This window comes from Plectropomus leopardus, chromosome 5, assembly GCF_026936395.1.
Source record: "Plectropomus leopardus strain MGB_pleo_1.0 chromosome 5, ASM2693639v1, whole genome shotgun sequence".
Lineage (NCBI taxonomy): Eukaryota > Metazoa > Chordata > Actinopteri > Perciformes > Serranidae > Plectropomus > Plectropomus leopardus.
In genome coordinates this window covers 39,359,001-39,425,443 of record NC_142180.1, presented here as the reverse complement: position 1 = coordinate 39,425,443, position 66,443 = coordinate 39,359,001, and the positions used below count along the sequence as shown (strand labels likewise).

At 43.8% G+C, this 66,443-nt stretch overlaps 3 protein-coding genes and 1 pseudogene across 4 annotated transcripts in view; 2 read left to right on the top strand and 2 right to left on the bottom strand.

The window, feature by feature from the left end:
* The first annotated feature begins 5,974 nt into the window (after window positions 1–5,974).
* LOC148189637 (uncharacterized) lies at window positions 5,975–8,624 on the top strand (annotated as a pseudogene).
* Window positions 8,625–20,471: 11,847 nt separating this feature from the next.
* Window positions 20,472–27,594, bottom strand: LOC121939834 (ELAV-like protein 1). The gene is made up of 8 exons (XM_088078250.1): window positions 27,435–27,594; window positions 26,548–26,607; window positions 26,162–26,233; window positions 25,844–26,012; window positions 22,428–22,531; window positions 21,791–21,944; window positions 21,484–21,709; window positions 20,472–21,404 (listed from the first exon to the last, which is right to left on the bottom strand). The coding sequence occupies exons 2-8, from the start codon at window positions 26,581–26,583 to the stop codon at window positions 21,089–21,091; spliced, it is 1,077 nt and encodes a 358-aa protein (XP_087934376.1). The 5' UTR covers window positions 26,584–26,607; window positions 27,435–27,594; the 3' UTR covers window positions 20,472–21,088.
* A 3,282-nt stretch (window positions 27,595–30,876) lies between these two features.
* On the top strand, window positions 30,877–43,566 carry stx6 (syntaxin 6). Its single transcript, XM_088078249.1, has 8 exons — window positions 30,877–31,090; window positions 35,521–35,690; window positions 35,771–35,865; window positions 36,651–36,710; window positions 37,657–37,785; window positions 37,884–37,990; window positions 40,416–40,510; window positions 41,411–43,566. The coding sequence occupies exons 1-8, from the start codon at window positions 31,056–31,058 to the stop codon at window positions 41,485–41,487; spliced, it is 768 nt and encodes a 255-aa protein (XP_087934375.1). The 5' UTR covers window positions 30,877–31,055; the 3' UTR covers window positions 41,488–43,566.
* Window positions 43,567–63,103: 19,537 nt separating this feature from the next.
* LOC121966432 (uncharacterized) overlaps window positions 63,104–66,443 on the bottom strand; it is a 6,202-nt gene continuing 2,862 nt past the window's right edge. Inside the window, exons 3-7 of one of the 2 annotated variants that reach the window (XM_088078245.1) lie at window positions 66,081–66,171; window positions 65,230–65,428; window positions 64,967–65,070; window positions 64,441–64,637; window positions 63,104–63,875 (exon numbers count right to left, since the gene is read on the bottom strand). In XM_088078245.1, coding sequence (XP_087934371.1) covers window positions 63,649–63,875; window positions 64,441–64,637; window positions 64,967–65,070; window positions 65,230–65,428; window positions 66,081–66,171 — 818 coding nt within the window. In that variant the 3' untranslated portion in view covers window positions 63,104–63,648. The remainder of the gene's footprint in view (window positions 63,876–64,440; window positions 64,638–64,966; window positions 65,071–65,229; window positions 65,429–66,080; window positions 66,172–66,443) is intronic. The other variant, XM_088078246.1, reaches the window with a different exon arrangement.

Here is a 66,443-nt window from a genome sequence, read left to right as displayed (position 1 = left end):
CGTAACGTTTGAGCTGCAACACTGAATGAAAATGTAATGTGATATGTTAACAATCAAAAAGATTTAACATGTTCTGATGTTTCTGGAGAATATTAGCTGAACATTAAGAAGAACGTTCTGACAACTAAAATAAAACTTGCAGCTGAAAACATTGATGACACATTTGGTTACATTGTAACATTCTCAGAACGTTTTTAGAACCAAAAATTTCCAGCTGAGTCTCTGGGTCCCTGGGTCCGCACACTGAAGCGGGCTGTGGACATGAGCTTGAGTGGGCTGTCCATGTCCACGCGCTTGAGTGGGCTGTCCATGTCCGCGCGCTGGAGAGGGCTTTCACACATGTCCGCGCTAGACCGGGCAATCGGACAAGTCCGCGCGCTGGAGCGGACTGTCGCACATGTCCACACTGGAGTTGGAAAACATTGCAGGAGCGAGACAGTTTGTAAAACTGCTCTAGTGGAGCAGGCTGTCACACATTTTCGCGTTGGACCGGGCTGTCCATGTCCGCGCGCTGGAGCGGTAATTAAAATTAAAATTAAAATTAAACAAATCAGTGGGGTTACCACAGAACAACACAAAACAAAGAAATAATAAATCAGAATCTAACAAAAATTATAATTAAAGGGGCAGGTCGCACACTTAAGCTTAACAAAATATATCAATCAATAACTGCCCAAGCAGAACTTAAATATAACCATTCATAAACAAAAGGAAAGCTAAAGAAAAGAAAACAAAACCCAAACCCAACAATGACCGATTTACATATAGAAAATCTTTCAATTTAACCTAATTAACAAATTAATTACATCAGTAGCCAAAATCAGGATTAATCAAAAAAGGAAAAAAATACAAATTAACCCATACAACTAATCCAAAAGTAACAGAACGTAACCCGCACGTTTACACACACACACACACACACACACACACACACTTGTACATACAATATTTAAAATTGTGCTTCGCCCGTGGCGTGCGGCCAAGAGGCGGTGGAGACGAGCAGCAGCGGAGACAAAAACAGCAGCGGCCCCAATCAGCTGGTTACATTAACACCTAGCCAAGAAAAATACTATTAGCATGGCTCAATGACTGAACATGATGCGGTGCGCGCTACGAGACACGCATATCTTTTCGGTCACAGCCGGCACACACACAGACACACACGAGAGGAGGGAGGGAGAGAGAGGAGTCCGGGCTGCGACCAGCGTTTACCTGTGACCACGCTAGCATTAGCCACTTTAGTAGCATCAACCATACAGCAGAGACAGAGAGGACACTTACCACGGCCAACAAATGCAGCCGTACCTACACGGGGCACGGAGCAGCGCACAGGCAACCGCCCTACAACACAACACCGATGCCGTAAGCACACAAACACACACAAACAACCCGCGAGGTGAAGTAGCGTGCAGCCATACCTGTTGGCCGAGCGACCTCCGGCACGGAAGTGACGCGCCGGTGGTGACGGAGAGAGGCGCAAAAGGTAAAACTGGTGGGAGGAAGGCCGCTTTTATACCAGCCCACCTCATCACGGCCACCAGCTGCGCTCATTACCAGCAGCGGCAAATGACGGCGGATAAACACCTCTATGCTGCTGCAATAGCATAACTCATTCATAAAAGTCATAAATTTTACCTTCTCCTGTGTCTTTCCTGGTGTCTCACTTGTGAAGTGTACGGTTGTTGTTGTTTTTTTTTGTTGCCATCTGCTGGAAGACTTTATGAAACACGTCCTCTCAAATCTAAAACACAAAAAATAAAAAGATACTGCTTTAGCCATGATTTTAGAAATATTGAGGTCAAATATAAGTTCTGAGAAAATCCCTAACCCCTAATCCTAACCCATAACCCACAGAAATAAATACATAATTAAAATTGCAAAAAACATATATTAAGATTTCCACGGGGCTAAATGCTTTGTTAAAGGGTTATAAACAAGTTTAAAAATTGTTCATCATTTAAAATTCCCCAAAACAGAAATAATTAATTAAAATTACAAAGACAGAGATAAATAAATAATTAAAATTGCAAAAGAAACATAAATGGAGATTTACAGCGATTTAAATTCATGGTTAAAAGGGCTAAAAACAAGTTAAAAAACAGTGTTTGGCAGTTTAAAGAACAGAGAGGGAAAATGAGTATAAAAGCACACGTGACTTTCCAGCAGACACACTTCTGCTCTCTTTGTCTCCATGTTTTGTGTGTTTTGACCCTTTGTGGGTCAAAACATCACCACAGACGCACAATAATGCAGTTTTTTCCCACAAAAACACTTTCTCTTTTTATTTATTTTTTTTTAATAATTTTCTTTTTTATTAATTTCAAGTGTAAACTTACAAACACATGAGACCAAAAACATATAAAAGGGTCTGGATTGCTTTCTCTCCACAAAATCCGTCAATTTCTATAACAAGTTCATCTGTTCATCCTCTCGGTTTGTCGTTGATATGTAAACAATGTCCATTTCTCCCATTTCTCTTGACATTTTCCCTCTTGAGTTCTTATTCTATAGGTTAATTGTTCCATGTTATATATTTCAGCCACAATTTCCAGCCATTCCTCTTGTGTTGGTGGTTCAGCTTTCAACCATTTCCTCGTAATGGCTTTTTTACAGGCTGCCAACAGGATTTTTAACAAGTATTTATCTTCCCTTAATATAGTATCAGCTGTGAAACAACCAAAATACAACACTGTACACGATTTAGATACATCATAGCCCAGAATGTTGACAATAGTCATGTGAACATCTCCCCAAAATTGCGAAATTCCAGTACAGAGCCAAAATATATGTGAGTGACTTGCATTCACTACTCCACACTGTCTCCAACATGGTTGTGATATATACTGATATTTACTCCTAACGTTGGGTGTAATAAAAAATCTAATTACATTCTGCCAACAATGTTCTCTCCAAGCACGTGAGGATGTAGTAGATTGTTGTGTTTTCCAAATATTCAACCAATCGTCTTCTGAAATATTTATTCCTAATTCTTTCTCCCATTTGTGCTTTATATATATTGTATTCCCTCTTTTCTCCATTAAATGTTGGTATATAGTAGATATTATTCTGTATTTCTTTGAATGGTAGACTCCAATTATTGTTCTAACTATTCCATTTTTATCTAAATTCACGCTATGTTTTATTCTTCTGTCAAAATAATCCCTTAATTGCAAATATCTGAAATGATCCTGATTGTTTAATCTGTAATCTTGTTTCAGATCCTGAAAACTTAAAACCTTTCCATCTTTCATAATTGTACATAATGCTGTTATACCATTAGGAATCCGTTGTTTAAACCTCTCGTCAAGAGTAGTTGGGGTAAAATGTTTATCATAGGCTATCCTTCTAAGTAGACTGAGTTCCTGTTCTCGGCTGTATTTTCTTACCAACTTAAACCACAGTTCTAAAGTAAATCCAGTTACAGCATTTGGTTGTTCAAGCAGGTCCATTGCTGTCTCTCTGTCTGCAATGAAACTTTGAATTTCACGCCCTTGTACATATCGTTCTAGGCCTTTCCATTTTGCTTCATAATCCCTAGCACACCAGCAGATTAATGGTCTAATCTGTGCTGCATGGAAATATTCATAAGGTTTGGTAGAGCCATACCTCCTTTATGCTTTCCTATCTATAATGTTTCAAATTTGACTCTCGGTCTTTTACCATTCCAAATAAACCTTGAAATGATTTTATCCCAAATTCTGAATTGTTTATCAGGTATATCAACTGGTAGTGACTGGAATAAGTAAAGGAGCCGTGGGAGTAGATTCATTTTTATAATTTCTACTCGTGAGCTGAGATCCAGTGGAAGTACGGTCCACCTCTCAATATCATTTCTAATGTTCTGATCTACTTTTGTATAATTTGCTTTATACAGTGTATCAATTCCTGTCATGGACCTGCTGTTTCTCCTCCTTACCTACTGCCAGTACTTTTCCACTCACCCTCCCTCTGCTCTGCTCTACCTGTTAACCACGCCCACTGCTGCAGCCTGCTCTCCCCTCAGCTGCAGCTCATCTCCAATCAGTGCAGTATATAAGACACTCCAGTTCACTCACTCATTGCCAGATTGTTCCTCTGCACTATGCATGTCTTTCCAGCGTTTCTCTATCAGATCTCCCGTTGCCGACTCTGCCTGTTCCTGACTTGCTCTCCTCGCCTGACTCCCCGTGAACCTACCTGCTCTTTGTCCTCGACCACGTGTTCAGTTTCGGCGTTCCGGAAATCTGACGGCTCTCCTGGTAAAGACTCCTTCGCTCGGCTAAGACGCTCCTTCTGCCTGATCCCTGTCGGTGCTGTTACATCCGCGGACGGACTTCCTGGTTACCGAACCCCTGCCTGTCCCAGACCATCCCTCTGCTCGATCCCAGTCGGCGTTCCAGCACGTGGAGACGGCTCGTGGAGCTACGGGGTTTCCTCCTCGCCAGCAACTGTGGGTACAAGCTTCGTTTCTTCGCTTCGTGTGATACCCAGAGACTTTGCTAGGGCTTCCTGCCCGAAGAACGAACTCTTTGCCTGTAAGCTGAGCATTGACTGTGTTGGTTTAAATAAAAGTTATTACCAACTGAACGAGCGTGTTGGTGTACTGCATCTGGGTCCTACAACCACCCGTTACAATTCCACTTGTTAAGGTGACCCCAAAGTAGTCTATCTTTTTGGAGCTCCAATTTAAATGATATATTTGTTGTATATTTTTTGATGGGTGATAGTTGATTATTAGAACCTGTGTTTTAGTTAAATTCAATGTATACCCTGAATAGAAACCAAACATCTGTAGTTGGTTGGTTAAAATAGGAAGACACTTATCTGGGTCCTCTAAGTAACAAATAACTTCATCAGCAAAAAGTCCAATGATGTGTTCTTCCTCCCTGACCAGATTGGACAACCTTTATTAAGCCCAAGCCTGAAGAAGATATTTTAATATCGAAACGTCGCGACGGGCTTAATCACTTAACAAACATGGATGATTGGACGGAAGTGCGATATGGCAGAGCACGTAACAGGCCACGCCAACGCATCAACTTCCCATATTATGACTCCGCGGAGAAACGACATTCCTGCACCTATGCGGACGCAGTCAAATCATCTCCCTGGACCACAGTCAGGCCTAGGAGGGAGGACAACAGATCCAGACGTGGTGAAGCCCCCTATCCTAGACGCCATGACTATGACAACAATACACAACACAGATCAAACTAACGAAACGGACAACTGTTTGAGCGAAATTCACACAAACCGTGGTTACGCCAAGCAGAAGAGGGGAACTATGCACAATGCTTTCCTAGAGACCCTCCCAAAAAGAAATCAAACACACCTAAACCGGTCAACAACACTACTGAGGATCCCCAAGTAGGGCCACAAATCCGCAAAATGTACAATCTCATTAGACAGGTACACCATCTGAATAATGTCTCCACCCTGGAAGACACAGAAGATCGAAAGCGACCTGCGACCTTTAAAAGACTGACTGATTATCTGAGAGACATAATCAAGCCAGTCACCATGACTGACAAAACTAAAGAAATGCTGGACGGCAACGCTCGTAACTGGGTGTACAACACGCAAATTATCCTACAGGAACACTACTCTGAGGGTATACAACAAACCCTGACGGAACTACAGACCATGCTAAGCCCAAATTGGCACGTGGCATTTGAAATAGCTGCTCGATGGTCCAAAAAGAAGTTCCAACGTAGACTGATTTAATGACACTCTGGAGAAAACGGAGGCTCTCCTTATCTCCATAACCGGACAAGACAAACACCAACTCATGACTACTGACAGAAACAAATTCAGGCAAGACACACACACACACACACACAGACACACAAACTTCACCTAGAATAACACAGAGGAAACTGGGGGTTCCCGCACTGGACAATCCAATGTTTCCAGCGGAAGCCTTTCCACCGCTGGTCACAGTGGACACAGGAACTTGGTTGATACCAGACTGTACCTGTACCTGCTCCTTTGACGTGCTGACATACTGCGGGTAAGCGTGTTACATCACTTCCGGTGTATCTTGTCTGTGTCTCTGGTAGCGTCTCTGAGCTGCTCCTACAAGCGATCCTCAGCTAATCTTCTAACTTGTTCCTGACTTCGGCTGCTCTTATCTATCTGTGACTGAAAACTCACATAAGTTTTACTTAATCACTCACAGCTGTCTCCTCCTCTCAGCGGTTTTTCCTGTGTATTCACAGCCGCTCTCTCACTGTTAGCCGGTTAGCTTCGTTAGCATTAGCTCTGGTTAGCGATGGCTTCTCCCTGCTCCTCTCCTCCCTGCTCCTCTCCCTCTTCTGCTCTCTCCTGCTCAGTGTGTCAGATGTTTAGTTACTCCTCTGCCTCCTTCAGTGTTAGTGGTACCTGTAACAAGTGTAGTTTATTTGCTGCGTTGGAGGCGGGGCTCAGCGATCTGGAAGTGCGGCTCCGCACCGTGGATAATCCCTCTGTAGCTGCGATAGCTAGCGAGCCCCCTGTAGCCGGTGCGGACCGACATAGCGTAGCCTCTGCTAGCCATCCACCGGCAACCCCCGTGCAGCCGGGAGGCTGGGTGACTGTCCGAGCGAAGCATAGTAAGCCGAAGCCCGCGGTACACCACCCACCCCCCCTTCACGTTTCAAATAAGTATGCCCCTCTCAACCACACACCGGCCGAGGACACAACCCTGGTCATCGGTAGCTCTATTTTGCGAAACGTGAAGTTAGTGACACCAGCGGCCATAGTCAAATGTATCCCTGGGGCCAGAGCGGGCGACGTCGAGTCAAATTTGAAGCTGCTGGCTAAGGCTAAACGTAAATACAGTAAGATTGTTATTCACGTTGGCGGCAATGACACCCGGTTACGTCAATCGGAGGTCACTAAAATTAACATAGAGTCGGTGTGTGAGTACGCCAAGACGATGTTGGACACCGTAATCTTCTCTGGACCCCTCCCCAATGTGACCAGTGATGACATGTTTAGTCAAGATGTCAGCACTCAACCGCTGGTTGTCGTGGTGGTGTCCAGCAAATGATGTGGGCTTCGTTAATAATTGGCGCTCCTTTTGGGGTAAACCTGGTCTCCGGAGGGACGGCATCCATCCCACTTTGGATGGAGCCGCTCTCCTCTCTAAGAATCTGGCCGATTTTATTAGAGGCCCAAAGCCATGACAAACCAGAGTTGGGACCAGGTTTCAGAGTCGCAGTCTTACACGCTTCTCTGAGCTTCCTCTAGCAAAGTCACACACCCATAATGTAAATGTTATAAAAACAGTGTCTGTCCCCCGACCACTTCGTTTGTTTAATGCTAAAATAAACAAAAGGGGAGTTGTACATAAAAATCTCATAAAAATTAATTCATCTCCTGTCATACAGCATCATAACAGGAGAATTAAATGCGGACTCTTGAACGTTAGATCCTTATCAACCAAGGCTCATTTAGTCACTGATTTAATATTGGATAACCATATTGATTTATTCTGCCTCACTGAGACCTGGCTTTGTCCTGAAGAGTACGTTAGCCTGAATGAATCCACTCCTCCTGGTCATATAAATAGTCACGTTGCGTGGGACACTGGCCGAGGAGGGGGAGTCGCTGCTATTTTTGATTCAAGCTTAGCAATTCACACTAAGGCCAAGTTGAACTATAATTCATTTGAAAGCCTTTTTCTTAGTCTTTCTCACCCATCCTGGAAAACTCTACAGCCAATTCTGTTTGTCATAGTGTACCGTGCCCCCGGCCCATACTCTGAATTTCTATCTGAGTTCTCTGAGCTTATATCAAGTTTAGTGCTCAAATCAGACAAAATTATTATCGTAGGGGATTTTAACATTCACATGGATGTTAATAGTGATAGCCTTAGTTCTGCTTTCTCCACACTGTTGGATTCAATAGGCTTCAGTCAGTGTGTACATAAACCCACCCACCGCTACAATCACACCCTCGATCTAGTCCTTGCATACGGCATTGATATTGCAGATTTATTAGTCTTTCCTGAGATTCCTGCTCTGTCAGACCATTATTTGATAACTTTTAATTTTTTATTACTTGACTACAAGCCTCTCAGTAAGAACTACTCTTCTAGATGTCTATCTGATTCAGCAGTGGCTAAATTTAAGAAACTAATTCCTTCTGCTTTGACGTCATTACCATGTCTTACAAGGACTGAGCACACTACTACTAACTTAAGTCATTCCCAAATTGACTGTCTCATCGATAATGCTACTGGCTCACTGCGATCAGCTCTCGACACTGTTGCACCCTTCAAGAAGAAAATAATGAAACAAAGAAAATTAGCCCCATGGTTTAACCTCCAGATTCGCAAATTGAAACAAACATCGCGAAAATTTGAAAGACATTGGCGTTCGACCAAACTGGAAGAGTCCCGTTTAGTCTGGCTGGACAGTCTTAAAGTCTATAAGAAGGCCCTCCGCCATGCCAGGGCAAACTATTATTCATCACTAATTGAGGAAAACAAAAACAATCCCAGGTTTCTTTTCAACACTGTAGCCAGGTTGACTCAGAGTCACAGCTCTATAGAGCCCTGTATTCCTTTCGGCCCTAAGCAGTGACGACTTTATGAATTTCTTTAATAATAAAATCATAACTATTCGAGATAAAATCCATCACCTCTTACCCTCAACTGACCTGACCCCGGACTCAGATAGCCTGAATATGGCAGCAAGGCCCGATATTTATCTAGACCATTTCTCCCCCATTGACCTTCATCAACTCTATACTTTGGTTCCTGCATCTAAGCCATCAACATGCCTGCTAGACCCCATCCCAACTAAGCTCCTTAAGGAAGTTGAAACGGGGTGTGTATGAACCCAGATGCAGTACACCAACACTTAATGTCAGTTGGTAATAACCTTTATTATAACCAACACAAATAAAGTTCAGCTCACGAATATTCAGTCCGTTCTTCGGGTGAATTACCCAATTAATGTCTCTGGGAATCCAATGAGGTGAAGACACGAAACTGGAATCAACCGTGGCTGGAGAGCAGGAAACCCCGTAGCTCGAAGAGCCGACAACACGTGTGAAAGCGTCGTCGGGAATAACGCTGGGTCGTGGTCGGGGACAGGCAGAGGATCCGTAGCCGTGGAAACAGTCCGAGAATGCAACGGTACCGTCGAGGAGCAGGCGGAAGGATCGTCGTGGTCGAGCGGGGAGGTCTTTGCCAGTGAAGCCGTCAGATTTGCAGAACGCCGAAGCGAAGCACGTGGTCAGGGACAGAAGGCAGGTAGGTACACCGGGTGGCAGGCACAAAGGGTTGGTCGGGAACAGGCTGAGTCGGCAACTGGTAATCTGGCAAAGGAACGCTGGAAAGTCATGCATGGCAGAGGAACAATCTGGCAGTGAGTGAATGTGTAGGAGTGTCTTAAATACAGGACTGATTGGTGATGAGCTGCAGCTGTGGGAGAAAGCAGGCTGCAGCAGTGGGCGTGGCTGGCGGGTAGAGCAGGTCAGAGTGCGGTGAATGGAAAAATACTGGCAGTGAAGAGGAGTAGGAGAATGCAGGAACCATGACAGAACCCCCCCCCCCAAGGGACGGCCCATGACGTCCCAAACCCAAAGTCACAGAAACCGGGCGGGCGGAGGGGGCCCGGAAGGAGGGTCAGAACTCCTCGGACCCGGCAGAAACCACCTCGTCGTCGACGTCGTCATAGTCGTCGTCGTTGCCGTCATCAGAAGGAGGATCCCCCACCGCCAGCGGCACGGAACCCCTGGAGCAGGACCCCAACCCAGAAGGTCCAGGGGCAGGAGACGGAGAACGGGCAGGAACGGAAGACCCACGGCCAGGAACTGCGCGGGACGGCTGGTCCGGATGGAGCCGATGGAAATCCACGATGAGCTGGCGGTCCAGAACCTGCCGAGCCGGGACCCAGGATCGCTCCTCCGGACCGTACCCCTCCCAATCGACAAGGTACTGGAGGCCTCTGCCGCGGCGCCTGGACCGCAGGAGCCGACGGACCGTATAAGCCGGGGACCCGTCGATGATCCGAGGTGGAGGAGGCGGCTGAGAGGCTGGCTGCAAGGGGCTCTCCCGGACCGGCTTGATCTTGGAGACGTGGAATGTGGGATGGATTCTCATGGCACGAGGCAGCTTCAAACAGACTGCCACGGGGTTGACGACCTTCTCAACAGGGAATGGACCGATGAACTTGGGAGCCAGCTTCCGGGAGTCCACCCTCAGCGGAAGATCCCTGGTAGCCAGCCAAACCTGTTGACCCACCCGGTAGGGAGGGGCCTGGGAACGGCGGCGATTAGCCGCCGAGGTGTAGCGACCCGCGGCCCGCAACAGCGTGGCTCTGGCCCGGGTCCAGATCTGGCGGCAGCGACGGACGAAGTCCTCCACCGAGGGGTAGGCCGTCTCCCTCTCTTGGGCAGGAAACAGAGGAGGCTGGTAACCATATGCACACTGGAAGGGGGAGAGCCCAGTGGCGGAACTCTGAAGGGTGTTGTGGGCGAACTCCACCCACAAGAGCTGCGATGACCAGGAGGCAGGATTGGTCGAAGCCATACAGCGGAGTGCCGTCTCCATCTCCTGATTCATCCTTTCAGTCTGTCCATTGGATTGGGGGTGATATCCGGAGGACAGGCTGGTGGACGCCCCCAGAAGACGGCAGAACTCTCTCCAGAACGCCGAGGTGAACTGGGGCCCCCGATCGGAGACCACATCAGAAGGGATGCCGTGCAGTCGGATGACATGCTGCAGTAGCAATCCCGCTGTCTCTTTGGCTGAAGGGAGCTTGGGTAAAGGCACAAAATGTGCCATCTTACTGAACCGATCTACCACTGTCAGGATCGTGGTGTTGCTTCCTGACAGTGGCAGACCGGTGACAAAGTCCAGAGCGATGTGGGACCAGGGGCGATGAGGAACAGGAAGAGGGTGCAAATGACCAGCAGGAGCTCGGCGAGGGGTCTTACATTGGTTGCAGACCGGACAGGAGTTCACAAAGTCTTTAGTGTCGTTAACCAGATTGGGCCACCAGAACCGTCGTTGCAGGACCTCCCTGGTACGAGCGATTCCAGGATGGCAGGTGAGACGGGAAGAGTGGGCCCACTGCAACACCTCAGACCTGAACCTCTCGGGAACAAACAGGCGGTTCTGAGGACAGGCGCTGGGACCCGGTTGCTGTTCCAATGCTGACAGGATGCGGTCCTCGATCTCCCAGGTGAGAGATGCCAGGAGTCGAGAGGCAGGAAGAATATTGTCAGGGAGGGGAGAGTCCCCCTCGTCCTCCAGGAACTGGCGGGAAAGGGCGTCCGGTTTGACGTTCCGGGACCCCGGCCGGTACGAGAGAGTGAAGGAGAAGCGAGCAAAGAACAGGGCCCAACGGGCCTGGCGGGAATTGAGTCTTTTAGCTGTCCTGATATACTCTAGATTCTTGTGGTCAGTCCACACGAGGAAAGGGATTCTGGTACCCTCTAGCCAGTGTCGCCACTCCTCCAACGCCAACTTAACCGCCAGAAGCTTGCGGTTGCCGATGTCATAGTTGCGTTCTGCTGGCGACAGTCGTCGGGAGAAGAAGGCGCAGGGATGCATCTTGCCATCTTCGGCCGAGCGTTGGGAGAGGACTGCTCCCACCCCCACATCCGAAGCGTCGACCTCCACCACGAACTGCCCATCAGGATCAGGGATGAGGAGAATGGGAGCAGAGCTGAAGCGCCCCTTGAGGTGTTCGAAGGCGTCATCAGCTGCAGAAGACCAGTGGAACCGCACCTTGGAAGAGGTAAGCGCCGTGAGAGGGGCTGCCACCGTGCTGTACCCCCAGATGAATCTTCTATAGAAATTGGCGAACCCGAGGAATCGTTGCAGCTGCTTACGGGAATCAGGTACTGGCCATGAGGTAACGGCGGAGACCTTAGCAGGATCCATTTTCATGCTATTGTGACCAATGATGTAGCCCAGGAAAGACACAGAGGAAGCATGAAAGTCACATTTCTCCGCCTTAACAAACAGGGAGTTCTGGAGGAGCAGCTGCAACACAGTCTGTACATGGTGAATGTGTTCTTGTCTGGTCCGGGAGAAAATCAGAATATCATCCAAATACACGAACACAAACTTGTTAAGGTGGTCTCTGAGCACGTCGTTGATCAGGGATTGAAAAACGGCTGGAGCATTGGTGAGCCCGAACGGCATCACCAAATACTCATAGTGTCCTGTGGGTGTGTTGAAGGCCGTCTTCCATTCGTCCCCCTCACGGATGCGGACCAGGTGGTAAGCGTTTCGAAGATCGAGCTTGGTGAAGATCGTCGCCCCTTGTAAGAGTTCAAAAGCCGTAGCTATGAGAGGGAGGGGGTAGCGATTCCTCACCGTGATCTCATTCAACCCCCTATAGTCTATGCAGGGCCTTAGAGAACCGTCCTTCTTCCCCACAAAGAAGAAACCGGCTCCGGCAGGAGATGAGGACGGCCTGATGATTCCGCTAGCCAGAGAGTCTCTGATGTAGGTGTCCATCACCTCTCTCTCTGGTGCGGAGAGTGAGTAGAGCCGACCCTTAGGAGGAGCCGCTCCGGGAAGCAGATCGATGGCACAGTCATAAGAGCGGTGGGGCGGTAGAGAGGTGGCCCTGGCCTTGTTAAACACCTCCCCGTAATCGTGGTACTCTGTGGGCACCCCTGAGAGATCCGGAGTGGGGCAGGAGCGGGTGATCCCCCTTGAAGGTTCTTGCCACTGAAGACAGGTCCGTTGACAGGAAGAACTCCAGGCCACAATCGAGCCGGTGGACCAGTCTATGTGGGGATTGTGCCGACGGAGCCAGGGGTATCCGAGGATCAGAGGCAATTCTGGGGATCTCAGGACGTGGAATTGGATGGTCTCTCGGTGTTCACCAGACAGTAGCATGGAGACAGGTGTAGTCTGATGGGTCACGGTTCCCAGGAGGTGACCATCCAGAGCGTTGGCTGGAACAGGACGTGGTAGGGAGACCAGGGTTAATCCCAGCTGACGAGCCAGCTCCTCGTCAATCAGATTCACGTCGGCACCAGAGTCAATGAACGTGGCGAGGGTGTGAGACTTCTCACCAACCAGGAGTTGCACATGGAACAAGGGGCGGAGACTGGGGGCAGAGTTCTGGGAACGGCTCAGCAGTATGCCCCTCTCTACTGCTGAGCCTGACCTTTTACTGGGCAACTGGAGACGAAATGTCCAGCCTGTCCACAGTACAAGCAGAGTCTCCCCCGACGCCGTCTCTCGCGCTCCTCAACAGATAATGTGGTTCGGCTCACCTGCATAGGCTCCGTCCCACCCAGACTCGGGTCCGCTGGGAGCGTTACAGGTGATGGGGGAACCCGCTGGTGACCAGGAAACCGGTGGGTACCTCCCTCCAGGCGCTGCTCCTCTCTCCTTGCCTGAATCCGCCTGTCCAGTCTCGTGGTCACTTCGATGAGACCATCGAGAGAATGAGGGAGTTCCAAGGAGACCAGTTCATCCTTGATGTACGGTGCTAGCCCATTGAGGAAGGCGTCGCACTGGGTGGCCGAATTCCAGTTGCTCTGTCGAGCCTGAGTTCTGAAATCAATAGCGAAGTCGGCGACCGTCCGACTTCCCTGACGCTGGTTCAGTAAGCCCCCAGAGGCGTCAGGACCCAAAGACACGGGACCAAAAACCTTCCGTAGTTCATCCGCGAAGGCTTGAAACGAAACACAGGCGGGTGTACCTCTGTCCCATTCTGCTGTTCCCCATAGTCGTGCTCGGTCAGTGAGATGATTAATGGCGAAGGCCACCTTGGCGCCCTCCGTGGCGAATGTGTGTGGCTGCAGAGCAAACAGGATGGAGCAGTTTGTCAAAAATGGGTTGCAGCCCTCTGGATCTCCAGCGTAGCGTTCGGGTGTCCCAACCCGGGGTTCGGGTGCGGAGCTGGGAGGTGGCGCCGGGTTGGGAGCCATCTGAACAGGAACCGAACCAGGAATGGCGTGCTGGGTCAACATGGTGGCCATCTGTTGAACCTGGTTCGCCAGCAGGGTTAAGGCTCGCTCCAACGCCGAGGCAGAATGACGAGCCTCAGCCGCGTTGGAGGAAAGCTGAGCCTCGTGTTGCTGGAGCATTCCCTCAACACGGGCTAGACAGGACTGCAGAGTGTTTGAGTCTGCTGGGTCCATTGTTGGCCAGATTGTACTGAAACGGGGTGTGTATGAACCCAGATGCAGTACACCAACACTTAATGTCAGTTGGTAATAACCTTTATTATAACCAACACAAATAAAGTTCAGCTCACGAATATTCAGTCCGTTCTTCGGGTGAATTACCCAATTAATGTCTCTGGGAATCCAATGAGGTGAAGACACGAAACTGGAATCAACCGTGGCTGGAGAGCAGGAAACCCCGTAGCTCGAAGAGTCGACAACACGTGTGAAAGCGTCGTCGGGAATAACACTGGGTCGTGGTCGGGGACAGGCAGAGGATCCGTAGCCGAGGAAACAGTCCGAGAATGCAACGGTACCGTCGAGGAGCAGGCTGAAGGATAAATGGGTAATTGGCGGGGAGGTCTTTGCCAGTGAAGCCGTCAGATTTGCAGAACGCCGAAGCGAAGCACGTGGTCAGGGACAGAAGGCAGGTAGGTACACCGGGTGGCAGGCACGAAGGGTTGGTCGGGAACAGGCTGAGTCGGCAACTGGTAATCTGGCAAAGGAACGCTGGAAAGTCATGCATGGCAGAGGAACAATCTGGCAGTGAGTGAACGTGTAGGAGTGTCTTAAATACAGGACTGATTGGTGATGAGCTGCAGCTGTGGGAGAGAGCAGGCTGCAGCAGTGGGCGTGGCTGGCGGGTAGAGCAGGTCAGAGTGAGGTGAATGGAAAAATACTGGCAGTGAAGGGGAGGAGGAGAATGCAGGAACCATGACAGAAGTTTTACCTTTATTAGACAACTTTTTATTAGATATAATCAACGCGTCTTTATTAACAGGCGATGTACCTCAGTCTTTCAAAGTAGCTGTCATTAAACCTCTTCTAAAGAAGCCCACTCTCCATCCTGAGATTTTAGCTAACTATAGACCGATATCTAATCTCCCCTTTATTTCTAAAATCCTTGAGAGAGTGGTTGCTCATCAACTCTGTGACTTTCTCCGAGACAACAGTTTATTCGAGGACTTTCAGTCAGGCTTTAGAGTTCATCATAGCACAGAGATGGCACTAGTAAAAATTAATAACGACTTATTTATCGCCTCTGACACAGGTCTGGTCTCTGTTTTAATCCTATTAGATCTCAGTGCTGCATTTGACACCATTGACCATCAAATCTTACTGCACAGACTTGAAACCTCAATTGGCCTTAAAGGAACGTCACTAGCCTGGTTTAAGTCATACTTATCAGATCGTTCCCAATTTGTTCACATCAATGATCAATCCTCCGCACATACAAAGGTCTGCTTTGGAGTGCCACAAGGTTCGGTGCTTGGACCAATCCTTTTCACTTTATATATGCTTCCTCTAGGCAACATAATTAGAAAACATTCCTTAAATTTCCATTGTTATGCTGATGATACGCAATTATATCTATCTATGAAACCAGATGAAACTGATCAGCTATCTAGACTTCAAACATGTCTTAAGGATGTAAAAGCCTGGATGAGCCGTAATTTCCTGATGTTGAATTCAGACAAAACTGAAGTTATTGTTCTTGGCCCAAAACACCTCAGAAGCTCCTTTTCCAACAATTTAATTTCTCTAGATGGCATTACCTTGGTCTCTAGCACAACTGTAAGGAACCTCGGAGTTTTATTTGACCAGGATTTATCCTTTGCCTCCCATATAAAACAAACTTCAAGGACGGCTTTCTTTCACTTGCGTAACATCGCAAAAATTAGACATATCCTCTCCCAAACAGATGCTGAAAAATTAGTACATGCATTTGTCACCTCTAGGCTGGATTACTGTAATTCACTATTATTTGGTTGCCCCAACAAATCTCTTAGGTCTCTCCAGCTGGTGCAGAACGCTGCTGCTCGTGTTTTAACGGGAACCAAGAAAAGGGATCATATTTCTCCTGTTTTAGCTTCTCTGCACTGGCTCCCTGTGAAATCCAGGATTGAATTTAAAATCCTCCTCCTTACTTACAAAGCTCTAAATAGTCAGGCTCCGTCTTATCTGTCACAGCTCATAGTTCCTTACCAACCCTCAAGATCACTACACTCTGAAAACGCAGGGTTACTTGTGGTTCCCAAAATTTCCAAAAGTAGGTTAGGAACCAGAGCCTTCAGCTACCATGCTCCTCTCCTATGGAACCATCTTCCATTTTCGGTCAGGGAGGCAGACACCGTTTCAACTTTTAAGGGTAGACTTAAGACCTTCCTCTTTGATAAAGCTTATAATTAGGGCTGGCTCAGGCTGCCTGGACCAGCCCATAGTTAGGCTGACATAGGTTTAACCTGCCGGGGGACTTCCCCTGATACGCTGAGCTCCTTTCCTTCTCTCAATGCCGCCATCAGAAATCATGCATGTCTGTTAACTGCATTGCCATGTGCAAGCTTAGCTTAGCTCTGTGATAGCCCTGTGGTACTCTTACTACCTGGGGCTCGCGATTACAGAGCCTGGGTCTGTTGAACTGCACTACGCCAATCCTGTTGCCTCTCGGGAGCGTTCCTGCTCCCTTGTTTCCTAGTTTCCCTGGATCCTGGCCGTAACCTTGACTGTGCCTGACCGTGGTGATAGCTGTGCTGATGCTGCGACCCTGCCTTTGGTTGTGCTCGTGCTGTGGCTGTACTGATTCTGTGCCCCCCGCTCGCCCTGATCGTGGTCTGGTCCTGGTTGCGCCGATGCTGTGATCTTGCCTTTGGACAACTCCCTTTCACATATGCATGAGACTGTTATCATCTCTCTCAACATCATCATAGAGAGCAATTACCGACCATTATTGTAATATGACATGTATCTGTTTCTATTATTGCTTATCCTTTATACCCACGGTCAAAATACATAAAAGCCAAAAGGCACAGATGATGGTGGACATCCAAGCATACCACTGCAGGATCAAATTGGCAACATACTTTGAAAGGAAAAGGAAGAAAGAACCCCCGCCATTCACACCTAATTCAAATTGGACGCCAAAAATTGGGTCATTACCGTCGCATATCAGATCCTAATTGGAGCCGACACGTATGCCACCAAAAATTTCAATTGGACAATCAGAGACACAAACAATTTATCCACAGAAGAAAGCTTTGCATTAAAACAGTTAAAAAACAACAACCACATTGTTATTAAGCCAGCGGACAAGGGCAGCGCTGTTGTCATTTTGGACAGAGAGCAGTACATATGGGAGGCCCAAAGACAACTAAAAAACACCAAACACTATAAAAAACTCGACAACCCCATATTTTATGAAACCACTCCGATGGTCACGAAGATTGTTGATGGAATGTGTGCAGAAGGTTTTTACAAATAAAAAACAGAAACAATACCTTCTAGGTCACACCAATCCACGGGCCAGAGGGTTTTATCTATTACCAAAAATCCATAAAGATCCTGCACAATGGAGCAAACCCTTTGAGATACCTCCAGGACGCCCCATTGTGCAGTAGTGAAACATACCAAATTGCCGAATTTATCTAGCACCACCTAAATCCAATTTCAAACAAACACGCAAGTTACATTAGGGACACATATGATTTTCTGGAAAAATTTTTAAAAACTCCAATTACCAACCGCATCTATTTTATTCACTGTAGACACTGATAGTTTGTACACCAACATTGAAACCAAATCAGGCCTTGAAGCAGTCCAGAAATGGTTTGATAAATTTCCTGATCCAAAACGACCGGACAGTCACCTAATTAAATTATTAGAGATTAGTTTGACTCGATGTAACGGGTGTGTTTAGGACCCAGATGCAGTACACGAAAACGCTCTGGCGGTCGGTAATAACTTTTATTAATACCAACACAAATAGAGTTCAGCTTACAGATAGTGAGTTCGTTCTTCGGGCGGTGAGCCCTAGCAATGTGGGCGTGGCTTGCAGGTAGAGCAGAGCAGAGGAAGGTGAATGGAAAAATACTGGCAGCAGGGGGAGGAGGGAGAATGCAGGAACCATGACACTCGAAATGACTTCGAATTTGATGACCAGTATTACTTGCAAACTTGTAGTACGGCAATGGGTAAAAAATTCACACCCTCGTACGCAAACATCTTCATGGCACATTGGGAAGAGTCTGCACTACCCAATCTCCACTAAAACCGCTTCACTACTACAGATTTCTAGACGATATTTGGGGCGTTTGGACTCACTCCAGAACAGAATTTAATCACTTTATCACATTACTGAACAACCACCATCCATCAGTCAAGGTGAAATATGTGGTGGATGACAATTCGCTCAAATTTTTGGACGTTGTAACTTTCAAAGGACAACGATTTGCAGAAACAGGACAATTGGACTCCAAAGTTTACTTTAAAGACACTGACACACATGCCCTGCTCTGGAAAAATAGTTTTCACCCACGACATACATATAAAGGTCTAATCCGGTCTCAATTACTCCGTTTTCATAAAATTTGCAGCCAAAAACAAGATTTTGAGGAAGCCACGTCAACCCTATTCCGGGCCTTAAAAAACAGAGGATATTCCCGTTCCTTTTTACGGAACGCATGGAAATCCTTTTTGAACCCCAAACATGCAACGGAGAACGGAAAACAAGACATCATCCCCCTCATCACGACCTATTCCAAACAGAGCCTGGGCTTGACCCACATCTTGAGGAAAAATTATGTCGGGTTTTTATCCAACACCACAACGCTCCAAAAACATAAAACCATCTCTGCGTACCGCAGGAACCACAACTTACAGGATCTTTTAGTACATAGCAAACTAAAACCGACCACGAACGGGGTACAAAGACTGTGTTTGGAATATAGACACATTCAGTTTGCGACCAACTCACAATCCAAAATGGTCATAAAATTTGGGCCTCCCATAGGGCCAGAAACAACCAATTGTGTTTATTTGATCTATTGTTCCAAGTGTAATATGAAATATGTCGGAGAAACCAAGAACTCTATGAAAATGAGACTAATACAGCATAGATACAACATCAGGCACCAGAAAAGAACAGATACATTTCTGGTGAAACACTTTATCACACACAAACTCGAGTCATTAAGGGTCATGGGACTACAGAACCCTAAGTCCTTTATGGACAGACTCCTTACATAAAAAACACGAAAAACATTGGATCAGTACACTTGGAACAAAATATCCTTGGGGTCTGAATGAGCAGTGAGGGGCACCAGACGCCGATCCCAGGATGGCCCGTGCTTTACGTGGAAATTTGTTTTCCCGGATTGTTCAATTTCCCCTAACCCTAAACCCTAACCCTAACCCTAACCCTAAACCTAAACCTAACCCTAACCCTAACCATCCCTTTAACCCTAGATTATTAATTTCATAACGCCTAACCCTAACCGGAATTCTTATTTTAAGACTCATACCCCTCATATGTCTTTACCGACCAATTTCCTAACCCTAACCATCCCCCTATCCCTATTAATAATGTTAAACCCTAAATTAAATATTAAATTATATAAAATAAGAAATTAATAGATAAACGAATCAATTTATAACCCTAAAAATATCAATCACGAATAAACCAATTAATAGATAAACAAACAAATAAAATAAATATAAAATAATAAAATAAAATTAATAAATAAATCTGTTTTTCATAACTTTCTGCAATGAAGCTCTTTTTGGAAAATGTGTTTATTTTGGGGAGTCACTGAGAGGTCCCAGACACGGGATTTGATGGATGGAGAATGCATCAGACTGTCCAAATTTCTCTCATCCTAACCCAACAGACCCAAACGGGCCTAAGAAAAAGTATTGACAATGAATCAATTTCCATTGATAATGGCCAATTTTAAAGTAATTATTAGAGATACGAATCTCCTGGACCCCCGGGGCCTCTCCTTTCCTTTTCTTTTTTTATGAGTCTTAAAAGCACTCTCCCTTTCCCCCCTTTAAGAAATTACTTTAACTCCCTCACAGAAGAACTTTAGTTAAAATATTTCAAATACGAATTCATTATTTATTACGGGGATTTAACAGGGTCCAGAACTTGGAAACACCCACACTAACATTGTCCGGTCAGCTGACTTCTTGGGGTCAAAGTGAAGACTTTGGCCTCTGCATCAGTCACATCATTTTGACAAACAGCCCGCAGCTGGATTCATATTACGTGTTTTAGACTCATCGCACATTTGAAAATCTAAAGATAAGCTGTGATAGTCTGATGACCTGCGCAGGTGACCCTGGCTGTGGCCCAATAATAGCCCCCAATGACCACTACCAAGATAAGCAGTTATGGACAAAGAACAAATGAAAATCACTTTTTACAGGTTTGGGCTGCGATAAAAAACGGGCTGAGTATCTGCTCTGTGATCAACTGACCTTTGTATGATCTCCGGGTTTGGTCTTTGACGAACATCTCGTGTCCAACATCAGAGGAAAAAAAGATATTTTATAAAGTCTCTGAAGAAAAACACATCCCAGAAATGTTCCACATAAGCAGATTTATTATTGAAGTCCAACATCACAAAGAAGCTGCAAATAAAAACTCGAATACAAATAAAAACAGCAAAGAGGATCACTACACGTGACAACAGCTCAGTTTCAGTGCGCTGCCTGACTTTTACCTGCAAACTATTTCTAAGTCCGTCACACCTCTGACGAAATATTCAAACAAAAACAAGATTCTTCGATATCAACAACATTGTGTTTTTGAATCATTTCAGTCTAATAGACAAATTAATTATTATTAATTAGCACATATCAAACATGTTTTGATGGTTACCAGCTGTTACTGTTCTGTCTGCAGGCCAGAGGACAAACTCAGGACGGACATTAAAAACAACAAAAACAGCTGATTCTTACTCCAACAGTGAAAAACAAACTGAGCGCCAACATCACGGTGACATTTTTTACCTTCTCTCTCTGTCCGCCATCTTGGATCAATTTTGTACAAAATTCAGACGGTCGCACTTTTTACGGCAACAGGTGATGGCATACGGCCTGAAAGAAACGGGGCATGCTGGGAGAAAAAGTGTTTCACATCGACACTGAACTGCTCAAAGAACAAAAACTTTTTCGTCTCCTCGTCTAATTCGTCCTCGCTCTACTTGTGTCCCTTGCTGGTCTTGAAGGACACCTGGAGAACTTTGTCTCCCAGCCGGTACCCGTTCAGGCTGTGGATCGCCATGGCTGCCTCCTCGTAGTTGGTCATGGTCACGAAGCCGAAGCCTTTGCACTTGTTGGTGTTGAAATCTCGGATCACCTTCACGTTGACAACGGCGCCAAATGGCCCGAACATCTGCCACAAGATGGCCTCGTCGGCGTCCTGACCCAGATTGTAGATGAAGATGCACCAACCGGCCGAGGAGTTTGTGACTCCACCCCCTCCGCCCATGTGATCCACGCTCATCGGCGAAAACCTGGAACAAAGGACGCGAAGGCTTTGATCAGAAATCTGATTTTTCTCTGTTGTCAGCTGGCGTCAGCGAGTGAGCGTACCTGAACCTCTGGGCCTGGTGATGGACGGGTCCTCCAAAGCGTCGTGACTGGCCGTGGTACATCTGCGACATCATCTGAGAGTTCCTGGCCTGATTGGGGTTGGCGGCAAACTTGACCGTGATTGGCTCAGAGCTGCCCGGAGGTGCGTGCCCGTTCAGGTGTTTCACGGCGTCCTCGGCCTCGGACCTCTTATCGAACCGGATGAAGGCCACGCCCCGTGACAGACCTAGATAGCCGATCAGATTACAGGTGAGGAGAATCGGGTTTGATCGCACGACCGATCATGTGACCGATGAGCGGGCGTTACCGGAGGCCTGGTCCACCAGCACTCTGGAGTTGATGATGTGCCCAAACCGGCTGAACATGTCCTCCAGGTCCTGCTGACTCAGAGTCCTCGACAGCCCGCTGATGTACAAGTTTGCATCTTTGATCATGTCTGAACTCGGCCGCGCAAACGACACCTGCGAGGAGGAGACAGGAAGCGTCTCAGTGCGTGTCTCGCCGCCACAAACAATGTCAATCAAAACAACACTGAACCAAATTAAACAGTTACATCCATCTTTAAAGAACATCCAGAAATATCTTAAATATGTTTGAATATTCAATATTAAAAAAACAAACAAAAACAAAAAACATTTATCCAGATTTGTCCCAAAAAATATAAACAAAAAGACAAAATAAAAGCATCCAAAAAGCCTCCGATCATTAAGCACTTTTGTCAAAATAAAAGCACAAATGCATGAAAAGAAAAGTTTGGCACAGTGTCACACTGAGCTGAAGAAACTCACAGCTTCAGTGTCAACATGTGTCGAGTTAAAAAAACAAAAACAAACATGACAGCAGTGTTTAAAATACCTTCATGAAGAGAGCGCCCTCTACTGTCCAGGGAACATAACACATCTATCAGGTGAGAGGAAAATCAAAGAGCACCTGTGGCACGTTACCTTGATAGTTTTAGACTGTAGCCTCAGGCCATTGAGGGTACTGATAGCCCTCTCTGCATCACTAGGGTTAACAAAGTTAACAAAGCCGTAACCTAAACTGTGGCCTAGAGAAACACAAAGGAAAACAACTAAATAACAGAAGAAAACTGTCTGAGTTACAGCCTCCGTCACACACTCTGGAGATTAAAAAAAAATACACACAATCAGAAGACAATTCATCAACTCTGTCCAACGTCTCCACAGAGACACAAACGTCTTCTGAACGAGACCAGAAAACTGTTTCACGCAGACCGCTCAGAGCGCTGTCAACACACATCGGGGCGATAAAAACGCCCTTCAGGGACAGAAACCCTCTCTGGGAACTAATGATTTGGCGTGTTTGTGTTTTTTAGTTCGGCCCGTGTCCGTTCACTAACATGGGGGGCAGCCTGAGGACCTGGACTGCAGCCAGCCCCCAGGGGCCGATCCGCATTGAATTACCTCACTTTGAGCTCTTCGGGGAGCCGTCGTGTCGTCCATTTTTACATACAGTTTATATTTCAACGTTAAACATTTAAACCAGAAACACGCGGTCTGTTTTAAATTTCATTTACGATCGGGGCGTCGGCTCTCCGCACCCGGCCCCTCACCCCCCCAGTGAGTCGTATTTTCAAGACTAAGCTGACTAAGCTGACAGTTTTCTCACCTCGTTCAGAAGAAACACTTCATACAAAACATGAAATATTCAACATTTACAGACATTTTCAAACCTGAAAATTAAATTTAAACATGTGAAAACAGCGTTTTAACATTTTAAAAAATAAGTCGAAAAATAAAAACAAACAGCTGATCTCGGGTTGGGCGATATGTCGGAGACGGTTCTGAATTTACGAGGATTTCGCTCTGTGGTCGACATTGATGATTTCTGATTTTGTTTACTGTGAACACGTTATCGTCATCATCGATTACTGATCCATATCGCCCGGCCCCGATGTCATCGATCAGATACCTGATACACACTCTGACTGAGGACATTACACCTGGTGTGAAAAACAAAAAACATCACAGCAGTGCAAGACAGAAAATACTCAGATACAGGTCCGATTTAAAAATCCATCCGTCACAGAACCGTTCTTTAAAAAAACAAAAACATCATGAGATCCAATTAAAAACAAAACAAAAACACAAAATCAGCCGAGTGTCAATAAAAACATCCGAAAACAAACATCTGAAACAAAACAGTACACAGCAAATACTGCAGACAGTACTACAACTACTCACAATAAAACTACAACTACTGCTGCAACAAGTACTCCTGCAGCTACCACTACAACAAAGTACTACAAGGTACTCAACTCCTGTTCACCAAGTTCAATTGTAGAATAAGTACTGCAGTACAATGAATCAGAATCCGAGTCTTCAGTAGTGCTACTCATAAATGCGGTTCCTCTGCAGTACTACAGTATAAATACTGCTCCTCTGCAGTACTACAGTATAAATACTGCTCCTCTGTAGTACTGATACATATAAATACTGCTCCTCTGTGGTACTGATGTGTAAATACTGCTACTCTGTAGTACTGATGTGTAAATACTGCTCCTCTGTAGTACTGATGTGTAAATACTGTAGTATTGATGTGTAAATACTGCTCCTCTGTAGTACTGATGTGTAAATACTGCTCCTCTGTAGTACTGATGTGTAAATACTGCTCCTCTGTAGTACTGATGTGTAAATACTGTAGTATTGATGTGTAAATACTGCTCCTCTATAGTGCTGATGTGTAAATACTGCTCCTCTGTAGTACTGATGTGCAAAAACTGTAGTATTGATGTGTAAATACTGCTCCTCTGTAGTACTGATGTGTAAACACTGCTCCTCTGTAGTACTGATGTGTAAATACTGCTCCTCTGTAGTACTGATGTGTAAATACTGTAGTATTGATGTGTAAATACTGCTCCTCTGTAGTACTGATGTGTAAATACTGTAGTATTGATGTGTAAATACTGCTCCTCTGTAGTACTGATGTGTAAATACTGCTCCTCTGTAGTACTGATGTGTAAATACTGCTCCTCTGTAGTACTGATGTGTAAATACTGTAGTATTGATGTGTAAATACTGCTCCTCTATAGTGCTGATGTGTAAATACTGCTCCTCTGTAGTACTGATGTGCAAAAACTGTAGTATTGATGTGTAAATACTGCTCCTCTGTAGTACTGATGTGTAAACACTGCTCCTCTGTAGTACTGATATGTAAATACTGCTCCTCTGTAGTACTGATGTGTAAATACTGTAGTATTGATGTGTAAATACTGCTCCTCTGTAGTACTGATGTGTAAATACTGCTCCTCTGTAGTACTGATGTGTAAATACTGCTCCTCTGTAGTACTGATGTCTTTGACAGAACAAGTCGTAACAACAAACATCAAACTATGCAGACAGTGTAGAACTACAGTACTAATGTTTGTTAGATAGTACTGCAGTAGTACTGAGATCTGTTGCTCTATAGTACTCCAGTTGTACTGAGGCCTGGTGCTTTGTATACTCCAGTAGTACTGAAAGCTGGTGCTCTGTAGTACTCCTGTAGTACTGACAGCTGGTGCTCCATACTACTTAAGTAGCACAGAGAGTTGGTGCTTTGTACTACTCCAGTAGTACTGACAGCTGATGCCCTGTAGTACTGCAGTGGTACTGACACCCGATGCTCTGTAGTACTGCAGTAGTACTGACAGCTGATGCTCTGTAGTACTGCAGTAGTACTGACAGCTGATGCTCTGTAGTACTGCGGTAGTGCTGAGAGCTAGTGCTCTGCAGTACTGAGAGCTGGTGCTCTGTAGTACTGCAGTATTACTGGGAGCTGGTGCTCTGTAGTAATGCAGTAGTACTGACAGCTGATGCTCTGTAGTACTGCAGTAGTACTGACAGCTGATGCTCTGTAGTACTCTAGTAGTACTGACAGCTGGTGCTCTGTAGTACTTCCAGAAGAACGGAAAGCAGGTACTCTGTAGTACTTCCAGTAGAAAATAAGAGCTGGTGCTCTGTAGTACTCCAGTAGTACGAAGACCTGGTGCTCTGTAGTACTCCAGTAATACTGAGAGCTAGTGCTCTGTGGTACTCAAGTAGTACTGAGACCTGGTGCTCTGCACTACTCCAGTAGTACTGAGACCTGGCGCTCTGTAGTACTCCTGTAATACTGACGTCTGGTCCTCTGTAGTACTGCAGTAGTACTGAGGTTTGGTTCTCTGTAGTACTATTGAGCATATATTTTAAGTGGTTGTCTTTCAAAGCATTAAGTTCAAGTGTTTAAGTATAAGAGCCAATCAGAGGCAGCAGTACTACAGTGGGCGGGGCTACTTGAACCAATCAGAGTCAGCAGTACTACAGTGGGCGGAGATACTTGAACCAATCACAGTCAGCAGTACTACAGTGGGCGGAGTTACCTGCCACTTTGTCCCGGATGAGTTTGGCGGACTCGACGTCTCCAACGCTGCTGAACAGGCTGCGCAGCTCGTCCTGACTCATGCTCTGCGGCAGGTAGTTGACGATCAGGTTTGTTCTGGCATCTTCGTCCTCCATCATCTGCTCGCTGTATCCGTTATCATACAGCTCCTGAGACACACACACACACACACACACCTTTATGACATCAGCTCCCACAAACACCTGTGACCTCCACCTGACCACAGTGTCAAACATGTGTGTGCATAGCAACATGACATAACACAAACTGATCTGGCCAATCACAGGGCAGCACTCACCTTTCCAGCGGCGCCTTTAGAGGCGTGCTGACCGTCTCTGACATCACTCTGGGACGCCTGAACCTCACACACCTGAACAACAACACACACACACACACACACACACACACACACACACAAACAAACAAACAAACAAACAGACACCGGTGTTACACACTACAGACTATCCAGGTCACTCTTACAGGAGGCAGGTGGTACCTTGGTACCTGAACAGACCCACCTACAGGTACATGGGGGTTTGTACAGGTGGGTTTGTACAGGTAAGTTATTACAGGTGGGTTTGTACAGGTACAGGAGGAGTGTGTTCAGGTATAGACAGGGTCCCACAGGTAAGGGGGGGGTCTTCTGAGCTGTAGATCTGATTAGGAAGTTGATGACTGACTCACCTTCAGGTACCTGATGTGTCCTCGTCTTAATGCCATGGAGACTCAGGTGGTTCACTGCGTCTGAGAGAACAGGTGAGAAAGACAAAATTTCTGTCAGATGATCAGATGAAGGACAGCTGGACGGTCAGAGCGATCACATGACCTTCATTAAATACCAGCTCTATGACAGCCCCGAGCTGTGTTCGAAACCGTCCCCTCTCACGGATAAAGAGCACTACATAGACAGCTAAATACAGTTAACTACAATTAACTACAGTTAAATACAGTTAACTACAATTAACTACAGTTAACTACAATTAACTACCGTTAAATACAGTTAACTACAATTAACTACATTTAACTACAATTAACTACAGTTAAATACAGTTAACTACAATTAACTACAGTTAACTACAATTAACTACAATTAACTACAGTTAACTACAATTAACTACAGTTAAATACAGTTAACTACAATTAACTAAAATTAACTACAATTAACTACAGTTAAATAAAGTTAACTACAATTAACTACAGTTGACTACAGTTAACTACAATTAACTACAGTTGACTACAGTTAACTACAATTAACTACAGCTGTGTGTGTGTGTGTGTGTGTGTGTGTGTGTCTGTGTGTGTGTGTGTGTGTGTGTGTGTGTCTGTGTGTGTGTGTGTGCGAGAGGGGGGGCTGCCAGGTGAACACACTCGGGCACTGAGTTCAGTCTCAGGTAAAAACAAACAAACAAACAAACAAACAAACAAACAAACAAACCGGATGTTCAGCGGTTCGTGTTTGTATGAAGCTAACGTTAGCCACATGCTAGGCTGGGCCGCGCGGTCACTGCCTGGGCGGCTAAAGGCGGCTAACAGCGGGAGCTAACGCCGCTGACACGCGTGTTGCTTCTTACCTTTAGCTGTGGCCGACAGGTGAGAACTGAACGGTGTGTTTATCGATCGGCGGAGGTTGTGTTGATGCTAAGCTAACTAACGGCCGATTCTGTGCTGCTGTTAGCTGTTAGCTGCTCTTCACACAAAGGACACCAACTCACGCGGAGTCAAATATCGCGATATCTTCTTCTTCTTCTTCTGTTGGGTTTAACGGCGGTTGGCGTCCATAGTCGCATTACCGCCACCTGATGGATTTACCTAAAAGTTTCCACTTACAGTTTATACATAAAAATTAAAATCATAATCGTAAATAAAGAAAATAACCGGAATCAAAATGAATAATCATTAATAATAACTAAAAAACTGTTGGTGGTTCTGTCCACAGTCTAAGGAATGTCTTGTATGCTTGGTATGATATATGTTTTTTCAACGTGTGCAGCAAGATGTTGGAGATCTTCTACCAGTCTGTTGTCTCCAGTGCCGTCTTCTTCGCTGCTGTTTGTTGGGGTAGCAGCATCAGAGCCAGTGACACCAACAGACGTAATAAAATCATTAGGAAAGCTGGCTCTGTGGTGGGTTTCAGGCTGGAGACCGTGGAGACGGTGGTGGAGAGGAGGACACTTAAAAAACTGCTCGCCATCACGAACAGTGCTGAGCACCCCCTCCACCGCACACTGGACCGACAGCGGAGCACCTTCTCCAACAGACTGATTCAGCTTCGCTGTCAAAAGGACAGATACAGGAAATCTTTCCTGCCACGAGCCATCCACCTGTACAATAACTCACCTCTGTCTGCTCCTTAAACTCTGCTCTGAGCTCCATGTCATTTATGTTATTTATTCAGATACTGTCGGTTGTCTTATATTCCGGTCAAATTTTGCTTACTGTACCTCTGCAACTGCAGTCACTCCGCACTTTACACTTGTATATATGTATAGTCTCTTAGTTTTTAGTTTTTTTAAGCGTATTCCTTTTATATTCTATTAATATTGTTTGCTCTTTATTCTCTTTGTTCTTACTGTATGGCACTGCTACACTCCAATTTCTCAGTTTTGAGATCAATAAAGTGTATCTATCTATCTATATATGTTTTCCTTTCTTAGAAATCTTTCCCCTTTTTCAAATATACTTTTAAAGTTAGTTTCAGAGCCATTTCTGTCTTTTATTTATTTACTCATGTTTACTGATGTTTGCACTTTACTGTTTTGCACTTGATGTGATTGCATCCAATTTCGTTGTACATGTACAATGACAATAAAGATATTCTAATCTATTCTATTCAGAACATCAGGATGTTCTGTCCACAGTCTGAGGAACATTCAGCCAGACACGAAGGTTTTTAAAATCATTCGACCAGGTGGGGAGTTAACTCTTACCCAGAAAAACAATCTCACTGTGCTGAAGTTGTAATTAAAGACATGATGTGATGACAAGGACTCACTATCTGGGTTTCCATCACAGAGTCGCACAAAAATTAGGTGATATTTTCAAAATTTGAATAAAACACAATTGCGAGATGACTGCGTTTCCATTGAGTAATAGCCTATTACACATCTTCTCTCGCAATGTTACGCGACATCTTCTCTGGTGATAACATCCCAGTAACCATGGCAATGGATGTCCAAAAAATTGGCAGCTTTATTTCTGTTGCAACAGCTCAATAAAATCAATCGCATATCTCTGTAATTTGTTTGTCAGGTATCAGACTGAATGAGATCTCGGGGTCTCTTCCTCCGTCCACATGTACAGAGTCCTGTTTTGGAGAATGTCATGTGACTTTGTTGTATACTTCTTCTTCTTCTTCTTTGGGTTTAATCAACATCATATGAGCTATATTTTGTATTGCAATTTTAATTTTCGCAGTTTGAGGGTTAATGGAAACCCGCAGACTGACAGCGGAGGGAGCCCTAACACACCTCCATATTTACAGTTGAAACTTCAAATTCCTGCGAAATCCATCTAGAAACTGAAATGTTAACACAAAACTTCACATGACGATAGGATATTAGTTGTACCCATGTCTGCAAGCGTCTGAGTTTGTGGTAGATTTGTTAAGCCATGTTTCTAATTAAACAAAAACGATTTCTGATAAAACTATAAAATATTTCTGAAAATCAAAAGCAATGTTGATAAACAATAAAATAATTCAGATAAATTGATAGCATCTGTTGAAACAGCCAGAGCTATTAAAATCTAACATTGGTAAAAGAGTGAATAAGAGAGTGAATAAAGAGCAACTCAACCTACAATTCTACAATTCTACAATTTCATTTAGCAGACGCTTTTATCCAAAGCGACGTACAACACAAGCAAGAATTTAGACTTAAGGAAAAAACCCTTAGTAAGTGCAAAAAGTGCTTCAGGTATGATTGGTCACAGGTATTGCCGTCTAGTGGCAGAAGAAGTGCCGCTCTTCCTGAGGTTTCTACCATTTCTTTCCCCCGTTACAGGTGTTTTTTAGGGGAGGGGGGGTTCCTTAAACGATGTGAGGGTCTAAGGGCAGAGGGATGTCGTATGCTGTGAAACCCTCTGAGGCAAACTGTGTTTTGTGATAATGGGTTTTATAAATAAAATTGACTGACTGACCAACTGATCAATAAGAGTCTAAATAAAATTATCTACAATTCTACAATTTCATTTAGCAGACGCTTTTATCCAAAGCGACGTACAACACAAGCAAGAATTTAGACTTAAGGAAAAAAACCCTTAGTAAGTGCAAAAAGTGCTTCAGGTGTGATTGGTCACAGGTATTGTCGTCTAGTGGCAGAAGAAGTGCCGCATCCCCTTTTTTTTTTTTTTTTGAAACCAAAGTAATAACCAGTAGCGATCTCAGCATCTGAGATTCAGCAATCTCAGTATCACTACTTACGATGACAGTCAACATACAACATCACACAACTTTGTCAGTGCTAGATAATCATTAGGTGCTGGGTTTTGGACCTTCTGACTTAATCTACCCCAAAGGGCAAAGCGGAGAAGAGTCAGGTTAAGTGCCGAGGTGTTCTCGGAACAAATGAGTTTTCAATTGTCTCTTAAAAGTAGAAAGGGACTCAGCAGAATGCACAGAGTTTGGAAGTTTGTTCCACCATTTGGGAACAACAACCTGAAACCGTTAAAGTCAGCCGCTGAATCAATCTGCATTTCCTGATAATAATAATAATAATAATAGTAATAATAAACAGTGACAATAATGAATAATATAATATTAATAATACAATCGTAATAATAATAATAATAATAGTAATAATAAACAGTGACAATAATGAATAATATAATATTAATAATACAATCGTAATATTAATGAACAATACTACTACTAATAATAATAATTATTATTATCATAGTAATAATAATATCTTTCTGTCAGCACATTATCTTTTACCTTCAGTGAGGTCTGATACACACTGATCACTGTGTGTGTGTGTGTGTGTGTGTGTGTGTGTGTGTCGTCACAGGTGAACTTCCGCTGCGGAAGCTGCATGTAAACAAAGCGCAGTCAGCTGCAGTCGGTGTGTTAGCAGTTAGCAGTAGTTAGTAGCTAGCGGTGGTTCTGATGGACTCTGCGCGGAGCTGAATCCAGTGAAAAGTGATCGAGGTTCGGTTAGTTTGTGATGGAGCTCCGCGGGGACTGAACCGGAGGCATGTCCATGGAAGACCCGTTCTTCGTCGTCAAAGGGTCAGTTCACACCGAGCTAACACGGCTAATGCTAACACCGAGCTAACGGCTAGTCTTAGCCGCGGGGAGCTTATCGATAATCGATAATTGATAATTGGTACGAGCTCAAGGTAAATTGTCTGACCTGACGGGAAGACACCTGAGCCCACGTTTTACCTGTGCTAACTTCAGCTGTCGGCTAGCCTGTTAGCATGCTGCTCTGAGCTCAGATTAAGTGATCAATAAACGAATCAATCCATAGATGTGATGTAGACCGAAGCTGCAGAGGATTTATTTTAACTTTAGGGGAGATTCTCTGCCTCAGGACAAACAGACACAGAGCTGAACCTAACACAACTAAAGCTAACAATCAGAGATCAATAACTGATCAGAGATCAATAACAGAGCTAAAGCTAACCGTCAGAGATCAATAGTTGATCAGAGGTCAATGGCGATGCTAAAGCTAATCTTCAGAGATCAATAACTGATCAGAGGTCAATAACAGAGCTAAAGCTAACCCTCAGCAATCTATAACTGCTCAGAGATCAATAACAGAGCTAAAGCTAACCCTCAGATATCAATAACTGCTTAGGGATTAATAAAAGAGCTAAAGTTAACCGTCACAGATAAATAACTGCTCAGAAATCAATAACAGATCTAAAGCTAGACCTCAAAGATCAATAACTGCTCAAAGGTCAATAATAGAGCTAAAGCTAACCTTGAGAGATCAATAACTGATCAGACATCAATGACAGAGCGAAAGCTAACCCTCAGAGATCACTAACTGATTTGAGATCAACAACAGTGCCAAAGCTAACCCTCAGAGATCAGTAATTGATCAGAGGTCAATAGCGATGCTAAAGCTAACCTTCGGAGATCAATAATTGATCAGATATCAATGACAGAGCTAAAGCTAACCCTCAGAGATCAATAACTGACCAGAGATCAATGACAGAGCTAAAGCTAACCCTCAGAGATCAATAACTTATCAGAGATCAATGACAGAGCTAAAGCTAACCATCAGATATCAATAATTGCTTAGGGATTAATAAGGTAAACTGAGTGTTGAATGTTTAGTGTGTCTGAGTGTGGTTAAGTGCAACCGAGTGTATCCAAGTGTGTCCCATTGTGTTCAAGTATAACCGAGCATTCCCAAGTGTGTTGAGGCGTACCCAAGTGTACCCGAGCGTACCCGAGTCTGTTCAAGCATACCCAAGCGTACCCGAGTCTGTTCAAGCGTACCCGAGCGTACCCGAGTCTGCTCAAGCGTACTCGAGCGTACCTGAGTGTACCCGAGTCTGTTCAAGCATACCCAAGTGTATCCGAGTCTGTTCAAGCGTACCCGAGCGTACCTGAGCGTACCCGAGTCTGTTCAAGCGTACTCGAGCGTACCTGAGTGTACCCGAGTCTGTTCAAGCATACCCGAGCGTATCCGAGTCTGTTCAAGCGTGCCAGTACCCTGTACCAAGCTGTTCAAAGCGTACCTGAGTACCTGAGTGTACCCCTGTTCGTGTTATCTGAAGTCTGTTCAAGTGTACCCGAGTCTGTTCAAATGTACCCGAGTGTACCGAGTCTGATCTGAGTGTACCCGAGTCTGTTCTAGCATACCCAAGCGTACCCGAGTCTGTTCAAGCGTACCCGAGGGTACCTGAGCGTACCCGAGTGTTTTCAAGTGTACCCGAGTCTGTTCAAGCATACCCGAGCGTACCTGAGTGTACCCGAGTCTGTTCAAGCTTACCTGAGCGTACCCGAGGGTACCTGAGTGTTTTCAAGTGTACCCGAGTCTGTTCAAGCGTACCCGAGTCTGTTCAAGTGTACCCGAGGGTACCTGAGCGTATCCGAGTGTTTTCAAGTGTACCCGAGTCTGTTCAAGCGTACCCGAGTCTGTTCAAGTGTACCCGAGGGTACCTGAGCGTATCCGAGTGTTTTCAAGTGTACCCGAGTCTGTTCAAGCGTACCCGAGTCTGTTCAAGTGTACCCGAGTGTACCCGAGTCTGTTCAAGCGTAACTGAGTGTACCCGAGTCCGTTCAAGCATACCCGAATCTGTTCAGCGTACCCGAGTGTACCCAAGTCTGTTCAAGCATACCTGAGTGTACCCGAGTCTGTTCAAGCGTACCCGAGTGTACTCAAGTCTGTTCAAGCGTATCCAAGCATACCCGAGTCTGTTCTAGCATACCCAAGCGTACCCGAGTCTGTTCAAGCGTACCCGAGGGTACCTGAGCGTACCCGAGTGTTTTCAAGTGTACCCGAGTCCGTTCAAGCATACCCGAATCTGTTCAGCGTACCCGAGTGTACCCAAGTCTGTTCAAGCATGCCTGAGTGTACCCGAGTCTGTTCAAGCGTACCCGAGTGTACCCAAGTCTGTTCAAGCGTACCCAAGAGTACGCGAGTGTACCCGAATCTGTTCAAGCGTACCCGAGTGTACCCGAGTCTGTTCAAGCGTACCCGAGTGTACCCGAGTCTGTTCAAGTGTACCTGAGTGTACTCGAGTCTGTTCAAGCGTACCTGAGCGTACCGAGCGTACCCGAGTCTGTTCAAGCGTACCCAAGTGTACCCAAGTCTGTTCAAGTGTAGGGCTGAAACGATTCCTCGAATAATTCGAGTAACTCGATTACAAAAAATGATCGAGGAATTTTCTTTGCCTCGAGGAATCGTTTAATTTTTCCAGCTCAAAGCATGGTATTTCGCCCGGACTACTTTTCATGCGGCACAACGCGCGGACGTCATGCACTTAAAGGAATAAAAAAGAGGCGGTGGATATGTTTGGTTTTAACCATGGATGAAGACGTAACGACGAAGAAGGCGACGAAAGCAAAGAGAAAGGCAGAAAATGTCAAAAGTGTGGGAGCATTTCAAGCTGGACACCAAGGCGAACACTGCTGCGTATATTCACTGTAAGACAGCGCTTGCATACCACAACAGTACGTCTTCAATGCTGCAGCATCTCCACCGAGGCCACCCTGTTTACTCCGAGAGCGGAGGACCGTCACCCGAGACGAGGCAAAATGAAGTTAACATAGCGCTAATTAATGAGATTAACGTTACTGTACCTTGCTAACATAACGTTAGCCCTGCGGAGGGCTAGGTTTCTATTAATTATGACTACTGTCGATGCGTGGCTAACGTGCCTTTCATACAGGCTTTATTTAATCTGTACAAACACAGCGCTGTAGAGTGATGAGGGTGGAAAATAATAACATAATAAAGCTAACTGGGTAGTTAAAAAAGGAATCCAATGGTTCATTGTTAGGTGAAATGTCTTATTGTCTCATGTATATTTATAATTGCTCTTTAACTAAACAAAAATATGTTTTATCCGATTACTCGATTAATCGATGGAATTTTCAGTAGAATACTCGATTATTAAAATATTCGATAGCTGCAGCCCTATTCAAGTGTACCCGAGTCTGTTCAAGCGTACCCGAGCGTACCCGAGTCTGTTCAAGCGTACCCGAGCGTACCCGAGTCTGTTCAAGCATACCCGAGTGTACCCAAGTCTGTTCAAGCGTATCTGAGCGTACCCGAGTCTGTTCAAGCGTACCCGAGTGTACCCGAGTCTGTTCAAGCGTACCCGAGTGTACTTGAATCTGTTCAAGCGTACCTGAGCGTACCGAGCGTACCCGAGCGTACCCGAGAATGTTCATGCGTACCTGAGTGTACCCAAGTCTGTTCAAGCGTACCCGAGCGTACCCGAGCATACCCAAGTCTGTTCAAGCGTACCCGAGCGTACCCGGGTCTGTTCAAGCGTACCTGAGCATACCCGAGTCTGTTCTAGCGTACCCGAGCGTACCCGAGTCTGTTCAAGCGTACCTGAGTGTACCCAAGTCTGTACAAGCGTACCTGAGCATACCTGAGTCTGTTCAAGCGTACCTGAGCATACCCGAGTCTGTTCAAGCGTACCTGAGCATACCCGAGTCTGTTCAAGCGTACCTGAGCATACCCGAGTCTGTTCAAGCGTACCTGAGCGTACCCAAGTCTGTTCAAGCGTACCCGAGTGTACCCAAGTCTGTTCAAGCATACCTGAGTGTATCCGAGTGTACCTGAGTCTGTTCAAGCGTACCTGAGCGAACCTGAGTCTGTACAAGCATACCCGAGTCTGTTCAAGCGTACCCGAGTGTACCTGAGTCTGTTCAAGCGTACCCAAGTGTACCCAAGTCTGTTCAAGCGTACCCGAGAGTACGCGAGTGTATCCGAGTCTGTTCAAGCGTACTCAAGCGTACCCGAGTCTGTTCAAGCGTACCCGAGTCTGTTCAAGCGTACCCGAGTCTGTTCAAGCGTACCCGAGTGTACCCAATAGTGTCTGAGTGTGTTCAAGCGTACCTAAGCAGATAACTTCCACTGACGGAGCGCCTGACTTCTGAAAAGAGAAAAATTCCTGACTTTCTTTAAAAATAAACAATCCTAACCAGAAGACAGTGAACGCAGCACAGATGAGTTGTGTTTGTTACAGAGAGGTGCAAAAGGCAGTGAACGCTGCACAGAGTCTTTTTCGCCGATGGAGCGAGCTGCTGCAGGAGGGGGGCGGAGCCTCCAAGGAGGAAATGGACTGGACGACCAATGAGCTGCGGAACAGTCTGCGGTCCATCGAGTGGGACCTGGAGGACTTGGACGAGACCATCAATATCCTTCAATCAGTGACAAGTGATTTTAGTGACCTTTGACCCCTTAAATACAAAAGTGTTTCTTAACGGGCAGTGAACGCATCGTGGAGTCCAACCCCAAGAAGTTTAATCTGGACGCTGCCGAGCTGACGAAGAGGAAGGCCTTCATTACAGCCACCAGGCACGCCGTCAAGGTAACCACGGGTCAACACGCTGCAGTACACCAAACAACATACTGTAAAGAAACAATAAAACAAACAATAACAGTTTATGTGCACATATAATCATTCAAACATACATTAAACATGCAGTAAATATATATCAAAACATACATTAAGCATACATTAAATATACAGTAAACAAATATTAGGACATACATTAAACATATATTAAAGCATGCATTACGCAAATATTAAACGTATAGTAAACATATTAAAACATACATTAAACACAGTAAAACAAAGAGTAAACAGAATCAGTAACTGAACGGTTTATGCGTATGTAAATTCATTAAAACATACATTAAACATAGAGTAAACATATATTAAAAGATACAGTAAACATACAGTAAAACAAACAATAATCAGATATCAGTAACTGAGCGGTTTATCCATACGTATATATCAGCAGGGCCGAATATATTCCAGCAATGTCGCATTTATACATTCCAGCTTCAGAAACATGAAATCGGCGTTCGGCGTCATGAATAAACAAATGTGTGTGAAACCTGAAACACATCAAGAATAAAAAAACACTCTTAACATTTTAGGGAGGTTCTTAAAAAATGCTGAAATATCAGAAATCTGTACAACTGACTTCATAATGACAACATTCAAAAACCGGAGCCTCACAGCGCTCTGCAGTTCACTGCAGACGGCCGAGCTGCTATTGGCTGATTAGATTCGGAGTGCTCTGATAGGCTGAGGTGTCTCAGAAGAATTGATTGATTGGCTGCTGACTGACTTTGTTTCTCTTGAAGGAAATGAAAGACCAGATGTTGAGTACAACGGCTGCCTCAGTGGACAGAAAGAACAAACAGGTAACTCAAGTACACCACGCTGCACACAGGTTTAGGTGAGTCCCTAATCCAGGTGAGGCCTTGGTCCAGGTGAGTCCCTGATGACCTGCTGGACCACTGAACTGTTCTGCTGATGGGTTTTATAATCAATGCACAGCCGTGCTGAGAGAGTTCTCTGAAAAGACCCCCAGAGAGGATTTAACTCAGACCTTGTTCAGTGATCCTTAAACTCTCTGGTACCCACCAAGAATCCACCCCATTCCTGAAGTGGACTGGAAACCCTTCAAAATCCTAAAAAACACACTAAGATGACAGTGTGGGGGTATGGAGGAAACTTCACTGTTCCCAGAGGACACAGTAAAGGTAGGGCGGGTTCCTGGAGGACACAGTAAAGGTAGGGCAGGATCCTGGAGGACACAGTAAAGGTAGGGCAGGATCTTGGAGGACACAGTAAAGGTAGGACAGGATCCTGAGTGGACACAGTAAAGGTAGGGCAGAATCCCGGAGGACACAGTAAAGGTAGGGCAGGTTCCCGGAGGACACAGTAAAAGTAGGGCAGGTTCCCGGAGGACACAGTAAAGGTAGGGCAGGATCCCGGAGGACACAGTAAAGGTAGGGCAAGATCCCGGAGGACACAGTAAAGGTAGGACAGGATCCTGAGTGGACACGGTAAAGGTAGGGTAGGATCCTGGAGGACACAGTAAAGGTAGGACAGGTTCCCGGAGGACACAGTAAAGGTAGGGCAGGTTCCCGGAGGACACAGTAAAGGTAGGGCAGGATCCCGGAGGACACAGTAAAGGTAGGGCAGGATCCCGGAGGACACAGTAAAGGTAGGGCAGGATCCTGGAGGACACAGTAAAGGTAGGGCAGGATCCTGGAGGACGCAGTGAAGGTTCCTGAATGGACATAGAGTTGCTGCAGATGTAAAATGTCTTTCGTTGCATGTTGGTGTTGTTGTGATATGCAGGCTCTGCTCGGTGAACGTAGTGCTCAGGGTCCGATCTGGCAGCCTGGTCTTGATAAATACAGCCGACTGGACCGCCAGTTGCAGAACGCCAACTCGCAGTTTATCGAGGAGCAGCAGGCACAGCAGCAGGTACACGGAGCTGCGGGAATGATATTGGATACTGCAATTTAAAAATGCCTTTGTTGAATTCAAATGAAGCTCTTCATATTTTTGTGTGTTTGTATCAGCTGATAGCGGAGCAGCAGGATGAACAGCTGGAGCTCGTTTCGGGAACAATCGGAGTCCTGAAGAACATGTCGGAGAGGATCGGCATGGAGCTGGATGAACAGGCCGTGTAAGAACTTTTATGCCTAGTTCTCGAAATTTCAAATTTAATTCTAAAAAATGGGTTACATCTTGGACTTACCGGACAGCTTCCTTTAGTCAGTGTCTGTTAGCATTGTCAAGAAGGAGGGGGGACACAGAAGGTGAGGGACAACAACAGGAGGTGGATAGGGTTAAACCTGGATGTTGCTTCTGAGGGAGAGGCGCTCTCTGATTGGACTGTGGTTGGACTCTAGTTGGACTGTTTTTGACTCTGGTTGGACTGTTTTTGGACTGTGGTCAAATATTTCTTTATATAGACAAGGAGGGCCCTTGAGAGCAAGCTTTCAATTGCAAGGATGCCCTGTTAACAAGATAAAATCCTTACAAAATCATTACAAACTTAGTCATATATAAACATGCTTAGAAATTTACATACACACAAACATATTTATACACACACATGCATACAAACATATAAAATACTAACTAAAACAAAAACAATGTATGCAAAATGTCTCTTCTAGCAGAGCTCTGAATGTTTTTATACAGGGATGAGTTTGTGCAGCTTAAGTGAATCCTTGAGCATGTTCCATTTATTAGGGGCATAAAAACAGAAAGCAGTCTTTTCTAACTCTGAGTTCATGCGTGGAACAGAGTCTGATGTGAGTCTGTGAACTTGTTGTATAATTTATATTGCTAAAATTTAAAAGTGAGGAAAAATACAGCGGTTGCTTGCAGGGCAGTGCAGTTCCCTACAAGCTGAGAGAGAGGGCCAACCCACTTTTTCGTATAATGAGCAGTGATGAGTATGATACCCATCGCCAGTTATAAAACACAAAGCACTATGATACACAGCATCAAGCATGCATATATATAATATCACTACAGTCAAAGACAGACATTATCAGTGATTGAACTATGAACTTTCTGTTGGGGAGAGAAAAATGAGATCTGTTCCACATGGGTCTGAAAGGAACGTTTGGAGTCAAGCCATAAGCCAAGGGATTTATGTGAACTAACTAAATTTCAATGTCTTTGCCATGGAGAGAGTGAATATCTGGACAACTGTCAGACCCACAGGACCCAGAGAACAGAATCCGTTTTTGTGTTGTTATGATTTAAGACAAGTTTGTGACTGATAACATACAGCTGAAGAGCATCACAGCAGTCTGAAGGTTAGCGGAGGCCACTGCAGGAGTTGATCCAGAACTGTACAGTGTTGTGTCATCAGTGTAATAGTGGACATTACAGTGGAGATGGGAGAAAAATATTGTTAATATAGACTGTAAATAGAACTGGACCTAAGATGGACCCTTGATGAACCCCCCTACCAATTACAAGAAAGCTAGATCTTACACCATCAGCCACAGCGGCCTGCTTTCTCCCTGATAGATAATTGGAGAACCAGCTGATAGATAGGTCATCTAAACCAATAGATGCCAGTGCAATAAAATACAATGGTCCACAGTGTTGAATATTTAGCAAAGGTCGATAAAGAAAGCAGAACAATGCTGACAATTGTCCAGGCCTTTAAAGATGTAATTTATAACAAGAGATGTAGCTGTTTTTGTACTGTATCCTGGTCTGAATTCCGATTGATGAGGTTGAAGAATGTTATTAGATTCTTGGAAGACTTGTTACTGGTTATTCACCAGTGATTCAATAACCTTGGCTAAGCAGCTCAGCTTTGAAATCGGACAGTAGTTATTTGGGTCCTTTGGGTCACCTCCTTTCAGTAAAGGTGCTACATGTGTTCTCTTCCATACTGATGGTATTTCACCAGCAGTGAATGTTAGATTGAATATGTTGGTGAGCAGGGATGAAATTAAATAAGCACTAAGACGCATGAGAGATGGATCAAGGTCATCCTCAATTTTAGACTTCCTGGTGTTAAGCTGAAGAAGTACATTGAGGACTTCAATGTGACTTACGTGTGTGAATGAAAACTTATTAAGGAGACAGGGAGGTTCAAGGAGGTTGGACTCTGGTTGGACTGTAGTTGGACTCTGGTTGGACTGTTGTTAGACTCTGGTTGGACTCATGTTAGACTCTGGTTGGATTGCGGTTGGACTCTGGTTAGACTGTAGTTGGACTCTGGTTGGACTGTTATTGGACTCAGGTTGGATTGCGGTTGGACTGTAGTTGGACTCTGGTTGGATTGCAGTTGGACTCTTGTTAGACTCTGGTTGGACTGTTGTTAGACTCTGGTTGGACTCATGTTAGACACTGGTTGGACTCTGGTTGGACTGTTGTTAGACTCTGGTTGGACTCATGTTAGACACTGGTTGGACTCATGTTAGACTCTGGTTGGACTGTTGTTAGACTCTTGAAGGACTGTAGTTGGACTCTTGTTGGACTGTAGTTGGACTCTGGTTAGACTGTGCTTCGACTCTGCTTGGCATGTGGTCTCTGGTCGGTCCAGATTTGTTGAGTCTCTGTTTTTTTCCCTGCAGGATGTTGGATGACTTTACTCATGAGGTGGACAACACTCAGTCCAGACTGGACAATGTCATGAAAAAACTGGCCAAAGTGTCTCACATGACCAGCGGTAAACTACCCAGCAACACGCGATGTTATCCAGAACATTTCTGCTGCAGCAGTGCTTGTTAGAAATAAAAAGATAATAAACGGTCAGATTTGAGGTTTTTTTTTTTATAGCAACAGGTAGTTGATAGTTGTTATTGTTGTTTGTTTCTGAAGATCATCATCAATTCCTTAGAGTTAATTCAGTTAGTAAAGTTAGTTTGTATAGATCAATGGAAAGTTTGATTGACCGAATATTCATCCTGAAGGAAAATCGTGCAGTCATCTGCTCACATCCACTCAAACATTAACAACAAAAAAATGCAAAATACATATAACAAAAGTCAAGTCATGATGGACCAAAGTAATTCTTGAGTCCTCAACCTAGTCGATAGTTTTAGTTAGTTAGTTAGTTTTTCAGTCAGTTAGTCAGTCAGTCAGTGAGTTAGTTAGTCAGTCAGTCAGTGAGTTAGTTAGTCAGTCAGTGAGCTAGTTAGTCAGTCAGTGAGTTAGTTAGTCAGTCAGCAAGTTAGTTAGTTAGTCAGTCAGTGAGTTAGTTAGTGAGTCAGTCAGCAAGTTAGTCAGTGAGTTGGTTATTTAGTCAGTCAGTCAGTTAGTTAGTTAGTTAGTTCTTCAGTCAGTCGGTGAGTTAGTCAGTGAGTTAGTTATTTAGTTATTCAGTCAGTGAGTTAGTTATTTAGTCAGTCAGTGAGTTAGTTAGTCAGTCAGTCAGTTAGTGAGTCAGTCATACAGTCAGTTGGTCAGTTAGTTTAGTCAGTCAGTGAGTTAGCTAGTTAGTTAGTTTAGTCAGTCAGTCAGTCAGTGAGTTGGTTAGTTAGTCAGTCATTCAGTTATTCAGTCAGTTGGTATGTTAGTTACAGACCGTCATTAGGGTTGGTTTTATTAACAGTCTGTATTTCTGCAGATCGCCGTCAGTGGTGTGCTATCGGCGTGCTGCTCGCAATCCTGTTTGTCGTCATCCTGCTCTTCTTCATCCTCTGATTGATGCCTCCTCCCTTCGACACAGAACTCGTCCTAAATCTGTCTCTACGCAATTCTACTTTATTCTAATGGACCTCTGTACTCTTCTGGACCCTACTAGACTATACTGGACTCTTCTGGAACCTACTCGACTATACTGGACTCTTCTTGACCCTGATAGACTATACTGGACTTAGATATTACAGACTAAACTGGGTCACACTGTTTGTCTAAGACTTTGCAGGATTGTAATGGACTCTATTGGACTGTACTGGACTGGACGGGACTGGACTGTACCCCTGCGGAGGCGGACTGAAAAGGCACTTTGGTTCTTTGAGTGTTTGACTGTTAAAATCATTGTAGAGGTCAAAGGTCAAACCAGGTGGAAACATGATTGATGTGTTTTAATGTTTCATGTTTGTGTTTGTTTTATTTAAAGGGCTGAAAACAACATTTCCACTCCAGTTTAAGTCCAGTTGAACTCTTGTTTAACTCCAGTTTAACTCTTGTTTAACTCCAGTTTAACTCTTGTTTAACAATGGTTTAACTCCAGTTTAATTTGTTTAACTCCAGTTTAACTCTTGTTTAACTCCAGTTTAACTTCTATAATTCCAACTGAACTCCAGTTTCACTCTAACTAAGTTTAGTTTCTGTGGTTGTGTAGAAATTATTTGGAGCTGGCAGGTTACAATGACAACAGTACTTGTTTCTTAATTATTAACTTCATATGAATTGCAGCTTTATTTAAGTTAAACTCTACTTAAAACCAGTTTGACTCCAGTTTAAAACCAGTTTACCTCTAGTATATTTCCATTTTAAGATTCATCAGTGTACCTATTTTAAACCAACATCTGGCTAATAAAGTCCCAGGTTTGTTTTTCTGAGCGCATTAAAAATACTTAAAAAAACCTGAACTGAGGAGTTCGGCCCTTATACGTTTTTATTTTATTTTTTTACCAGTTCTGTTTTAGGATTTTCGGGGGTTTGGAAATCAACTCAATGACCCACTCAAGCCTTATTTATCATAAGCACACCCCCACGCAATAAAAACACTACTCCACTTATAAAACTTACCATTAATTTACCGGGTTTTAGTACTTCAGTGACCTCCGGCGATGGACCAACTGTTCCGCTGAATGCTGATCTGCCGCCAGAACAGAGACTGAAAAACGCTTCGAACCAGCAGCGACACAAAGCTTGTTGGAAATCTGTAAATCTTCTTTTAACAACTCGGTTGAATTGCTGTTTTGTCACTTTGTCACAGTGGATCGGTGGCTTTGTATTGTTGCTGCTGGCGTCACCGCCATATTGCGTTTCAGAGTAGAAAATATTACTCATTTTTCATGATGCTCAAATTTTATAAACGTTTCAGATTTTAATAATCGAATTTGACTCTCTCGGCAGTTCATAACATTTTTCTGTTGTGGAAAATTTAGAAAACATAATTATTTTTGCTTTACCTGGACTTAAAGTCTCTTTAATGCTTTATTCATATTTCCATTTATTCCTGGTTTAACTCCATCTTAACTGTGGTTTAATCCTGGTTTAACTCCAGTTTGACTCGGGTTTAATCCTGGTTTAACTCTGGTTTGACTCAGGCCTGAACCTTAATTTAACTCTAGTTTAATCCTGGTTTAACTCAGGTTTGACTCAGGCTTAAATCTGGCTGGAGTGTGTCGATGGTTTCTGTAAAATGATGTAATAACACTAAAACTTTCTATGTTTGTTAGCAGTTTGTTTTTGTTTTCTGACTGTTTTTTTTTTTTTGGTTTCCCTGAATGGGTATTTCACCACTTTATTTTATTTTGAAGTCTGAAATGTATTGATCAGCGCATTCTACAGTTTATAGATCAGTGGACTTCCTGCTGCTGCTGCTTCTTAATGAAAGCTTTTCCCTTTGGAGGCTTTTAATGTGAAACAGCTGCAGGAAGTGAAGTTCTGAAGATTGGCAAATGATGTAACTTCCTGTTTGAGATCCATGAAGCAGCCAATCACATCGTCCTACACTATCAGATTTATGTACATGTGGCGGCGAAACCTATTTTCTGTCACTCTTTTAACAAAATAAAACCACAGTGTTCAGAACTCAATGAAAACAAATCATTGTCATTTATTGTTGATGTTGTTGTTGTTGGTGGTGGTTTGTTGTTGTTGTTGTTGTGTGTTGGTGTTGGTGTGTTGTGTTGTTGTTGGTGTGGTGTGTTGTGTTGTTTGTGGTGGTGGTGTGTTGTGTTGTTGTGTGTTGTTGTTGGTGGTGGTGGTGTGTTGTTGTTGTTGGTGGTGTTGTGTTGTGTGTTGTTGGTGTGTTGTGTTGTTGATGGTGGTGTGTTGTGTTGTTGGTGGTGGTGGTGTGTTGTGTTGTTGGTGTGATGTGTTGTGTTGGTGGTGGTGGTGGTGTGTTGGTGGTGGTGGTGTGTTGTGTTGTTGGTGGTGTGTTGTGTGTTGTTGGTGGTGTGTTGTTGTTATGTGTCGGTGGTGGTGGTGTGTTGTGTTGTGTGTTTTTGTTGGTGTGTTGTGTTATTGTTATTGTTGGTGGTGGTGGTGTGTTGTTGTGTGTTGTTGGTGGTGTGTTGTGTTGTTATTGTTGGTGTTGGTGGTGTGTTGTTGTTATTGTTGTTGTTGGTGGTGTGTTGTGTTGTGTGTTTTTGTTGGTGTGTTGTGTTGTTATTGTTGGTGGTGTGTTGTTGTTGGTGGTGTGTTGTTGGTGGTGGTGTGTTGTGTTGTGTTGTGTGTTTTTGTTGGTGTGTTGTGTGTTATTGGTGTTGGCGGTGTGGTGTGTTGTGTTGTTGGGTGTTGGTGTTGTTGTTGGTGGTGTGTTGTGTTGTGTTGTGTGTTGTTATTGTTGGTGGTGGTGTGTTGTGTTGTTGTGTGTTGTTGTTGTTGGTGTGTTGTGTTGTTGTTGGTGGTGTGTTGTTGTTATTGTTATTGTTGTTGTTCTTGGTGGTGGTGTGTTGTGTTGTCTGTTTTTGTTGGTGTGTTGTGTTATTGTTATTGTTGGTGGTGGTGGTGTGTTGTGTTGTTGTTATTGTTGTTGTTGGTGGTGGTGTGTTGTTGTTGTGTGTTGGTGGTGTTGTGTTGTGTGTTTTTGTTGGTGTGTTGTGTTGTGTGTTGTTGTGTTGTTGTTATTGTTATTGTTGTTGTTCTTGGTGGTGGTGTGTTGTGTTGTCTGTTTTTGTTGGTGTGTTGTGTTATTGTTATTGTTGGTGGTGGTGGTGTGTTGTGTTGTTGTTATTGTTGTTGGTGGTGGTGTGTTGTTGTTGTGTGTTGGTGGTGTTGTGTTGTGTTGTGTGTTTTTGTTGGTGTGTTGTGTTGTTGTGTGTTGTTGTTTTTGGTGGTGGTGGTGGTGGTGTGTTGTGTGTTGGTGGTGTGTTGTGTTGTGTGTTTTTGTTGGTGTGTTGTGTTATTGTTATTGTTGGTGGTGGTGGTGTGTTGTGTTGTTGTGTGTTGTTGTTGGTGGTGTGTTGTTGGTGGTGGTGTGTTGTGTTGTGTGTTTTTGTTGGTGTGTTGTGTTGTTGTGTGTTGTTGTTATTGTTGTTGGTGTTGGTGGTGTGGTGTGGTGTGTTGTGTTGTGTGTTGTTATTGTTGGTGGTGGTGGTGGTGTGTTGTGTTGTTATTGTTGGTGGTGGTGTGTTGTGTTATTGTTGTTGGTGGTGGTGGTGTGTTGTGTTGTGTGTTTTTGTTGGTGTGTTGTGTTGTTGTGTGTTGTTGTTATTGTTGTTGGTGTGGTGTGGTGTGTTGTGTTGTGTGTTGTTATTGTTGGTGGTGGTGGTGGTGTGTTGTGTTGTTATTGTTGGTGGTGGTGTGTTGTGTTATTGTTGTTGGTGGTGGTGGTGTGTTGTGTTGTGTGTTTTTGTTGGTGTGTTGTGTTGTTGTGTGTTGTTGTTATTGTTGTTGGTGTTGTTGGTGTGGTGTGGTGTGTTGTGTTGTGTGTTGTTGTCATTGTTGGTGGTGGTGGTGGTGTGTTGTGTTGTTATTGTTGGTGGTGGTGTGTTGTGTTGTTGTTGTTGTTGGTGGTGTGTTGTGTTGTGTGTTTTTGTTGGTGTGTTGTGTTGTTGTTATTGTTGGTGGTGTGTTGTGTTGTTGTGTGTTGTTCTTGTTGGTGGTGGTGGTGTGTTGTGTTGTTGTGTGTTGTTGTTATTGTTGGTGTTGTTGGTGGTGGTGTGTTGTGTTGTTGTGTGTTGTTGGTGGTGGTGTGTTGTTGTTGTGTGTTGTTGTTGGTTGTGGTGTGTTGTGTTGTGTGTTTTTGTTGGTGTGTTGTGTTGTTATTGATGTTGTTGGTGGTGTGTTGTTGTTATTGTTGGTGTTGTTATTGTTGTTGTTGGTGGTGGTGTGTTGTGTTGTGTGTTGTGTGTTGTTGTGTGTTGTTGTTATTGTTGTTGTTGGTGTGTTGTGTTGTTGTTGTGTGTTGTTGTTGTTGTTGGTGGTGGTGTGTTGTGTTGTTGTGTGTTGTTGTTATTGTTGGTGTTGGTGGTGTGTTGTGTTGTTGTGTGTTGTTGTTGTTATTGTTGTTGGTGGTGGTGTGTTGTGTTGTTGTGTGTTGTTATAGTTGTTGGTGGTGGTGTGTTGTGTTGTTGTTATTGTTGTTGTTGGTGGTGTTGTGTTGTGTTGTTGTGTGTTGTTGTTATTGTTGGTGTTGGTGGTGTGTTGTGTTGTTGTTGTTGTTGTTATTGTTGTTGTTGTTGGTGGTGTGTTGTTGTGTGTTGTTGTTGGTGGTGGTGTGTTGTGTTGTGTGTTTTTGTTGGTGTGTTGTGTTGTGTGTTGTTGGTGTTGGTGGTGTGGTGTGGTGTGTTGTGTTGTGTGTTGTTGTTATTGTTGGTGGTGGTGGTGGTGTGTTGTGTTGTTGTTATTGTTGTTGGTGGTGTGTTGTTGTTGGTGGTGGTGGTGTGTTGTGTTGTGTGTTTTTGTTGGTGGTGTTGTGTTGTTATTGTTGGTGGTGTGTTGTGTTGTTGTGTGTTGTTGTTCTTGTTGGTGGTGGTGGTGGTGTGTTGTGTTGTTGTGTGTTGTTGTTATTGTTGGTGTTGTTGGTGGTGGTGTGTTGTGTTGTGTGTTGTTGGTGGTGGTGTGTTGTTGTTGTGTGTTGTTGGTGGTGGTGGTGGTGTGTTGTGTTGTGTGTTTTTGTTGGTGTGTTGTGTTGTTATTGTTGGTGTTGGTGGTGTGTTGTGTTGTGTGTTGTGTTGTGTGTTGTTGTTATTGTTGGTGGTGGTGGTGGTGTGTTGTGTTGTTATTGTTGGTGGTGGTGTGTTGTGTTGTTGTTATTGTTGTTGGTGGTGTGTTGTTGTTGGTGGTGGTGTGTTGTGTTGTGTGTTTTTGTTGGTGTGTTGTGTTGTTGTGTGTTGTTGTTATTGTTGTTGGTGTTGTTGGTGTGGTGTGGTGTGTTGTGTTGTGTGTTGTTGTTGTTATTGTTGGTGGTGGTGGTGGTGTGTTGTGTTGTTATTGTTGGTGGTGGTGTGTTGTGTTGTTGTTATTGTTGTTGTTGGTGGTGTGTTGTTGGTGGTGTGTTGTGTTGTGTGTTTTTGTTGGTGTGTTGTGTTGTTGTTATTGTTGGTGGTGTGTTGTGTTGTTGTGTGTTGTTCTTGTTGGTGGTGGTGGTGTGTTGTGTTGTTGTGTGTTGTTGTTATTGTTGGTGTTTTGTTGTTGTGTGTTGTTGGTTGTGGTGTGTTGTGTTGTGTGTTTTTGTTGGTGTGTTGTGTTGTTATTGTTGTTGTTGGTGGTGTGTTGTGTTGTGTGTTGTTGTTATTGTTGGTGTTGTTATTGTTGTTGTTGGTGGTGGTGTGTTGTGTTGTGTGTTGTTGTGTGTTGTTGTGTGTTGTTGTTATTGTTGTTGTTGTTGGTGTGTTGTGTTGTTGTGTGTTGTTGTTGTTGTTGGTGGTGGTGTGTTGTGTTGTTGTGTGTTGTTGTTATTGTTGGTGTTGGTGGTGTGTTGTGTTGTTGTGTGTTGTTGTTGTTATTGTTGTTGGTGGTGGTGTGTTGTGTTGTTGTGTGTTGTTATAGTTGTTGTTGGTGGTGTGTTGTGTTGTTGTTATTGTTGTTGTTGGTGGTGTTGTGTTGTGTTGTTGTGTGTTGTTATTGTTGTTGTTGGTGGTGTGTTGTGTTGTGTGTTGTTGTTATTGTTGGTGGTGGTGGTGGTGTGTTGTGTTGTTATTGTTGGTGGTGGTGTGTTGTGTTGTTGTTATTGTTGTTGTTGGTGGTGTGTTGTGTTGTGTGTTTTTGTTGGTGTGTTGTGTTGTTGTTATTGTTGGTGGTGTGTTGTGTTGTTGTGTGTTCTTGTTGGTGGTGGTGGTGTGTTGTGTTGTTGTGTGTTGTTGTTATTGTTGGTGTTGTTGGTGGTGGTGTGTTGTGTTGTTGTGTGTTGTTGGTGGTGGTGTGTTGTTGTTGTGTGTTGTTGGTTGTGGTGTGTTGTGTTGTGTGTTTTTGTTGGTGTGTTGTGTTGTTATTGTTGTTGTTGGTGGTGTGTTGTGTTGTGTGTTGTTGTTATTGTTGGTGTTGTTATTGTTGTTGTTGTTGGTGGTGTGTTGTGTTGTTGTGTGTTGTTGTTATTGTTGTTGTTGGTGTGTTGTGTTGTTGTGTGTTGTTGTTATTGTTGTTGGTGGTGGTGTGTTGTGTTGTTGTGTGTTGTTGTTATTGTTGGTGTTGGTGGTGTGTTGTGTTGTTGTGTGTTGTTGGTTGTGGTGTGTTGTGTTGTGTGTTTTTGTTGGTGTGTTGTGTTGTTATTGTTGTTGTTGGTGGTGTGTTGTGTTGTGTGTTGTTGTTATTGTTGGTGTTGTTATTGTTGTTGTTGGTGGTGGTGTGTTGTGTTGTGTGTTGTTGTGTGTTGTTGTTATTGTTGTTGTTGTTGGTGTGTTGTGTTGTTGTGTGTTGTTGTTGTTGTTGGTGGTGGTGTGTTGTGTTGTTGTGTGTTGTTGTTATTGTTGGTGTTGGTGGTGTGTTGTGTTGTTGTGTGTTGTTGTTATTGTTGTTGGTGGTGGTGTGTTGTGTTGTTGTGTGTTGTTATAGTTGTTGTTGGTGGTGTGTTGTGTTGTTGTTATTGTTGTTGTTGGTGGTGTTGTGTTGTGTTGTTGTGTGTTGTTGTTATTGTTGTTGTTGGTGGTGTGTTGTGTTGTGTGTTGTTGTTATTGTTGGTGGTGGTGGTGGTGTGTTGTGTTGTTATTGTTGGTGGTGGTGTGTTGTGTTGTTGTTATTGTTGTTGTTGGTGGTGTGTTGTGTTGTGTGTTTTTGTTGGTGTGTTGTGTTGTTGTTATTGTTGGTGGTGTGTTGTGTTGTTGTGTGTTGTTCTTGTTGGTGGTGGTGGTGTGTTGTGTTGTTGGTGGTGGTGTGTTGTGTTGTTGTGTGTTGTTGTTATTGTTGGTGTTGGTGGTGTGTTGTGTTGTTGTGTGTTGTTGTTATTGTTGTTGGTGGTGGTGTGTTGTGTTGTTGTGTGTTGTTATAGTTGTTGTTGGTGGTGTGTTGTGTTGTTGTTATTGTTGTTGTTGGTGGTGTTGTGTTGTGTTGTTGTGTGTTGTTGTTATTGTTGTTGTTGGTGGTGTGTTGTGTTGTGTGTTGTTGTTATTGTTGGTGGTGGTGGTGGTGTGTTGTGTTGTTATTGTTGGTGGTGGTGTGTTGTGTTGTTGTTATTGTTGTTGTTGGTGGTGTGTTGTGTTGTGTGTTTTTGTTGGTGTGTTGTGTTGTTGTTATTGTTGGTGGTGTGTTGTGTTGTTGTGTGTTGTTCTTGTTGGTGGTGGTGGTGTGTTGTGTTGTTGTGTGTTGTTGTTATTGTTGGTGTTGTTGGTGGTGGTGTGTTGTGTTGTTGTGTGTTGTTGGTGGTGGTGTGTTGTTGTTGTGTGTTGTTGGTTGTGGTGTGTTGTGTTGTGTGTTTTTGTTGGTGTGTTGTTATTGTTGTTGTTGGTGGTGTGTTGTGTTGTGTGTTGTTGTTATTGTTGGTGTTGTTATTGTTGTTGTTGTTGGTGGTGTGTTGTGTTGTTGTGTGTTGTTGTTATTGTTGTTGTTGGTGTGTTGTGTTGTTGTGTGTTGTTGTTGTTGTTGTTGGTGGTGTGTTGTGTTGTTGTGTGTTGTTGTTATTGTTGGTGTTGGTGGTGTGTTGTGTTGTTGTGTGTTGTTGTTGTTGTTATTGTTGTTGGTGGTGGTGTGTTGTGTTGTTGTGTGTTGTTGTTATTGTTGGTGTTGGTGGTGTGTTGTGTTGTTGTGTGTTGTTGTTGTTGTTATTGTTGTTGGTGGTGGTGTGTTGTGTTGTTGTGTGTTGTTATAGTTGTTGTTGGTGGTGTGTTGTGTTGTTGTTATTGTTGTTGTTGGTGGTGTTGTGTTGTGTTGTTGTGTGTTGTTGTTATTGTTGTTGGTGGTGTGTTGTGTTGTTGTTGTTGTTGTTATTGTTGTTGTTGGTGGTGTGTTGTTGTTATTGTTGTTGTTGGTGGTGTGTTGTTGTTGTGTGTTGTTGTTGTTGGTGGTGGTGGTGGTGTGTTGTGTGTTGTTGTTTGTTGTTGTTGTTGTTGTTATTGTTGTTGGTGGTGGTGTGTTGTGTTGTTGTGTGTTGTTATGGTTGTTGGTGGTGGTGTGTTGTGTTGTTGTTATTGTTGTTGTTGGTGTGTTGTGTTGTTGTGTGTTGTTGTTGTTGTTGGTGGTGGTGTGTTGTGTTGTTGTGTGTTGTTGTTATTGTTGGTGTTGGTGGTGTGTTGTGTTGTTGTGTGTTGTTGTTATTGTTGTTGGTGGTGGTGTGTTGTGTTGTTGTGTGTTGTTATAGTTGTTGTTGGTGGTGTGTTGTGTTGTTGTTATTGTTGTTGTTGGTGGTGTTGTGTTGTGTTGTTGTGTGTTGTTGTTATTGTTGTTGTTGGTGGTGTGTTGTGTTGTGTGTTGTTGTTATTGTTGGTGGTGGTGGTGGTGTGTTGTGTTGTTATTGTTGGTGGTGGTGTGTTGTGTTGTTGTTATTGTTGTTGTTGGTGGTGTGTTGTGTTGTGTGTTTTTGTTGGTGTGTTGTGTTGTTGTTATTGTTGGTGGTGTGTTGTGTTGTTGTGTGTTGTTCTTGTTGGTGGTGGTGGTGTGTTGTGTTGTTGGTGGTGGTGTGTTGTGTTGTTGTGTGTTGTTGTTATTGTTGGTGTTGGTGGTGTGTTGTGTTGTTGTGTGTTGTTGTTGTTGTTGTTGGTGGTGGTGTGTTGTGTTGTTGGTTGTTGTTTTTGTTGTTGTTGGTGGTGTTGTGTGTTGTTGTTATTGTTGTTGTTGGTGGTGTTGTGTTGTGTTGTTGTGTGTTGTTGTTGTTGTTGTTGGTGGTGTGTTGTGTTGTGTGTTGTTGTTATTGTTGGTGGTGGTGGTGGTGTGTTGTGTTGTTATTGTTGGTGGTGGTGTGTTGTGTTGTTGTTATTGTTGTTGTTGGTGGTGTGTTGTGTTGTGTGTTTTTGTTGGTGTGTTGTGTTGTTGTTATTGTTGGTGGTGTGTTGTGTTGTTGTGTGTTGTTCTTGTTGGTGGTGGTGGTGTGTTGTGTTGTTGTGTGTTGTTGTTATTGTTGGTGTTGTTGGTGGTGGTGTGTTGTGTTGTTGTGTGTTGTTGGTGGTGGTGTGTTGTTGTTGTGTGTTGTTGGTTGTGGTGTGTTGTGTTGTGTGTTTTTGTTGGTGTGTTGTTATTGTTGTTGTTGGTGGTGTGTTGTGTTGTGTGTTGTTGTTATTGTTGGTGTTGTTATTGTTGTTGTTGTTGGTGGTGTGTTGTGTTGTTGTGTGTTGTTGTTATTGTTGTTGTTGGTGTGTTGTGTTGTTGTGTGTTGTTGTTATTGTTGTTGGTGGTGGTGTGTTGTGTTGTTGTGTGTTGTTGTTATTGTTGGTGTTGGTGGTGTGTTGTGTTGTTGTGTTGTTGTTGTTGTTATTGTTGTTGGTGGTGGTGTGTTGTGTTGTTGTGTGTTGTTGTTGTTGTTGTTGGTGGTGTGTTGTGTTGTTGTGTGTTGTTGTTGTTGTTATTGTTGTTGGTGGTGGTGTGTTGTGTTGTTGTGTGTTGTTATTGTTGTTGTTGGTGGTGTGTTGTGTTGTTGTTATTGTTGTTGTTGGTGGTGTTGTGTTGTGTTGTTGTGTGTTGTTGTTATTGTTGTTGGTGGTGTGTTGTGTTGTTGTTGTTGTTGTTATTGTTGTTGTTGGTGGTGTGTTGTTGTTATTGTTGTTGTTGGTGGTGTGTTGTTGTTGTGTGTTGTTGTTGTTGGTGGTGGTGGTGGTGTGTTGTGTTGTTGTGTGTTGTTGTTGTTGTTGTTATTGTTGTTGGTGGTGGTGTGTTGTGTTGTTGTGTGTTGTTATAGTTGTTGGTGGTGGTGTGTTGTGTTGTTGTTATTGTTGTTGTTGGTGTGTTGTGTTGTTGTGTGTTGTTGTTGTTGTTGGTGGTGGTGTGTTGTGTTGTTGTGTGTTGTTGTTGTTGTTGGTGTTGGTGGTGTGTTGTGTTGTTGTGTGTTGTTGTTATTGTTGTTGGTGGTGGTGTGTTGTGTTGTTGTGTGTTGTTATAGTTGTTGTTGGTGGTGTGTTGTGTTGTTGTTATTGTTGTTGGTGGTGTTGTGTTGTGTTGTTGTGTGTTGTTGTTATTGTTGTTGTTGGTGGTGTGTTGTGTTGTGGTTGTTGTTGTTGTTGGTGGTGGTGGTGGTGTGTTGTGTTGTTATTGTTGGTGGTGGTGTGTTGTGTTGTTGTTATTGTTGTTGTTGGTGGTGTGTTGTGTTGTGTGTTTTGTTGGTGTGTTGTGTTGTTGTTATTGTTGGTGGTGTGTTGTGTTGTTGTGTGTTGTTCTTGTTGGTGGTGGTGGTGTGTTGTGTTGTTGGTGGTGGTGTGTTGTGTTGTTGTGTGTTGTTGTTGTTGTTGGTGTTGGTGGTGTGTTGTGTTGTTGTGTGTTGTTGTTATTGTTGTTGGTGGTGGTGTGTTGTGTTGTTGTGTGTTGTTATAGTTGTTGTTGGTGGTGTGTTGTGTTGTTGTTATTGTTGTTGTTGGTGGTGTTGTGTTGTGTTGTTGTGTGTTGTTGTTATTGTTGTTGTTGGTGGTGTGTTGTGTTGTGTGTTGTTGTTATTGTTGGTGGTGGTGGTGGTGTGTTGTGTTGTTATTGTTGGTGGTGGTGTGTTGTGTTGTTGTTATTGTTGTTGTTGGTGGTGTGTTGTGTTGTGTGTTTTTGTTGGTGTGTTTTGTTGTTGTTGTTGTTGGTGGTGTGTTGTGTTGTTGTGTGTTGTTCTTGTTGGTGGTGGTGGTGTGTTGTGTTGTTGTGTGTTGTTGTTATTGTTGGTGTTGTTGGTGGTGGTGTGTTGTGTTGTTGTGTGTTGTTGGTGGTGGTGTGTTGTTGTTGTGTGTTGTTGGTTGTGGTGTGTTGTGTTGTGTGTTTTTGTTGGTGTGTTGTGTTGTTATTGTTGTTGTTGGTGGTGTGTTGTGTTGTGTGTTGTTGTTTTTGTTGGTGTTGTTTTTGTTGTTGTTGTTGGTGGTGTGTTGTGTTGTTGTGTGTTGTTTTTTTTGTTGTTGTTGGTGTGTTGTGTTGTTGTGTGTTGTTGTTATTGTTGTTGGTGGTGGTGTGTTGTGTTGTTGTGTGTTGTTGTTATTGTTGGTGTTGGTGGTGTGTTGTGTTGTTGTGTGTTGTTGTTGTTGTTATTGTTGTTGGTGGTGGTGTGTTGTGTTGTTGTGTGTTGTTGTTATTGTTGGTGTTGGTGGTGTGTTGTGTTGTTGTGTGTTGTTGTTGTTGTTATTGTTGTTGGTGGTGGTGTGTGTTGTGTTGTTGTGTGTTGTTATAGTTGTTGTTGGTGGTGTTGTTGTTGTTGTTATTGTTGTTGTTGGTGGTGTTGTGTTGTGTTGTTGTGTTGTTGTTATTGTTGTTGTTGGTGGTGTGTTGTGTTGTTGTTGTTGTTGTTGTTGTTGTTTTGTTTGTGTTGTTGTTGTTGTTGTTGTTGGTGGTGTGTTGTTGTTGTGTGTTGTTGTTGTTGGTGGTGGTGGTGGTGTGTTGTGTTGTTGTGTGTTGTTGTTGTTGTTGTTATTGTTGTTGGTGGTGGTGTGTTGTGTTGTTGTGTGTTGTTATAGTTGTTGGTGGTGGTGTGTTGTGTTGTTGTTATTGTTGTTGTTGGTGGTGTTGTGTTGTGTTGTTGTGTGTTGTTGTTATTGTTGGTTGTTGGTGGTGTGTTGTGTTGTGTGTTGTTGTTATTGTTGGTGGTGGTGGTGGTGTGTTGTGTTGTTATTGTTGGTGGTGGTGTGTTGTGTTGTTGTTGTTGTTGTTGTTGGTGGTGTGTTGTGTTGTGTGTTGTTGTTGGTGTGTTGTGTTGTGGTGTGTTGTTATTGTTGGTGGTGTGTTGTGTTGTTGTGTGTTGTTCTTGTTGGTGGTGGTGGTGTGTTGTGTTGTTGTGTGTTGTTGTTATTGTTGGTGTTGTTGGTGGTGGTGTGTTGTGTTGTTGTGTGTTGTTGGTGGTGGTGTGTGTTGTTGTTGTGTGTTGTTGGTTGTGGTGTGTTGTGTTGTGTGTTTTTGTTGGTGTGTTGTTATTGTTGTTGTTGGTGGTGTGTTGTGTTGTGTGTTGTTGTTATTGTTGGTGTTGTTATTGTTGTTGTTGTTGGTGGTGTGTTGTGTTGTTGTGTGTTGTTGTTATTGTTGTTGTTGGTGTGTTGTGTTGTTGTGTGTTGTTGTTGTTGTTGTTGGTGGTGTGTTGTGTTGTTGTGTGTTGTTGTTATTGTTGGTGTTGGTGGTGTGTTGTGTTGTTGTGTGTTGTTGTTGTTGTTATTGTTGTTGGTGGTGGTGTGTTGTGTTGTTGTGTGTTGTTGTTATTGTTGGTGTTGGTGGTGTGTTGTGTTGTTGTGTGTTGTTGTTGTTGTTATTGTTGTTGGTGGTGGTGTGTTGTGTTGTTGTGTGTTGTTATAGTTGTTGTTGGTGGTGTGTTGTGTTGTTGTTATTGTTGTTGTTGGTGGTGTTGTGTTGTGTTGTTGTGTGTTGTTGTTATTGTTGTTGGTGGTGTGTTGTGTTGTTGTTGTTGTTATTGTTGTTGTTGGTGGTGTGTTGTTGTTATTGTTGTTGTTGGTGGTGTGTTGTTGTTGTGTGTTGTTGTTGTTGGTGGTGGTGGTGGTGTGTTGTGTTGTTGTGTGTTGTTGTTGTTGTTGTTATTGTTGTTGGTGGTGGTGTGTTGTGTTGTTGTGTGTTGTTATAGTTGTTGGTGGTGGTGTGTTGTGTTGTTGTTATTGTTGTTGTTGGTGGTGTTGTGTTGTGTTGTTGTGTGTTGTTGTTATTGTTGGTGTTGGTGGTGTGTTGTGTTGTTGTTGTTGTTATTGTTGTTGTTGGTGGTGTGTTGTTGTTGTGTGTTGTTGTTGGTGGTGGTGTGTTGTGTTGTGTTGTGTGTTTTTGTTGGTGTGTTGTGTGTTGTTGGTGTTGGTGGTGTGGTGTGGTGTGTTGTGTTGTGTGTTGTTATTGTTGGTGGTGGTGGTGGTGTGTTGTGTTGTTGTTATTGTTGTTGGTGGTGTGTTGTTGTTGTTGGTGGTGGTGTGTTGTTATTGTTGGTGGTGTGTTGTGTTGTTGTGTGTTGTTGTTCTTGTTGGTGGTGGTGGTGGTGTGTTGTGTTGTTGTGTGTTGTTGTTATTGTTGGTGTTGTTGGTGGTGGTGTGTTGTGTTGTGTGTTGTTGTTGGTGGTGGTGTGTTGTTGTGTGTTGTTGTTGGTGGTGGTGGTGTGTTGTGTTGTGTGTTTTTGTTGGTGTGTTGTGTTGTTATTGTTGGTGTTGGTGGTGTGTTGTGTTGTGTGTTGTGTTGTGTGTTGTTGTTATTGTTGTTGGTGGTGGTGGTGGTGTGTTGTGTTGTTATTGTTGGTGGTGGTGTGTTGTGTTGTTGTTATTGTTGTTGGTGGTGTGTTGTTGGTGGTGGTGGTGTGTTGTGTTGTGTGTTTTTGTTGGTGTGTTGTGTTGTTGTGTGTTGTTGTTATTGTTGTTGGTGTTGTTGGTGTGGTGTGGTGTGTTGTGTTGTGTGTTGTTGTTATTGTTGGTGGTGGTGGTGGTGTGTTGTGTTGTTATTGTTGGTGGTGGTGTGTTGTGTTGTTGTTATTGTTGTTGTTGGTGGTGTGTTGTTGGTGGTGTGTTGTGTTGTGTGTTTTTGTTGGTGTGTTGTGTTGTTGTTATTGTTGGTGGTGTGTTGTGTTGTTGTGTGTTGTTCTTGTTGGTGGTGGTGGTGTGTTGTGTTGTTGTGTGTTGTTATTGTTGTTGTTGGTGGTGGTGGTGTGTTGTGTTGTTGTGTGTTGTTGTTATTGTTGGTGTTGTTGGTGGTGGTGTGTTGTGTTGTGTTGTTGTTATTGTTGTTGGTTGTGTGTTGTTGTTGGTGGTGGTGGTGTGTTGTGTTGTGTGTTTTTGTTGGTGTGTTGTGTTGTTATTGTTGTTGGTGGTGTGTTGTGTTGTGTGTTGTTGTTATTGTTGGTGTTGTTATTGTTGTTGTTGTTGGTGGTGTGTTGTGTTGTTGTGTGTTGTTGTGTGTTGTTATTGTTGTTGTTGGTGTGTTGTGTTGTTGTGTGTTGTTGTTATTGTTGTTGGTGGTGGTGTGTTGTGTTGTTGTGTGTTGTTGTTATTGTTGGTGTTGGTGGTGTGTTGTGTTGTTGTGTGTTGTTGTTGTTGTTATTGTTGTTGGTGGTGGTGTGTTGTGTTGTTGTGTGTTGTTATAGTTGTTGGTGGTGGTGTGTTGTGTTGTTGTTATTGTTGGTGGTGTTGTGTTGTGTTGTTGTGTGTTGTTGTTATTGTTGGTGTTGGTGGTGTGTTGTGTTGTTGTTGTTGTTGTTATTGTTGTTGTTGGTGGTGTGTTGTTGTTGTGTGTTGTTGTTGGTGGTGGTGTGTTGTGTTGTGTTGTGTGTTTTTGTTGGTGTGTTGTGTTGTGTGTTGTTGGTGTTGGTGTGGTGTGGTGTGTTGTGTTGTGTGTTGTTGTTGTTATTGTTGGTGGTGGTGGTGGTGTGTTGTGTTGTTGTTATTGTTGTTGGTGGTGTGTTGTTGTTGGTGGTGGTGGTGTGTTGTGTTGTGTGTTTTTGTTGGTGGTGTTGTGTTGTTATTGTTGGTGGTGTGTTGTGTTGTTGTGTGTTGTTGTTCTTGGTGGTGGTGTGTTGTGTTGTTGTGTGTTGTTGTTATTGTTGGTGTTGTTGGTGGTGGTGTGTTGTGTTGTGTGTTGTTGTTGGTGGTGGTGTGTTGTTGTTGTTGTGTGTTGTTGGTGGTGGTGGTGGTGTGTTGTGTTGTGTGTTTTTGTTGGTGTGTTGTGTTGTTATTGTTGGTGTTGGTGGTGTGTTGTGTTGTGTGTTGTTGTTATTGTTGGTGTTGTTATTGTTGTTGTTGGTGGTGGTGTGTTGTGTTGTTGTTGTTGTTGTTGTTATTGTTGGTGGTGTGTTGTGTTGTTGTGTGTTGTTGTTGTTATTGTTGTTGTTTGTGTTGTGTTGTGTGTTGTTGTTGTTATTGTTGTTGTTGGTGGTGTGTTGTGTTGTTGTTATTGTTGGTGTTGGTGGTGTGTTGTGTTGTTGTGTGTTGTTGTTGTTGTTGTTGTTGTTGTTGTTGTTGGTGGTGGTGGTGTGTTGTGTTGTTGTGTGTTGTTGTTATAGTTGTTGGTGGTGGTGTGTTGTGTTGTTATTGTTGTTGTTGGTGGTGGTGTGTTGTGTTGTTGTGTGTTGTTGTTATTGTTGGTGTTGGTGGTGTGTTGTGTTGTTGTTGTTGTTACTGTTGTTGTTGGTGGTGTGTTGTGTTGTTGTGTGTTGTTGTTGTTGTTGTTGTTGTTATTGTTGTTGGTGGTGGTGGTGTGTTGTGTTGTTGTGTGTTGTTGTTATTGTTGTTGGTGGTGGTGTGTTGTGTTGTTGTGTGTTGTTGTTATTGTTGGTGTTGGTGGTGGTGGTGGTATTCAACTGGAACTACAGAAATATTTTGATCAGTGTTTCCTTTCACATCTTGAAATAAAATCAACGTGAAGCCTGAATAAAAATAAATAAAATTAAATAAAAAAGATTGTAAAGGTGATGATGATGACCACTCTGAATTTTATTGAAAAAAATAATGAATCAGGACAGACTGTTCAGACAGATTCAATGACTGACCCTAACCCTGCTGAATGCAGATTAAGTTAAAATTTATTATTGATCATTTTAGTTAAACTGTTATTGATAATTACACTGATTTGTCCTCATACAAACAGAAACTTGCTTCCTTTACCTCATCCTTGCAGTCCGCTAAGAAAGCCTTCTATCAGAACAAGATCTGTGCTGCTACTGATTCCAGAAAACTGTTTATGGTGTTTAACTCCTTGCTTTCTCCTCCAGCTGCTCAGCCTTCCCCTACACTGACTCCAGACATGTTTTCCTCCTTTTTCACTGAAAAGGTGGCTGCAATCAGCAACCAGTTCTCTGAGCCTGACCGGCCCAGTCAGCTCAAATCCACTACTGCCGCTTCACTCTGCTCTTTCGCTCCTCTGACCGAGGATGAGGTCTCCAGACTTCTTCTGAGCTCAAAACCTACAACATGTCCTCTCGATCCAATACCCACCCGCATACTGCAGACCATCCTGCCCACTATCAAACCTGCAGTCACACACATTGTCAATTCCTCCCTAAAAACTGGCACTTTTCCTGCTACTTTTAAGCAAGCCCATGTCACCCCACTGCTCAAAAAGCCTAATCTCAACCCCGCCCAAGTTGAAAACTACAGGCCAGTCTCACTTCTACCATTTCTGTCGAAAATACTGGAGCGCGCAGTATTTAACCAGGTCTCTGAACACTTGCGGAACAACAACCTACTTGACTCCTTTCAGTCTGGCTTCAGGTGTGACCACTCCACTGAGACTGCACTCCTGTCAGTCACTGAGTCACTGAGACTGGCTCGAGCTGCTGGTCAATCCTCTGTCCTACTGCTGCTGAACCTGTCTGCTGCCTTTGACACGGTGAACCATCAAATCCTCCTCTCCACACTCTCTGAGCTCGGCATCTCAGGTTCTGTCCTATTGTGGTTCAAGTCCTACCTCACAGGCAGATCCTTCAGAGTGTCATGGCAAGGAGAGGTGTCTAGGTCACATGGCCTATCGACAGGGGTTCCTCAGGGGTCGGTGCTTGGTCCCCTACTCTTCTCTCTTTACACCACCTCACTCGGTGCAGTGATCCGCTCCCACGGTTTCTCCTACCACTGCTATGCTGATGACACTCAGCTCTTCCTCTCCTTTTCACCTGATGACAGAACGGTCTCAGCTCGTTGGGGTCTTCAACCAGCCCAAAAGAGCACATGTCACCCCGCTGCTAATTTCTCTTCACTGGCTTCCAGTGGCAGCCAGAATCAAATTCAAAGCACTTCTCTTGGCTTACAAAACAATCACAAGAACTGCTCCAGCCTACCTGGAATCCCTGATCCAGGTCTACTCTCCTTCTCGCCCACTACGCTCTGCATGCGAAAGACGCCCGGTGCTTCCAGCCCAGCACGGCTCTAAATCTCTAGCCAGACTCTTCTCTTCTGTTGTTCCCAAATGGTGGAACAAACTTCCAAACTCTGTGCGATCTGCTGAGTCCCTTTCTACTTGTACGAGACAATTGAAAACTCATTTGTTCCGAGAACACCTCGGCACTTAACCTGACTCTTCTCCTCTTTTCCCTTTGGGTAGATTAAGTCAGAAGGTCCAAAACCCAGCACCTAATGATTATCTAGCACTGACAAAGTTGTGTGATGTTGTATGTTGACTGTCATCGTAAGTAGTGATACTGAGATTGCTGAATCTCAGATGCTGAGATCGCTACTGGTTATTACTTTGGTTTCAAAAAAAAAAAAAGAAGGGGGGGGATGCGGCACTTCTTCTGCCACTAGACGACAATACCTGTGACCAATCACACCTGAAGCACTTTTTGCACTTACTAAGGGTTTTTTCCTTAAGTCTAAATTCTTGCTTGTGTTGTACGTCGCTTTGGATAAAAGCGTCTGCTAAATGAAATTGTAGAATTGTAGATAATTTTATTTAGACTCTTATTGATCAGTTGGTCAGTCAGTCAATTTTATTTATAAAACCCATTATCACAAAACACAGTTTGCCTCAGAGGGTTTCACAGCATACGACATCCCTCTGCCCTTAGACCCTCACATCGTTTAAGGAACCCCCCCTCCCCTAAAAAACACCTGTAACGGGGGAAAGAAATGGTAGAACCCTCAGGAAGAGCGACTGAGGAAGGATCGCTCTTCCAGGATGGACAGACGTGATAGACGTCGTACAGAACAATTAAATTACAATAATGACAGAAAAGAAAGAAAGAGAGAGGGAGAGATGTGCAGCAATTATGGTAACAAACACGTCATATAAATATAGTGACAAGTGTACAAGTACTAAATTTTCTCTATGATAGCATGTGATCTTACACGATATTGAAAGAATTAATAAGAGTCCCATGGGTTTATTGATAGTGGAGGAATGACGTCTAATAATGGCAGCAGAAGGTAACGTCAAGCAGGATCATGGCATCTGCGCAACCAGGACCCATAACACAGGCACAGCTCCAGACAGGACCACAGCAACGGCAACACCAAGACCAGGATCAAGGCAAGCCTGTCTGCCTCCCTGACCGAAACTGGAAGATTGTTCCATAATGGTGGTAGCTGAAGGCCCTGGCTCCCATCCTACATTTGGAGACTTTGGGAACCACGAGTAACCCTCTGTTTTCAGAGCGCAGTGATCTTGAGGGTTGGTAAGGAACTATGAGCTGTGACAGATAGGATGGAGCCTGAACATTTAGAGCTTTGTAAGTAAGGAGGAGGATTTTAAATTCAATCCTGGATTTCACAGGGAGCCAGTGCAGAGAAGCTAAAACAGGAGAAATATGATCCCTTTTCTTGGTTCCCGTTAAAACACGAGCAGCAGCGTTCTGCACCAGTTGGAGAGACCTAAGAGATTTGTTGGGGCAACCGAATAATAGTGAATTACAGTAATCCAGCTTAGAAATAGGACATGCATGTACTAATTTTTCGGCATTTGTTTGGGACAGGATATGTCTAATTTTTGTGATGTTACGCAAGTGAAAGAAAGCCGTCCTTTAAGTTTTTTTTATTTGGAAGGCAAAAGATAAATCTTGATAAAATAAAACTCTGAGGTTCCTTACAGATGTGCTAGAGGCCAAGGTAATGCCATCTAGAGAAATTGTATCCATAGAAAATGAGTTTCTGAGGTGTTTGGGGCCAAATACAATTTCTTCAGTTTTGTCTGAATTTAACAGGAAATTATGGCTTATCCAGACTTTTATGTCCTAAATGCACGCTCGTAATCTAGATAACTGAGCAGTTTCATCTGGTTTCATAGACAGATACAGTTGCATATCATCTGCATAGCGATGGAAATGTTTTGTTTTCTAATTATGTTGCCTAGAGGAAGCATATGTAAAGTAAAAAGGATTAGTCCAAGCACCGAACCTTGTGGCACTCCAAAGCAGACCTTTGTATGTGCGGAGGGTTGATCATTGATGTGAACAAATTGGGAACGATCTGATAAGTATAACTTAAACCAGGCTAGTGACGTTCCTTTAAGGCCAATTAGGTTTTCAAGTCTGTGCAGCAAGATTTGATGGTCAATGGTATCAAAACCGACACTGAGATCTAATAGGATTAAAACAGAGACCAGACCTGTGTCAGAGGCGATAAATAAGTCGTTATTAATTTTTACTAGTGCCGTCTCTGTACTATGATGAACTCTAAAGCCTGACTGAAAGTCCTCGAATAAACTGTTGTCTTGTAGAAAGTCACAGAGCTGATGAGCAACCACTCTCTCAAGGATTTTAGAAATAAAGGGGAGATTAGATATCGGTCTATAGTTAGCTAAAATCTCAGGATGGAGAGTGGGCTTCTTTAGAAGAGGTTTAATGACAGCTGCTTTAAAAGACTGAGGTACATCGCCTGTTAATAAAGACAAGTCAAACTCTTACTTATCAGTTTAGTAAAACTTTTATTGATCAGTTTAGTTAAACCATTATTGATCATTTTAGTTAGACTGTTATCGATCATTTCAGTTAAACTGTTATTGATCAGTTTAGTAAAACTCTTTTTGGTCGGTGAATGAAAACTCGGTCTTTATTGTTTTGTTTTGTTTTAAGCTGAATTTTATTTCAATAAATGGATTCATAAAATAAAAACTGAGCTTTAAACTATTTTCTGCTCGTTTTCATGTTTGTCTTTCGTCAGCAGCATGTAAATTAATATCCTATAACAATGTCTTTGTGTGCAGATTTAAGCTTTACTGATGGTATAATATCTGCTGACAAAGATGTTACAGTTTGGTATTTATATATTTTAAATATAAATGAAGGGGGATGGTTGAGTCTTTTTTCAATATCTGTTTTCATTTGGAATATTTAATAATGAAATACTTTTGTTTTCTCATTTTGTGATATTTTTGATTCTTGATAGCTTCCTCTTCAATTTGAGTTTTATGAGGGAAGTTGATGTTATATAATCAGAAATTAGTATTTTGTTGTTGTTTGTATGTTGTCCTCTTAAGACAAGATGAAGACAAAGAAAGAAGAAGAGGAGCGTCCCTGCTCTACGGATAATAAATCACGGCACACGTTAAAACTCAGCAGCTGATGATGAGACATGAGGTCTTTTGGGGACACGAGGAGGTGAGCTCAGAGACGGAGGGGCGGGGCCGTGAGCAGAGGCAGTCAAGGCTGCTGGTTCGAGTCCCACTCAGTCTGACACTGGACAAAAGACGACGTAGAGAAAGACGAGAGGATTCGTCTCTGTTGATGACGCTGAAGGAAACAGAGAATATCATTGAGATCAAATCAATACTTCAGGTATCAGATCAATATTTATGGTATGATAAACAGGTGTGATGATGAACAGGTGTGATGATGAACAGGTGTGACGATAAACAGGTGTGATGATGAACAGGTGTGATGATGAACAGGTGTGATGATAAATAGATAGATAGATAGATAGATATACTTTATTGATCTCAAAACTGAGAAATTGGCGTGTAGCAGCGCCATGCAGTAAGAACAAAGAGAATAAAGAGCAAACAATATTAATAGAATATAAAAGGAATACGCTTAAAAAACTAAAAACGAAGAGACTATACATATATACATATATACAAGTGTAAAGTGCGGAGTGACTGCAGTTGCAGAGGTACAGTAAGCAAAATTTGACCGGAGAAATACACTCACGGTATTCCCTCTGGGTCTTGACCAGCGCCCCAAGTTTGTCCGTCTTATTTGCAAGAGACCTTGCGTTTCCCATAATGATCGCCGGGACCGCCGGCCTGTGTCTTCTCCTCTTCTCCCTCCGTTTGACTCCGGCTCTGCACCCCCGGTGTCTCCTCCGTATCTCCTCCGGGATCACAGGCCTAGCTCCGGGCAGCAGTGCAGGTCTACACAGCGTGATCAACTGTTCACGTGAGTAAACAATGCCACCGCTACTGTTGGCAACGCTCTCTGCTACAAAGAGTAATAAAGGTAGAAGAAGTACTGGGATAAAAGTAGAAAAACTTAGTCCGACCATTGTTCCTGTGGTTGTGCAAGTGATAAAGAAAAGACACACTAAAAACAAGAAGATAAACCTAACAAAGAGCAAGAAAACAAAGAACACGACAGGAGCTGCTGCTACAGGCTGCCTCCTTGCCAAGCGCCATTGAATAATAAACAGGTGTGATGATAAACAGGTGTTGTTTGTATGTCGTCCTCAGACCTCTACATGCAGACAAATCCAGGACAACTGAAACATCGACAGAAAAAAATCTTTATTTGTAGTTTGTCTCATCGTTTCCACCTCGGATTTAACAGGGGACACAAAGCTTTATTGTTTCTTAATTTTTCACAAAATATAAAACCAACATATAAAAATAGACGTGAACTGTACAGAGACACATACACTGCAGAGGGACAAAGGACAACTGTGACTACTCCTCTGTGATTTTTAGTTTAAATCTGTCCAACATCCTCAGAAGCAGAAGAACTTTCTGTTCATGAAGTCCTGAACTTTCCACGACTGTCTGACGCTGTCAAAGGCCGGAGCGGGAGGTGGCATCACCCCCGAGTTTACTGTGTTTCACTGACACGAGTCAGAAAAACAAAACGATTCAGCCAGGTGAGAAAAACAAAACGTCTCGGCCTGGTGAAAAAAAACAGGTCCTAAAGTCCAAATATGTTTGCAATCCTTACTCATTGATATTGCTGTAATCTGTTAGCATCCACCTGAGACTGATCATGTGGTCAGGTGATCATGTGGTCAGGTGACCAGGTGGTCAGGTGATCATGTGGTCAGGTGATCATGTGGTCAGGTGATCAGGTGGTGGCAGGTGTCCTCTGGTCGTTGGCCGATGTCGGAGTGTCCGTATGGTGGCTGAGGTGTTCTGGGTCAGCAGGTGAGTCACCTGGTCTAGACTGAGACAGGCCACCTTCTCCCCGTTCACCTCCAGGATCTCGTCTCCGACCGCCAGCAGGCCGGCGTACAACTTCTCAGTGCTGCTGTCCACCATGTCCTCCACATACACGCCTGCAGGACACCGGTCATCATACGTGTTATTAACACACTGTCCACGCAGCACTGACACACAGTTTACACAGTATTGTTGTCCTTTTATCACATTACTATTATCCTATTAATGCAGTATTAATATCCCGTTAACACAGTATTAATACCCTGTTAATGCAATATTAAAATGCTTTTAGTGCAGTATTAACACATATTATTTATATTACTTGCAGTAGCATATGTATTACTATAGTAGTTTTAGTTTTTACACTATTACTTGTACTAATTACAGAAGTATTAGTAGAATATTGAGTAGCATTAATAGTATTTACAGTAGTATTAGTAGTATTTGCTGTAGTACCAGTACTAGTTACAGTAGTATTAGTAGTAATTACAGTTGTATCAGTAGTATTTATAGTAGTACCAGTAATATTTACAGTAGTATCATTAGTATTTTTAGTAGTACCAGTAGTATTTGTAGTAGTATTAGTAGTATTTGCAGTAGTATTAATAGTATTTAGAGTAGTATCAATAGTATTTACAGTTGCACTTGCAGTATTTACTGCAGTATTAGTATCATTAGTACCAGAGTCGGGTCGTCCTCGTCCTCTGCTGATGATGAATCCGTAGATTCGGTTCTTCGGTTGACTGACCTCCAGCAGAAACGTTCCGTCAGAACAAACCTGAAGAACCCGACCAACAGATCGGACTGACGAGGGACGTCCAACGTCCTCGATACTGAGACAACGCTGCAGGAACCTGAGAGACAGACAGGAGGGTAGACTGTAAGGACAGATACAAGAGGACAGACAGTGAGGACATACAGGAATGATAGACAGGACAGATGCTGTGATTGGCTGATCTGAGGACAGACAGTGAAGACAGAGAGTGAAGAAAGATACAGGAGGACAGACAGCAAGGACAAATACAGGGGGACAGACATTGAGGACAGACAGGAGGACAGATGCTGTGATTGGCTGATTTGAGGACAGGCAGTGAAGACAGACTGTGAGGACAGATACCGGAGGACAGACATTGAGGACAGACAGGAGGACAGATGCTGTGATTGGCTAATCTGAGGACAGACATTAAGGATAAGAAACTGGTCTTACTGGTCAGCAGCTGGTCTGTAGTCAGCTGAACGATCTGTCTTCTTCTGCTCCAAACCAAAACTCTCAACTGATAATGACTTCCTCAATTGCAGGAAGGATGTCCCCTGCAGGACAGACAGGAGACATATGGGTCAGAGAAGGAGGAAGACAAGATGAAGACAAAGAAAGAAGAAGAGGAGCGTCCCTGCTTTACGGATAATAAATCACGGCACACGTTAAAACTCAGCAGCTGATGATGAGACATGAATTGATGATGTCCTCACCACGTTGAGCGGTGGGACAGACGGCATTTTCTTCGGTACTCCAGAGGTCTTTCCGGGACACGAGTAGGTGGGCTCAGAGACGGAGGGGCGGGGCCGTGAGCAGAGGCGGTCAAGGCTGCTGGTTCGAGTCCCACTCAGTCTGACACTGGACAAAAGACGACGTAGAGAAAGACGAGAGGATTCGTCTCTGTTGATGACGCTGAAGGAAACAGAGAATATCATTGAGATCAAATCAGTACTTCAGGTATCAGATCAATATTTAAGGTATGATAAACAGGTGTGATGATGAACAGGTGTGATGATGAACACGCGTGATGATAAACAGGTGTGATAATTAACAGGTGTGATGATGAACAGGTGTGATAATTAACAGGTGTGATGATGAACAGGTGTGATAATTAACAGGTGTGATGATGAACAGGTGTGATAATTAACAGGTGTGATGATGAACACGCGTGATGATAAACAGGTGTGATCATTAACAGGTGTGATGATGAACAGGTGTGATAATTAACAGGTGTGATGATGAACAGGTGTGATAATTAACAGGTGTGATAATTAACAGGTGTGAAGATGAACAGGTGTGATGAGCAACAGGTGTAATAATTAACAGGTGTGATGATGAACAGGTGTGATAATTAACAGGTGTGAAGATGAACAGGTATGATGATGAACAGGCGTGATAATTAACAGGTGTGAAGATGAACAGGTGTGATGATAAACAGGTGTGAAGATGAACAAGTGTGATGATGAATAGGTGTGATGATGAACAGGTGTGATGATGATGAACAGGTGTGATGATGAACAGGTGTGTTGTGGTGCATTATTCATCAGTCTGAGTTTGAACTCACTATTCAAGAAGTGACAGTGTTTCATCACTGTGAAGCGCTGCTCTCATTGGCTGTCTGCAGCTGTCTGAGGGGGGCGGGGCTTGCCTCTCAGCTGTAAACCAATCAGAGGACAGAAATGTATGAATCTGATCACTTTACACCAGAGTGAATCAAGGGGCCCCCAGGGGCCACAGCAGCAGGAGTGAAGACAGGGGCCCTCAGGGGCCACAGCAGCAGGAGTGAAGACAGGGGCCCTCAGGGGCCACAGCAGCAGGAGTGAAGACAGGGGCCCCCAGGGGCCACAGTAGAAGGAGTGAAGACAGGGGCCCCCAGGGGCCACAGCAGCAGGAGTGAAGACAGGGGCCCTCAGGGGCCACAGCAGCA

Coding starts and splice junctions, on each gene's coding strand:
- LOC121939834 (XM_088078250.1), bottom strand. CDS start 26,583: ATGGCATTAAGACGAGGACACATCAGGTACCTGAAG. Junction 21,710..21,790: donor GCTGGTGGACCAGGCCTCCG/GTAACGCCCGCT, acceptor TCGGCTATCTAG/GTCTGTCACGGGGCGTGGCC. Junction 21,405..21,483: donor CACCAGGCCCAGAGGTTCAG/GTACGCTCACTC, acceptor CCTTTGTTCCAG/GTTTTCGCCGATGAGCGTGG.
- stx6 (XM_088078249.1), top strand. CDS start 31,056: ATGTCCATGGAAGACCCGTTCTTCGTCGTCAAAGG. Junction 31,091..35,520: donor CCGTTCTTCGTCGTCAAAGG/GTCAGTTCACAC, acceptor TGTTTGTTACAG/AGAGGTGCAAAAGGCAGTGA. Junction 35,866..36,650: donor CCACCAGGCACGCCGTCAAG/GTAACCACGGGT, acceptor TTTCTCTTGAAG/GAAATGAAAGACCAGATGTT.